The 72,089-nt window shown below is 39.3% G+C and overlaps 1 protein-coding gene across 5 annotated transcripts; it reads right to left on the bottom strand.

The window, feature by feature from the left end:
* Window positions 1-36,974: 36,974 nt before the first annotated feature.
* Window positions 36,975-47,394, bottom strand: LOC105035991 (kinesin-like protein KIN-14H). 5 transcript variants are annotated; one of them, XM_019847508.3, is made up of 17 exons: window positions 47,034-47,391; window positions 46,680-46,961; window positions 46,456-46,600; window positions 46,209-46,318; window positions 46,013-46,132; window positions 45,740-45,943; window positions 42,218-42,427; window positions 42,062-42,136; window positions 41,740-41,886; window positions 41,514-41,655; window positions 41,304-41,413; window positions 40,577-40,738; window positions 40,263-40,471; window positions 37,950-38,031; window positions 37,759-37,863; window positions 37,571-37,675; window positions 36,975-37,447 (listed from the first exon to the last, which is right to left on the bottom strand). In XM_019847508.3, exons 1-17 carry the CDS (start codon window positions 47,100-47,102, stop codon window positions 37,268-37,270), a joined length of 2,457 nt encoding a protein of 818 aa, XP_019703067.1. In that variant the 5' UTR covers window positions 47,103-47,391; the 3' UTR covers window positions 36,975-37,267. The 5 variants fall into 5 exon arrangements, 4 of the variants coding, with proteins under 4 accessions (XP_019703067.1, XP_073114100.1, XP_029117940.1 ...); XM_073257999.1 differs by having other exon boundaries at window positions 47,029-47,390; XM_029262107.2 differs by having other exon boundaries at window positions 46,680-46,952; window positions 47,029-47,390.
* Window positions 47,395-72,089: the final 24,695 nt, after the last annotated feature.

Below are 72,089 nucleotides of genomic sequence, written 5' to 3'. Positions count from 1 at the left end.
GCTTCTAGCCTAGCGATAGATTGTTGTTGGGTCATGATCAATTGTTGTAGTTGGTTTAATCTATCATCGGCTAGATTAGTCTATTGAGGAGGTGGGTATGGTGGCTGATTTTGATATGATGGCTGGATAGATTGACTGGGCTGACCTCTATTATAGACATAATTCTGGTATGAAGGCCTACTCTGAAAGTTTTGCAAAGGAAGAATTTAGATCTGAGCCTGAGTCTGTTGGGATCTCCAAAAAAAATTAGGATGGTTCTTCCAATCTTGGTTATATGTGTTTAAGAATGAATCATTAATAGGACTAGAGTAACCTTAAGTGGCTTGAACTTGTTCTTGAATGAAAAGTGAAAACTGTGCAGCCGTGAGACATTCGCTCACATGATGGACTGGGCTAGCACAGATAGAATAAATCTCCTGATAATTAGCTGGTGGTGTGTATTGTGCAAGAGATTGTTGACCTAATGCTAGGAACTGATCAAATTTCTAGGCAAGAAGGTCGACTTTATCTAATCTTTGGGCTATTAGGTTCAGATCGGCCTTAGGACTAGAGTCTATTTGTTTGATCTCAAAAATTTATGTTCGCTTTTGGTGAGGGATTGATCTTTCATAGGAGGATAATGAAGCATGATTGATTGAATTTTCACTCAAAGTTTCAAATAAAGTGTAGGCTTCACCTCACTTTTACTCATGAATGCACCCCCACAAGATGCATCTTCCATCTGTCTGTATTGGTCACCCAAACCCTTATAAAAAGCTTGAATAATTTGCCACTTAGATAGACCATGGTGTGGGCATTTTCTAAACTTAACTCCTAAACTAAAAACTCTCTCATGATTCATGAATTTATTCTCCTGGAAGCTGAACAAATCCAGTGATGGCTCACCTCATGGTGTTGGTTCGACCTATGGGATAGAATTTCTTAAGAAACTCGTGCTGCATTTCAACCCAAGTTTGGATTGGTCTCCCTATTGTGCCAAGTAAGTACTTGGCTTTGTCTTTAACTGAGAAGGGGAATAAAGTCAATCTAAGTGCATCATTAGAAAAATTTTGAATTTTTACTGTGGAACAAATTTTTAAGAACTCATCCAAATGCATGTAAGGATCTTCATTAGTATTCCCATAGAAAGATGGGAGCATCTAGATTGTGGTCGACTTGATCTCATAGTGGCTTACAGGGATATCAGGTAAGTGGATACAAGTCGATGGGTTATAGGTAGAAGAAATAAAATATTCTTTCATCTACCTAGGTGGTTCTCTAGGATCTCCAGCCATCTGATTTTCAGGTTTAATATGAATCAACCGTTCAATCTCAAGATTGGGTTCAACTAGGTCAGGATAAAGAGATCTTCTACCTTGCATATACCAGTGCAAACCCTAATGTATGATTCAAGTTTTGTTTTTTGTTTCATTTTTTTTTTAAGAGAAAAAGGAGAGAGAAGAAAGAAAAAGCCCTAGACCTAGATACGTAAGGTGGGAAGAATTAGTTGTGGTTTAGTGTTAATTACAAGCAAGTTAGCAAACAATTAAACCTAGACACCTATAGGTTTCTTAGATCTAATAGTTCGATGTAGAGTGGCTTAGCTTAAATGCAAATTGGGTTTGTTCTCACTTTCTTCAACTAGCCAGGTAAGAGGTGGGATCGTGGGGGTCCCCCCGTTGCTTGCCTTGGACACTAATTGAATTGGCTAGGTAAGCTAACGAAACCAATTAAATAACCACAAATCCACTTAGGCTGAGCCTTTATAACCTCTAGCCTTAGACACCAATTTTAGGAGTGAGTCCGGACTTACTTTGCATTTGACTTAACCACAATACTCAGAACTAAACTCGATTAATACTAGGGGCCAATGTCTACTTGATTTTAGTTAGGCTAGGGTTAATGTGGGATGCTGGTTGGTTGTTTTTGGACCAAGGGAGGGTGATGAAATTCTCACCTTATCTTGTTATGGGTGTTGTCCTTAAATTGATTTGAGATGAATATGCACAACCAATTTCAAACAAGGGGTTCTATGTAACTAAATTAGATGCATGAAACTAATAAAACTTGAAAGCTTACCTTGTCTCCAGTGATCACCAAAAATAAATCTACAATGATGAATGCTCCTAAAAATTAAGCTTCTACACTTGTCATGCAATTTTTATTAGATTTATGTGGATGAATTTTAGGTTAATTAAAAAAAATAGTAATTAATACTAAAAAAATAGTTAAGGCTAGGGTTAGGATTGATCTCACCAACTTGGAAGCTTTCTATCTTCTTTTTTTTTTGAATTTTTGAATTTTTTTCTACAAAAAGATAAAAAAAATTAGTAAGAAATAATCATAAAAAAATCAAAAAAATTAAATATTAAAATTGATGCCTTCTCCGGCAACGGCGCCAAAAATTTGATAGGGTCAAGATGCTGTCGTTAGGACACCATGATTATCAATCAAATTCTAACTTCAATAAAAATTAAAAATATATAGAAAGTAGTGAGTCGAATCAAATCTACAGAGAAGGTAGGATTTTGATTTAAAATCTTTAATTTTATAAAAAAAATATTTAGAGAAAGTAATTTAAGTTGGAAAATAAAAATTAAAAATATAAAAAATAAATTGGATACTAAGATCTACTAACTAGATCCTAGCATCTACTTATAATAAAAATAAATAATAAAAATTAAAAAATATAAAAATAAATTCGTACTAAGATCTACTAATTAGATCATAGCATCTACGTGCAAAAAATAAAAGACAAAAATTTAAAATATAGAAAAATAAATTTTACATTAATTGAAATTAAAATTTAAGTATAAAAAATTTAAAAGAAATAATAAAATAAAATAAAAATAAAACTATAACAAGGATCTGAAGTTGATCAGCCAAGCCTCATCGAAAAGATGGTTGATGACCTCTCCATCTTCCATCATACTACGTAGAGCGAACCGACTTCTCTCTTTCTTTTCTTTGGATCTCTAAAGCTATTTAAATTTTTTTTTATCTATACTTTCTACTCAATTTTTCTACTCCCAAAGCTTATTTCTGAATTCTCTATTTATAGATAAGTTTTTCATAATTTTTTGGTAGGAAAAGGAGTCCTAAAACTCTTAGAAATTGTATTAATCCCCTTAGGAATATTCCTAACCGTCGAATGGAGCTTGGACAGCTCAGATTTGATCAAAAATCAATCGTTTTAATCTTTATCAAAGTCAGATCGAACCACAACCATTCGATCATGTCTGGGATTGGTTTTGGGCCATCGGATCATGCAAAAGAGTCCTCTAATAAACCGACAATGAACAACAATCGTTGGATCTAAGTCGGATTGAATCTCAGTCGTTGGATCGCGCCCAGATCTTTCTCTCACTGTGAACCATACCTATGGACTATGCTCTGGCTCTGTAGACCATGCTCTAGCTCTGTGGATCGATCGATCGGTCCACTGTACATCGAAGGCTATTTTCTTTATTTTTTACGATATTTTAGCTCCATTTTTGCTCTGATTTTCATCTGAAAAATTAAAAAAAAATATACGCATTAAATTTTTTAAAATTTTTTTTATTTTAGTGCTTAAATTCTCAATTAAATTAATATCTATTTTTTTATAAATATATCTAATTTTATATTTTTTAAAAATTTATTTATTTATTAAGAAAATTCAATAAATTCATAAAATTAAGATTTTTAAGAAGATGTTAGCACCATAAATTACCAAAAATATCTTCAATAAATGTAAAAATATACCACTTATCAGATTCAAAGATAATTTTAAAGGCTCTATTTCAAATTTGGATAATACTAAGCAAGTTATCTTTTAAACTATCTACTAACAAAAAAATATTCTCAATGTAGGTAGAAGGAGTGATACAAGTATTATCAATTTCAATGATATGCCCTTTTCCATTATTGCCGAAGGTTACCACCCCTCCTTTCTTAGCTTTAAGAGACCTATCACCCATCATATGCCTTGGTATTATCTTCTTTTTCTTTCTTTGGCTACAAGATACACCTACAAGAGAAAACTAAGTTGTAATATTAGATATCCAAGCTTTTTTGTGTCCTTTAAAGTTAGTCACAATTATTTCTTTTGAAATCCAAATCTTTTTAACTATATTATGGTTTAAATTTTTGAAATCATAGGAGCATGCTTTATATCCAAGCTTATCACAATAGAAACATATAACATTTGAAGATACAATTGATGAATATTTAATGAAAAAAAATTTCAAAATTTTTTGTTTCTTGTGGGGGTTAAAATCAAATCCAACTTTGTCGAAAATAGCTCTTTGATTGCTTAAAATTATTTGATGTTTTCCAAAGCTACAAGTCAATTTGGGAACAATGGGTTTAATATTTTTCAACTTCTTTCGTTAAATCTTGATTTTATTTAAGTAAAGATTCTTTTTCTTCCAAAATTCTTCATTTTCTTTGATCCAAGATATGATTAGATCTTTTAAGTTCTTTATTTTTCAAACCCAAGCTTTTTTGATTTATCTAAGAGGTCATAGAATGCATCTTTCAATTTATCAAATATAAAATCAACCTTAGTTTCGGATATTACCTCCTCCTTTTGTGCCATGAGACATAGGTTTGCCACTTTTTATGCTTCCCCATCGAAGTTTGAGTCTTTACTATCACTCCAAATATCCATCATAGTCTTTTTCTTGATTTTCTTTGAAGATTTCTTAAAGAGAAAACAGTCAATTTTAAAGTGCTTAGACTTCTTGCAGTCATAGCATAAAGCTGCTCTTTTTCTTTTTCTTTCTTCTTGCTAGACTCACTCTTTGAAAAAGATTTTCTTCTGAAGTTTTATCTCTTTTTCCTCATAAATTTTTTGAATTTTTGGATAATGAGTGTCATATCCTCATCCTCATCTCCTTCTTCCGACTCCTCACTATCATCCTTATCTTTTGCTATAGATTTGAGGGCAATGGTCTTTTTTTTTTAGCTTTCTCTTCACTCTTTTACTTCATGATTAACTCACGAGTCATGAGAGAACCAAGAAGTTCTTCTTAAGATAGCATATTGAGGTCCTTAGCCTCTTAAATTACTATTACTTTGGCCTCCCAAGTTCTAGAAAGTGATTTGAGGATTTTTCGAATAAGCTCATTGTTAGTATAAGACTTTTCTAAGCTTTTAGCATCATTAATAATATTAGTGAATCTAATAAATATTCAATAATAGATTCATTTTGTTTGATCTTAAATAATTTATATTTATGAATAAGCATATTTATATTAGATTCTTTAACTTGATTGATATCCTCATGGATAACCTTTAATCTATCCCATATTTTTTTAGTACAAATACAAGTAAAAATCTTATTAAATTTATTTATATCAAAAAATAATAAAAAATATTCATGACTTTTGTATTGAGCTAATTCATTTTCTTATCTAAGTCATCCCAAACATTTTCGGATTTGGGGGTGATAATACCATCTATAATGATTGTATGTGTGGACTATTGATTACGACACTTCAATGATCATAATCAGATGCTTGAATAAAAATGCACATGTATGCTTTGCAATATATATAGTTTGTACCATTAAACAGAAGAGGTCTATTTATCAATTGTCCATCTACAAGTGATTCACCAATTTGGACTGTCATTTGATCTTTTACTCTTGATCATTAGATGAAAATGGGTTGAGTATCAAGCTCTGATACCACTTGTTATCTAGATAAACAATCAAAGATGGGGGATGAATTGAACTTTTCAAAATTTAAAATTTATCATGTATGGAAATTAAACTAAGTGAGGTAATGTGTAGTGAGAGCAATACAACAAAACGAAAGTATAAAGATGCAAACAACAAGCAATGAGAAAAAGAGTCTAGACAAAAGCAAACACAAAGATTTTATCATGGTTTGGTGTCGAACTCAATGCCTACGTCCAGTCCTCAAGCCATCCTTGAGAATTTTATTATAATCTTTCTCTAGATTATAATTAGATTATTTTTTCAGATTCACAATCAAAATTCAATTAATTTTCTCAATAAAAATCAATCAAAACCACACCTTCAAGCCAATCTTAGGTTTGCACAATAAGCACCCTCCAATTCAAGGCTTAGATGGGCCTATGCCTAAGTTCAATTCTGATTGAAACTTGTTTATAATAAAAAATTTGAGTACAATAAATAGTATAATAAAAAGCTCCTAAAAGAGCAAAAGAAAAGTTGATAAAGCTTTTAAAAATTGTATCGAGAAAGTTTGACAATTAATGCACTCTTTTTTCTCTAAAAATCACTTGAATGCTTCAAGAATTTGATCGTTGAAAAGTTATAACTCTTTCTTAAATGCTCACTTAATGCTCTTGGATTTTTTTCTTTGTTTTCCCTTTTTTTGGATCTTCTTTTTTTCTCGTAGGCTTTAAAACTTCTTAAAACATTCAACGAGCTGTTTCTAACCATTGGAGATCAAAAACTAGCTACTAGACCCATTCTGCATACTTTTGAAAGTTCTACAGAACTAGTCATTGGAACTATCAACCATAGTTGAGTCAACTCGAATCAAGTAGAAGTCGACTCGAGGTAACTATGAGTTAGCTCGGAGGAAGTAGGGGTTGACTTGATATCTAATCTAAGAAATATGCTTCTCTATCTATTCTAAGAAAGTCAACTCAATTACTAAGAGTCAGCTCGAAGCTATTCAAGAGTCAACTCTAGACCAAGTAAGGGTTGACTCGAGACCAAACTGAAAAATCTAACTCTCTATCTACCCAAGAGAGTCTGAGTGGTAAAGGTAGGAGTCAACTTGCAGACTATTTGCTTAAAATTTGTATACTAAAGTCAACTTTTTTGAAGCTTGGAGTCAGCTCTTAACTTCTTTCACTTAATTTTTCATAATGTAACTTTTTCAATCTGCTTTCTTTGGCTCATTAATTCTATATTCACAATAGATTGTCTAAAAGTGACTTTAGCTTCCTAAAATATTCTTAACATGAACTTCAACAACTCAGAATAAAAATATTTACTCAAATATTTTGTATTCATCAAATCAATCCTTGGGTCCACATCGAGGGAAAGAGGCCATGCTCGAACCTTCATGCCAACATTGGATTCGACTTGAAACTACATGAACGAAGAAGTCATCTTGCTAAAGAGTGTCCAACAAGGAACCTTCTGATGTCCAAGTCCAATAAACTCTCAGAGGATAATGGAGGTGTTGTAAGAGTAACAAAGTTGTGAGAGCTCGAGAGCATTTAGAAGACTTAGGAGTTAGAGCTTACAACTCAACTAGAGAGTCCCCTTAGTTTATGTAGGCAAGGGTTGGCACCTATCCCTAACTCTCAACTACACAAATCTCAAAGAAATAAAAAAATAAATATATATATAAAAATTTTAGAGCCAGCACATGCCCTGCACGTGCTAGGCTGTGGGTGGTGGGCGTGGAACTGGAAGAACTCATGAAGGAGTTCTTCTCCCAATCCAATCCAAATACTGGACAGAATATGAGTTGAACTTAAACCCTAAAACCTCCCAATTAGAAATCTATTTAAAGGATTCAACTTCTTAGTTTTTTTCCACAAAAATTGCTGTCAAGATCCCTTGATTTCTTTCTGTTCATGGGTGGTTCTTCCTTGCTTTGGCCATCGAAAATCAGATTAAAACCCATCAAAAGCTAGGTAAATCTCTTCAATCCTTCTCTTTCAATCTTTTAGAAGATTTTAAGCTTGAATTTGTGCCAATTTTTTTGTCAAAAATTTCTTGAAATTTTTTTTGTTTTTCCTGATTTTGTTCCACCATCGTTTTGCTGTGTTCTTCGACATCGTTTGCCACCGTCGATCACTAGAATTGGCTGGCAAGGGGTCATCGGGGACTGCCCCACTGGCCTGAGTGGTGGTCGGCTGGGGGGGTGGGTCTTGTTGTTGAAAACAAGGGGAAGCAAGAGCCTCTTATTTCGTTAAAGAAGAAGGGGAAGAGAAAGGATGCATGCGGTCCTCTGTTCTCTCATGAAAGAAAAAAAGGAAAAAGAAAAGAGAAAGAGAAAGAAAAAAAATGAGAGAGAGTTTCTCTCTCCCTTCAATCTGAATCTTTATTTTCTCTCTCTAAAATGTTGGACTTTCTCTCTCTACTTTCTTTTTCTAAAATTTTCTCTTTCTTGATAGATTTTTCTCTCTCAAAATTATCTTTCTAAGATTAGCATAGTGAAAGGCTTCTTTTTGATGATTTTGATCGAGCTTAGTAAAGGATCCAGTCTTAAGTAAAATATTGATTTAAAATTTATTTAGATCTAATTCTAAATTAGAATTAATGTAAGAATATAATTTTGAATAATAGGTTCTGAAGATTTTTCTAAAGATTAATCGATATGTTCGTTTAATGGTCCATGAAAGGTAAGTAATGAATCATCTTCTCAAAATATTTTATATTTATTTTAAAAATAAATAATTATTTTTTAAAATTATATATAATTTATAAAATTATATTTTGAATGAAAAATAATTCAAAAATACTATGATTTATTGATTATGTATATGTTCAGTAAAAATTATGATATATTATAATACAAAAGTATTTGATATAGATCGGATTTGTGCTCTCAGCCTAACTATATTTCAATGGGCCCCACCAATAGAGATTATATGTTGATACTCAGTGGATCCTGTCAGTGAGGGTTGTACGCTGGTATTTAATGGACCTTACCAGTAGGGGTTGTACGTTGGTATTCAGTGGACCCCGCCAATGAGGGATAAACATTGATCATAATCGAGGCTGTTAAGTTATGAGTATTTTGATTCAATTAAATTTATGATTATATTATATATGAATATTTAAAAAGATTGGATTTATATTGAATTAGTATGAAATATATTTTTATGTTTATTCACAGTATTGTTCTTAAAAATTATATAAATATCTAAAATATCTAGTTGAGATATTTATTACTTACTAGACTGTCTACCTCATTACCTCTCTTTTTTATTTTTTTAGATTCAGATAATTAATTACGAGTATGGATAATAATGTTCGAACAGAGCTTTTAGAGATGAGATTTAGTATTATCAACTTCATGAAACTTAAATCTATTATTTTATTTTTAATAAAATTTTATTGAATATAAGATATTTAATTTAGTTATTTAAATTAAAATTAAATAATAATTATTTAAATTTTATTTCACTGTGATGCATTGATATCGTGATGAGATGTCTTCATAAGTATGCAGTGGTTGCCATGACCCTCGATTCATGATCTCAGATCGGAGGTATGATAATTAATATGATATCAGAGTATAAGTGGATAAATTATGATACATAGAATTATTAAAAAATATAAATAATTTCATACATGTATTTCAAATTTTTTTTAAAATAAAATACAACAGAAGATAACTAGATTAATCATATTAATCTAACATGTATATGATCTAATCATCAAATCAATCTACTTTAGGATCTATGATATAATATATTGCATATAAAATCTAAAATAATCACATGATAAAATCTGCATGCATGGACGTAAGCAGTAGATCAAATCTATACCTATCTAAGATCAGAACTCGATACCTGAGCATGGGTCAAAAATCACTACTGCTGAGAGATATGGTAAAGATGATCCTTGTTGGTTGCTCACAGCTACACACACATCTGACCTCTATGAAAAATTTACTCAAAGCTCTAATCTAATCAATCTTCTCGGGAGTGCTAGCTCACGTGAAGACCATCTTCTTGGCTGATCTGGATCCTTTCTTCAAATCTCTGAAATCTTTTCAAACATTGAAGATGGACTTCTGGAGGAGATGAAGAGGTGAAAGAAAGATGGAGAAGAAAATAATTTTCTTCTTTTCTTTTTCTCTCTCCCAAACCTAAAGGAAGAAACCCTAGAAAACTAGGTTTGCACTCACCGAAAGAAAAAAGACTCTCCTCTTCTTTTTCTCCATGAACCCATGCCCTAAAACCTCCTCAACAAAGAGAACTCCTTCTCTTCTATCTTACATGTACAAAAGAAACAATAAAAGCTCTTTTTATTGGCATGTCATAAGGTTGGGATGAAGAGTCCTAAAGATCTTGGACTCTTCCAAGAGATGTCGCCTCCCTTCACTAATCCATGCCAAAATAAGCATGGGACGCCTCTTTTCATATTTTTTCATGGTAAAACCAAATCACATCTGATATCCCACCATGAGAAACCTCCATATTGTCACACAAAACAAAGGAATAAAAAGCAAGTGGCGGCAAGGTTGTAGATAATGTCAAACATTATCTATAAGGTACCCAATTTCAAATCACATTTGAACATACCAAATAAAACTAGATCTCATCCAATTTTAGATGTGAGAAAGAGAAGGGAAAGAGCTTTTGGCATGAAGAAATTTCACACAAAAACTTTCTTGGCGTGATGAAAAGTGGGTATTGAAAATTGGTGGCACAAGGGAGAAGAGTCTAATGCAACATGGACTCTTAATTTTCTTATTTGAATCCAAACCAAATCACATCTGATTTAGTCCAAATAAAATAGATGAAATCCAATCTAATTAGGTTTATAAATTTTTAATCAAATTTTAATCAAATTAAAAATTGATTGAACCAAAATCCTGATCAAATTAGGGATAATTCTTTCTTAGCAATTAGGTCATCTCATAACCTAATCTAGTCAAACCTAATTGAATCCAATTCAATTAGATTTTATTTAATCTTTTTTGCTCAATCAAATTGAGCTAATCAGTAATCTAATTGTTAATTAATCTTTTATTAATTCACTGATACTTGATGAATAAATTTATTGTAACTTTTGCATAAGGTTAACCATCAATCAAATTTATGATTAAGCCCTTGAATGATTCTCAATTGTTGATCAACCATATGATCAGTCAAAAAAAAATTTTGAGTGTGACCTCATAGGTTCAAAGCTAATTCGATAGCATAAAAATATATTTCTGAATCAATCGATATAACCATCTAGTAATGGTGACCCAATATCCGGATAGGTCGAATGATGGAAAGCAACATTCAAGAATCTACTGTCGTATGGTTACCGTATAATTCATCCCTTTGATCCTAATGCTCAAGGATGATCTAGTATTTAACTGTCAATCCTAGATAAGTCATCCATATTGTATTTCAATCTTTCAAATCCATCACATGGATTATCCGAGCTTAGATTTTGCTAAATTGAAATATATTGATACATTAACTCCTACTAATTTGGAGGGGTCAATCTCATCTTAACTAGCTCACCGACTTAACAAATACTTGACTGCACCCAGTAACCTTCCGTCACTGAAGTAGAAACTCAGATAGTCCAGCACTAAAGTATAGTGAGTTACTTGTAAGTCACCATGGTGATCTCAGATTGGAGAGACACTTATACCCATACCTTTCGTGAGCTATCCTTGACAACAGAGTGCTCCATAGTTAGTCACGTTCAGTGATGATATACTCCTACATCTCATCTGTATGCCATACCAATATCTTCACATCATTTGGTTACGAAGATAACCAATGTATATGACACACAACGACCAACACTTGATATCGCTATCATTCTAATAATAGCATATCGTTTGATCGCGAGCTAGTTTATAGACTACATGATAAAATCTCTTTTATCGATCAAAGTAGTCCTAAGGACTTTATCACAATATTAGAGTTTGTTAGAAGATGTAATCTTGTGATGAAAAAGATCAAATAATTTTTATTATTTATCAATTTATTTATATTTATAATTAGCACATTCATCAAATGATTGACTTTAGGACATATTTTCCAACAACTCCCACTTGGACTAAAGCCAATCAGTATAGTATTATATACCCATCTTCGAGTTATCCTCTCAGAACTCCTAGATACCAAGGCTTTAGTAAATAGATTGGTCAGATTTTTCTTTTCATTGATCTTCTAAAGATTGACATCGTCTTAACAGATTTTCTGAATGAGGTGGTAGCGATGCAAAATGCTTGGTAAGTTAAGGAGACTTCGGCTCCTTGTCATGAGCTATGGCTCTAGTGCTGTACAATACAGCATAACCATCATCAGAGGGTGCCACTCCTAGCTTACTAATGAACCTCCACAATCACATAGCTTCATTGCAAGCATCGGATGCTGCAATGCATTCTACCTCACAATTTGAATTTGACTATAATTTTTCTACTTGGAATTTTTTCAGTAGGTTGCTCCATTATTCAGGATAAAGATGTATTCCGACACGTTCTTGCTATTATTATATCCAACTAAAAACTAAAGTCATACTCTATAAGTTTTAAGTTAGATTCTTCATGACCAAGTCATCGGTCCTTAGTATTTCTCAAATACTTAAGGATGACCTTTCAATGATTCTCATCCAGATCTTGTAAGTATCCACTCACTATCCCTAGTGAGTATACCATATCCGATCTCATACATGATGTACATGACAGAATAAATTCTACTCATAAACACTCTATGTATGTTAGACTGGGATAACCCAAGCAGCCTCTTAGATCTATCTCTATAGATCTTTATTCCTAGGATGAGGGATGCTTTTTCCAAGTCCTTTGTGGAGAACCATGATAATAGCAAAATCTTTATTCCCTATAATATGAAAAATATCATTCCCGATTAAGAAAATTTTATTCATATACAAAACAAGAAATACACTCAGAAAACTATTAACCCATTTGTATTTGCAAAAATTTTTTTCATTCTCAATGAAGCCGTGCATTTTGATCACTTATCAAAATATATATTCCAACTCCAAAATATTTAACATTGTCATAGGAGAAAATATCTCATTATGGTCAATACCATAACATTGACAATATCCTTAGGCAATCAGATGGACTTTATAGGTCTCCACCTTCTTGTTTGCGCCACTCTGATCTTATTGAAGATCTACTTACACTCTATGGGCTTTATCCTTTCGAGTGGATCAATGAGTATCCATACACCATTGACCTTCATTGACTCAATTTCAGACTCTATGGCTCTAAGCCACTAATCGAAGTCGAACCTCTGCATAGCATCCATGTAGGCGATCAGATCCTTGTTGTTCTCATCGAGTTCAACAAGATCACATCTCAGAACTAGAAATTGAAGTATCTATCCAATGGACGTGGTACTCTATCGGATCTCTTTAATGGTGCTTCTACAACGGGTCCTAGATTTGATCTAATCAAATCTGATTCTATGGATTCACTAGATTATGTAGGTTCTTCTACTTGTCGAATTTCATAAGTTCTACATTAGAGGTATCAATTTCTTCATCAAGGTACTCTTTTTCTAAAAAGAATGCTGAACAACTTTTGTTCTTTAGTATGATAGAAGTTATATCTCTTAGATTCTTTGGGATTATCCTACAAAATAATACATATAGGACCGAGATCTAAGCTAATCGGTCTACAAATGCTTGATATAAAATAAATACTCTCAAATCCTAAGATAAAAAAGTTTCAGCTTATGCCTAGTCCATATCTCATATGGAGTCTTTGCGACTGATTAATTTAGAATCCAGTTTAGAACATAACAAGCAGTCTTAAGTGCATAACCCTAAAAGGAGATTGACAGACTTGGAAATTCTATCATGGATCGAACTATCTAACAAAGTCTATTTCAATAAGAGAGAATTCTATTCTCTTCTAGATATATCAAAAACTCTTCGAAAGGACATTCTCCTCTTTGGTCTGATCAAAAAATTTCAATGCTCTTTCTAATTTGTTTCACTACCTTATTAAAAAATTATTTGAATATTTCAAATAATCTATATTTATGACAAACATGTTCATAAATCTAATACATCAGCATGTATCAGACTCAAAATATCATTGGTTCATTCATCTTTTCCAACAAAAGGTGACTTGGTCATCTTACTAAGGAGATAGGATTAACAGGTTGACAATGATTCATAATCATTGACTTCATAAATTATCTCCTATTGATCCTATTCTTATTTATATGATCGAGCCTACAATGCCAAAGGTAGATATCCATGACATTATTTACTCTAAAGGGTTTGTTTGGTGTGTACAATACACTAACAGGCTATATAAAAGTCATTTCTCAGTTATCCATATGATTTTAACATCATTCATAATGATATCACAAAAATTATTAGATAATAGTAACAATCACTAAAATGATATTGTTAAAATTAAAAATAGGTTCAAGAATTCCTAAAGTCAAAACTGAAATATAACTTTCAACTCCAACATTTAGGAATCTTCTGGTGTTTTCAATCTTTTTACTAATCTGAAGTCATTGCAACAGTTTGCATAGACTTTCAATTTCCAATATCCAGGTAGTAGTGTCACAGATAGAGAAATCACAAGGTGTTATCATATAAGTACCTTGTTTAGCAATCCTTTGTTAATTTCTCTTCCTTAGCCTGTTCGGATCAAGAGACTCTGTCAAACTAGGTTAACCTTAGACTCTTTTGTTAGTTTGGGCTCTTCAGTCCAAGCATGACTTTTTTGCACCTTCTTTTTTTTTTCTCAAAGGATTGTTGTCCCACTGAAGACACATCTTCAAAGGTACAAAAGAACTCCTTCAACATTTGAAGGATTTCCTCCTACTGAGCATCATCAAATTTACAACTAAATTCGTTGTTCTTTGCTACTCTCAAAAATACCACATGGTGATATGATCATTTGGCCACTTCTGATAAGTGCCTTTAATCATATCATATGTGTTGGACATAGAAACTTCAGGTGCTGGATCCATAGTCATATTTAGGATCCATTCATGCTCTAGAACTATTTACAACTTTCGATACCATCTATTAAAATTACGTCCTATAAATAAATCACTATCAAATAGTGAACAGAGCAACAGACATTTGGCCATAACTGAAAGAAAAATACAAGACCTCTATGTTTATGAATTGATTGAGCCTAAAGACTTAGACTTTAGTCTAAAAGTTCTCTTATTATTTTAGTCGAATTGGTAGCTTCTACCTTCAATCCGAGGAATTACTCTAATTTCTTTGCGGGTACTAGAATTCACACAAACTGCACACGAGTCCGACTTTGGCCGGCTCACCTATGTACATCTATAGGTAGGTTCTTAATCAATTATTTTAATAAATAATTTTTAATAATTAATTTAGTCCCAAGTAACTTTTTAATTGACTTTAATCTTTTCTGCAAGCCCTGGTTAGGTCCAACCATTAACATGATCATACTTACAAATCAACTACCAAATAATTAGGCCCAACTTTGGCTGGCTAACCTGACCACTTGACAGAGAGACTCGACTAATCATCATATTATGAATGATAATTCCAACAGTAGATGAGCACCAGGCCTTTGAGCCTCCAATGATCATTATACCAATAGACCCATTATCACCTAACTTAATGGGAGGCTATGATTTAGTTATCACCATAACTATCTCATTTTAGGGACCTAATAGTTTAAAAAATTTAATTTATGAATTGAAAAAAGAGAAGAGATCAACCAGTAAACCACAATCCTCCTACTGACTTTACTAAGTCATTGAATTGGATTAGGATCATGCTAGTTGAAATGGCACCTAGATCAGTTACACTGATCAACCTTAATGGCATGGATTAGCTTGAATCACTTAGCGGTCTAATCAAGATATAATTCATCAAATTGGCCAGATAAGTGAGATCAATGGGAGGGTCTGCTAAACTTGCCTTAGATACCATCGAAATGATTAGGTAAGCTACTCCTAATTACAAACCATCGATCGAAATACCAAACTTATCTTAGACATCAATTGATTAATTAGTTTTGATTTGACAAGCTTAATGATTCAGATTCAACCACTGAGCTACAATTAAGGTCCATTTGGTCTAATCAAAGATATGGACTTGATCATTTACAACTATTGTATTGATTCTAGAGAAACTCTAATTTAATTTAATTTAATATTTGGTTAGATTTAATCAATTTCTCTACATGATCCATTAACTCTTTGATTCTAACCTTAGGTCTAACCCAATTAAGAGAATCTAATTTGAGCTAACCCATACCCCCATATTTTATGCAATGTCATTAGATCTTAAATCATAATTTTAGATCTAATCGATTCTACACTTAATTTTTAATAAAGTTTCAGCATCAACATAGATTTTGATTTAGGTTTGAAATAATTTTAATTTTTTATTTTATAAATAATTTATAATAAATTTTATATAAAAATTTTTGATTCTAAAATTAAGTTGGCTCAATCAACATCAAGCTAGCTACACAAAGAGACTGGGTCAACTTAGTTCAAAATTAGGTCAGCTCAGTAATTATGCGAGCATGATTTAAGGAGTTTCAGATATGAAAATCTTGCATAATTTTAAATTAAAATCAATCATAAACATCTTTTAGATCATATTTAAATTTTTTATAATTCAAAATTTTATTTTTTGATGATTAAAATAATTTTAATCATATAGATTAGATGTTTTGTTTTTCATACAACTTTATATCACATACAACAAACCTAGGGTTTCAAGATCTAAGATTTTACAGAAAAATAAGTTCTTCCTTTCATATTTTTCTTCATGAGATTTAATCACATGGCACCCCTACATGCCATAAGAGTACTCCATTGAATGGAAAGAGAAGGTCTTAAAATTCTTCTTGCTCCTATGACCGGACGGTCTGGTGATCAATCCAATCCAAGTACTTACTAATCGAATCATCTAATCTAATCATATATCATATGCTTGAATTTAGATCTAATTTAAATTACATCAGATCAGATCATAACTTTAGACACATTCAAATCAAATCATAAACATCATATGTAATACATGAAATTAAATTTTATAAAAGATCAGCACAAACTAGGATAATCTGTTTACTATAAGGGGTAAATCCTATAGTAGGACAACCTTATATTAGTCTGTGTGATCAACCATTAATCAAATTCAGATCTAAGATATCACATATCAAATCTAAATAAAATTAAAATTTAGATTTAATATGTACATATAGCATGTCATAATGAACCTAGTGCTCTTATACTACTGTTGGAAAACGTAAATGATTTCATGCATGTATTTCAAAACTTTTTTGAAATAAAATACAGTAGAAGATAATTAGATTAATCATATTAATCTAACATGTATATGATCAAATTATCAAATCAACCTACTCTAGGATCTATGATATGATATGTTGCATATAAAATCTAAAATAATCACATGATAAAATCTGCACGCATGGATGTAAGCAGTAGATCAAATTTACACCTATCTAAGTTTAAAACTTGATATCTGAGCATGGGTCGATGATCATCGCTGTTGAAAGATATGATGAAGATGATCCCTACTAGTTGCTCGCAGCCACACATGCATTCAATCTCTATAAAAAGTTCACTTGAAGCTCCGATCTAATCGATCTTCTCAGGAGTGCTAGCTCACGCGAAGACCATCTTTTTGGCTGATTCAGATCCTTTCTTCAAATCTCTAAAATTTTTTTAGAGATTGAATATAAACTTCTGGAGGAGATGAAGAGGTGAAAGAAAGATGGAAAAGAAAATAATTTTCTTCTTTTCTTTTTCTCTCTCCCAAACGAAAAGAAAGAAACCCTAGAAAACTAGGATTGCGCTCACCCAAAGAAGGACTCTACTCTTCTTTTTCTCCATGAACCCATGCCCCAAAACCTCCTCAACATAAAGAACTCCTTCTTTTCTATCTTACACACATGAAAGAAATAATAAGCCCCTTTTACTAGTGTGTAATAAGGTTGGGATGAAGAGTCCTAGAGATCTTGGACTCTTCCAAGAGATGTCGCCTCCCTTCACTAATCTATGCCAAAACAAGCATGGGATGCCTCTTTTCATATTTTTCATGGTAAAACCAAATCACATTTGATTTCTCACCATGAGAAATTCCCATGTTGTCACACAAAACAAAGGAATAAAAAGCAAGTGGCGGCAAAGTTGTAGATAATGTCAAACATTATCCATAAGGTATCCAATTTCAAATCACATTTGAACATACCAAATAAAACCAAATCTCATCTAATTTTGGATGTGAGAAAGAGAAGGGAAAGAGCTTTTGGCATGAAGAAATCACATGCAAAAACTTTCTTGGCGTGATGAAAAGTGGGCATTGAAAATTGGTGACGCAAGGGAGAAGATTCCAATGCAATATGGACTCTTAATTTCTTTATTTGAATTCAAACCAAATCAGTTTAGCCCAAATAAAATAAATAAAATCTAATCTAATTAGGTTCATAAATTTTTAATCAAATTAAAAATTAATTGAACTAAAATCCTGATCAAATCAAAGATAATTCTTCCTTAGCGATTAGGTCATCTTATAGCCTAATCGGATCAAACCTAATTGAATCTAATTCAATTAGATTTTATTTAATCCTCTTTGCTTAATCAAATTAAGCTAATCAATAATCTAATTGCTAATTAATCTTTTATTAATTTTTAACACTTAGTGAATAAATTTATTATAATTTTTGCATAAGATTAATCATTAATCAAATTGACGATTAAGCTCTTGAATGATTCTCAATCGTTGATCAACCATCTGATCAGTCAGAAATTTCTTTTGAGTGTGACCCTATAGGTTCAAACCTAAGTCGATAGCACAGAAATATATTTCTGAATCAATCGATGTAACCATCTAGCAATGGTGATCCGATGTTCGGATAGGTCAAATGATGGCGAAACAACATTCTAGAACCCACTGGCATATGGTTACCATATAATTTATTTCTTTAACCCTAATGCTTAAGGACAACCTAAGATTTAACTGTCAATCCGAGATAAGTCATTCATATTGTATTCCAATCTTTCAAATTCATCACATGGATTATCTGAGCTCAGATTTTGTTAAATTGAAATACATTGATACATTAACTCCTAATTCGGAGGGGTCAATCCCATCTTGACTCACGCACTGACTTGATAAGTACTTGACTGCATCTAGTAATCTTTCATCACTTAATTAGAAACTCAGATAGTCTGATACCAAAGTACAGTAAATTACTTGCAAGTCACCATGGTGATCTCAGGTTGGAGAGACACTTATACCCATACCCTTCGCAAGCTATCCTTGACAGCAGAGTGCTCCATAGTTGGTTACGTTCAATGAGGATATACTCCTAATCTTACCTGCATGCCATATCAGTGTCTCCACATCATTTGGTTATGAGGACAACCAATGCATATGGTACATAATGATCTACACTTGATATTGCTATCATCCTAATAATAGTGTACTATTTGATCGCAAACCAGTTTAAGGACTATGCGATAAAATCTCTTTTATCGATAAAGTAATCTTAAGAACTTCATCACAACATCAGAGTTCGTTAGAAGATGTAACCTTGTAATGAAAATAGCCAAATAATTTTTATTATTTATCAATTCATTTACATTTATAATTAGCGCAATCATCAAATGATTAGCTTTAGAACATATTTTTTAATAAGAATTAAACATAGTATGAGTGTGTAGATGGATAGACATCATGAATATTGGGATGTTAAAGTATGAGTATCATAACAAATCTATCATAACAAATAGATAAATGAATCTAATAAGGTTTTACTACTACATAGGTTATTATGCCTCCCCGTCGAATGACAAGAACTACTCAAGGAACTGTAAGAGAGACATCGCAGCCACAGGATGGTAGCACTCTCCATCTGATTAGTGGCACCCCTCAGGAGGAGGGAGTCGTAGATCCTATTGGGACTACTTTGAGAGTACGTCAGGAATCGAACATGGCTCAGTTAATGCAAACCCTAATTAGAATAGTGCAGATGCAACAATAAATATAGCAATAAATGCTTGAACAATAGCAAATACAATGAGATGCACAACAACATCAGCATCCACCACAATAACATGGAGAGCAGTCAGTGCAACAGAACAATATTTCAGAATTTAAAAAGCTAGCTCCTCTAGCCTTCAAGGAGACTACTGAACCTTTGGAGGCTGATAGCTGGATAATGGAGATGGAAAAAGCTTTCGCTGTCCAAGAGTGCCATGATGAAGAAAAGATTCGATATACAGCTTATTTACTATAAGGAGAAGCGTACAACTGGTGTCAGCGATTACAGCATAAGTATGAACAAGATGGTGAAATACTTATCTGGGAGAGATTTTGAATTGCATTCTACGATCAGTATTTTTCTCGAAGTATAAGGATCCAGAAAGAGCAAGAGTTTATTTATCTAAAATAAAGAGATATGAGTGTGATCGAATATGAAGCAAAATTTATAGAATTAGCAAAATTTGCTCTGAGATTAGCGGATGGTGAGCAAAAATGAGTTCATAAGTTTGAGATGGGGCTGAAAACAAAAATCCAAAAACAAATGGTTCCGTATGAATTGAATACTTATGCAGATGTGATAAACAAAGCACTGATAATTGAAAGAGAAGTCAATGAAGAATATGTGGAAAGAGAAAGGAAGCAAACAAAGAGAGCGAGATCAAATGATACACAAGGGTAGAATAGTAAAAATACCAAAAGTTTAGCTAAGAGAATAACAGATATTAAGACTCAATAGATTGATGGTGAGCGGTGCTCCAGATGTGGCAGAAATCATGCTAATAAGGATTGCCGTTGGAATACAGGTGCTTGTTTCAAATATGGTCAAATGGATCATAAAATTGCTAACTGCCTGCTAAGCATTGAAAATCAATTTGGCCAAAGAACTTATGATGGACAAAACAAGGGTGGTGGGCAGATTTTTAAAATCCAGAGAAGAGTTTATGCACTTACTCAACAGAATGCACAGGCTTCCAATATAGTGGTGATAGGTAAAAAAAAATTTGAAGATGAATTATTTTTTTAGGAGGAAAGAATTAATACCCCAACTCTCAATCACACAAATTTCAAAGCAATAAAATAAATAAATAAATAAAGAGAAATTTTGGAGCCAGCACGTGCCCTGCACGTGCTAGGCTATGGGTGGTGGGCGTGGAACCGAAAGAACTCATGAAGTTCTTCTCCCAATCCAATCCAAATACTGGATAGAATATAAGTTGAAATTAAACCCTAAAACCTCCCAGATAGAAATCTATTTAAAGGATTCAACTTTTTAGATTTTTTTCCACACAAATCGCCGTCAAGATCCCTTGATTTCTCCCTGTTCACTGGTGGTTCTTCCTTGCTTTGGCCATCGGAGATCATATTAAAACCCATCAAAAGCTAGGTAAATCTCTTCAATCCTTCTCTTTCAATCTTTTATAGGATTTTAAGCTTGAATTTATGCTGATTTTTTTATTGAAAAATTCTTGAAAAATTTTTTGGCTTTTTTGATTCTATTCCACTGTTGTTTCGCTATGTTCTTCGATGTCGTTTGCCACCGTCGATCACCAAAATTGGCTGGCAAGGGGTCATCGGGGACTGCCCCACTGGCATGAGTGGTGGTTGGCTAGGGGGTTGGGTCTTCTCATCGGGAACAAGGGGGAGCAAGAGCCCCCTGTTCCATGAAAGAAGAAGGGGAAGAGAGAGGATGCGTGTGGTCCTCTGTTCTCCCGTGAAGAAAAAAAAGAAAAAGAAAAGAAAAAAGGAAAGAAAAAAAAATGAGAGAGAGTTTCTCTCTCTTCTCTCTCTCCCTTCAGCCTAAACCCTTATTTTCTCTCTCTAGAATGTTGAATTTTCTCTTTCTACTTTTTCTCTCTAAAATTTTCTCTCTGTTGATAGATTTTTCTCTCTTAAAGTTATCTTTCTAAAATTAGCATAGTGAAAGGCTTTCTTTTGATGATTTTGATCGAGCTTAGTGAAAGATTTGATCTTAAATAAGATTTTAATTTGAAATTTATTGATGCAGAATTTCACCGATGCCGGAGAAGCTAGAGTTATTGAGGGGATCACATCCGCCGTCAGAACCTGCAAGAGAAGTCTAAACCAGAGTTGGGGGTGCTCCGACAAGATCCTCCGATGCTCAAGTCAGTACTCTGCCTCAACAGAAATGGAGCACTCAAATGAGATTTTAGCAGAGTTTCAAGATAGAGTTTAGAGCTTAGAGAAGAACATATCTGGAGGTCTCTTTTTATAGACGGAGAGCGTAACTGATTGACAGCGATGTCTGTAACCGCCTGGTAGTAGGCCGTTCAGGGCCACGCGGAGTTTGTTATGGAGAGTAGTGGCGTCAGGGGGCCGTTCAGGGTCACATGGAGTTTGTTATGGAGAGTGGAGTGGTATCCGTTGTCGCGACTTGCCAGAAAGTGGTGGAGCCACGTAGAATCCGTTACAGAGAGTGGAGTAGGATAGTGGCCATTATCGTGACTTGCCAGAGAGTTTGGGCCTGACGGCTGAAGCTTGAACGGGATGTCTGATAGAGCGGAATGGTTCTCTGTCTCAGTAATCCAGGAGAAGCTCAGATATTTTCGAGGTTGCTGACGAGTCCACTATTGTCGGGTGCCTTGGGTGCTGATGCTGCAGGCGAAAGTCATCTGCTGTAGAAGCTTGGATGGAGACTTTCTGTTGAAGAAGTCTGGTTTCATGAGGAATCCGACAGAGGGTCGACCGACAGTGGAGTTCGGATGGCATTGTGGAGGTTCGTCCGCTGGAGGAGTCTTAAGGACACCGTGGAAGGTCGAACGTTAGAGGAGTCCGGGATACGGTTCTGCTGTAGAAGTTCAGACAGAGTCTGACTCTCGTAAGAGTCTGGATGAAGTCTGTTTATTGTAGAAGCTCGACTGAAGATTAGTTGTCATGGAAGCTCGGATGGAGACTTCTTATTATAGAAGTCCCACTGCTGGAGAAGCTCAGTCATTGACGAGGTCCGAAAGAAGTTCGGAGTAGAGATCCGGTGGAGCCTATCTGTCGTAGAAGTTCGTCTGTGATTCATCCACTGTAGAAGTTTGGATGGAGTCCGATTCTTGTAGGAGCTCGGATGAATTTTGCTTGTGATAGAAGTCTAGAGTAGAGATTCGACCGGCGTAGCCCGTCCGTTGTAGAAATTCATCTGGAATCCATCCACTGTAGAAGTTCTGCTGGGATCCGGCTCTTGTAGGAGCTCGGGTGAAATTAGCTCGGATGAAATCCGGAAGGTGGTCGACCATCGTAGAAACTTGGATGGAGTCTGGTTACTGCAGAAGTCCTGCTATCGGAGAAGCTCGGAAAGCGTTTGGAGCAGCCCGGTAGATGAATGGAGGAGCTCATTATCGGAGAAGTCCGGATGGTATTATGGGAGCTCGGACGGTCGGAGGAGTTCAGAGAGAGACACAGCATAAGGTCGGAAGCCAGAAGAGCCCAGGGAGGGTCGGCCTTTTACAAACTTCGGCTGGGGGTATTTTATTCCCAACACCAATCCTCCTACTTTCGAGTTCGGATTTCAAATGAAGGAAGTACAGAAAAATTTTCACAGTCGAAGTTGCCTCCTTCGATTTTCGTACTCGATTGTTTCCAAATATTTTGGCATTTGGCGCGCTGGTGCTGGAGCCTTTTCGAATCGAGGCGATCTGAAAAGATTTTTTTGAGATTTTCGCTGGAGCGTTGCTCTAGGTACAGCACAATAATAGTTCTGTCAGCTGTCAGTCACTTTCAGCTGCCTACCATGGTGAGTGGGACACGTGGTGGTTGTAGATCGGCCAAAGGAGATCCGCAATCATTACTGCACTGGACCTCATCGCTTATTTAAACCCGCCTCCCTCCTTCAGGGGTCTCACTTTGCCTGAAAGTTTCTTCGATCCCTCCTTCTTCTTGAGAGTTCCATTCTTCCCCAGCATCCTTCTCGGTCTTAGGCGTTCTTCGAGTCGTCCCCATCTCTGCATCTCTGCATCCTTCAAACCAGCCTAGGTTAGTTCCAAAACTCTCCCCCTATATTTTTTTTTTTTCTTGCTGTTCTTCTTTCATATTTTCTCCTTTACATTTTGCTTGTTCAGTTTTCCACGAGCATCCCATTTCTTATTTTTTTCAAATTTTTTGAGATTTTTAGGGTTTTCACTTGATTCAAAATATCCTCCAACACTTCCTCCTCCAGCAGTTCAGGGAGTCCGTCCGTTCCAGCCCCCCAAAATCTCAGTTCTATAGATGAACCTCATTTGATCTTTGTACCAGACATCATCCTCAGTTCTCTGACTCTGGAGGAACTCTCTCTGATTAGGATTCAGTGCGGAGTTCCTCCGGAGTACGAGCTGGAGCTTCCCGGGCCGACTGGCTGGGCTAGCTCTCCTCCTCCCGACTGCTTCTGTTTATACCAAGAAACTTTCCGCACCGAGCTTCGACTTCTGCTTCCACCTTTTGTTATTGCTCTTTTTCACTTTTTAAATATTTCTTTAGTTTCTGTAGCGTCGAACTCCTTTAGATTTCTGATAGAATTTTTTTTCCTCTGTAGTTTAGCTGAAGTTCGGCCAACCCTTTCTTTGTTTAGGAATTTTTATACCTTCAAGTGTCATCCCTCAGCAAAGGACTGGTGGTACTTCTTCTCTCAGTTCGGTAGAAAGGGGTTGCTGAAAGGTACCCCCTCTTCTATCCACAACTAGAAGGAGAGGTACTTCTACATCCGATGCCCGACCTTGGAGTTGGGGTTGTCTCCCTGGGGCTCCCTAAGGGATTCCGTCCGTCGGGCTTCTAGCCTGGGACAAGATGACCTTGAAGCCTCTAATAAACTCGAGGCTTATCCAGCCCCTCTTCTCTCCAACCTCCTGAAGGAACAACTCTTGTTTAATATCGGCCTAAGCCCTCTCAACCCTGTCGGTATATATATATATATATTTTTTTATTTTATTTTTTTTTTGCTTCTCCTTTTTTCTTGCTCTTTTGTTAAGCTATGTCGATCCTCATTCGCTGCAGATATGGATGCTGACGCAGCTCAAATGCTAGCCCAGGGTCTCAAGACCCACAAAAGGAAAGGTGCAGCATCCTCGGGGGCGGCGAAGAGGGCAAGGGCGGAAGAGACCAGCCCGACCGTGCCTGCCCAAGCGGCCATTGCCGTCGACGCTTCCTCCGACGTCGAGCCCGCAGTCCCTCGGGCCTCTTCAAGGAGCCCCCCGGCCGAGGTTCCCGATCCAGAGGCCCAACCCGAGGAGGCACCAGGGCCCGAACGGAGAAGGAGAAAGAAGACATTGGCCCGCAAGAGCTGCAGCAGCAAGGCTGCCATCGAGGGGGCCGATGGCTCTGAAGAAGATTCGGGGGAGAATCCCTTCAACAATAGGGATCTAATAAAGAGATTGGTCAATGGGTGCATCCTGCCCGAGGTTGTCCACAGGATCGTTCACGCCAATCCTGAGCAGCGGGTCTGGGATCCTTTCTCGAGGTGGGTCAATTTACTCTTTCTTCTCGCCTCTTTACTTTGCTTATTCTTTGACTTTTATATTGACTCCCTGACCGCTCTTGCAGATTGGACACTAGCTCATCGCCAACATCGAGGCGATGAATGATGCTAGGAAGGAGGCCGCCCAGGTGGAGGAAGGTCGCCTGGCCGAGGTCGCCCACCTCAAGGAGAAGATTGCCGAAGTCGTGAGTCTCCAAGAGGCACTGCAGAAGGAGGGGCAGACCTTGGCAGACTTGAGAGCCACCTTGGAGGAGGAGAGAAAGAAAGCAGAGGCCGAGGTCTTCGAGTTGAAGGCATAGATCCCGACCCTGGTCTCGGAGGCAATGGTCCGGAAGTGGAGGAGTTCAAAACCTCCTCCGAGATGAGGGATCTGAAGGTCGAGTTCGGCTAGGCCGCCTTCATCAAGGGCTTTGAGCTCTGCCAAGAGAAGGTGGTCAGGAAGTTTTTCGAGCTGGACCTCGGCTTCCTGGATGAGGTGTCCGATGGCGAAGCCGGGCCTTTTGAAGCTGCTGTCGATCTTTCTCCAGCTGAGACTTCCTCGATTTCCGCGGCTGCCACGGCCGACCTTTCGGAGGTGCCGAGCTCCCCCACTTCTGCCCCAGAGGTCCGAAACCTCTAATTTTGTATTCTTTCTTTTTTTTTCTTTGTTGCAACATTTTCTCGTTCTCTTGTACTTAAGAACTATTTAATCAATGAATCGGATTTTTCTTTACAGAGGGCTCCTCTTTTTTACTCTGCATTCTTTTTCTTCTCTTTTATTTTCTGGCACTGATTTGTGTTGTGGCTCTCTTGTCTTCCAACAATAGTGCCCCGCTGAAGCTCTTCCCCTACCACAGGGGATTCCTCTGAAGTCGATGATCCGAGACCTCAGAAGAAAAGTTCGTCACTTGATAAAAAAATCAAAGAAGCTGGATGACGAACTTCACCGACTGAGAAAGAGCCATTCGAAAGTCACTGCGGAGGCTGCTCGCTTTTAGGACCTCCACAAAAAGGGCTTCATCACTCGGAGGAAGGCTGACTTCGTGAAGGAGCTTGAGAAACTTCGAAAACGTGCCAGCGATCGATTTTGGACTCAGGCTTCCAAGATCAGCTCCCTTGAGGTCGAGCTGGCGGCTGCACGGGAGAAGATCGGCCAGTTGGAAGGGAGCTCATCCTGGCTCACAACTCAGGCCGACCGCGATCGAGACTGGTCGAAGAAATTCTCTGACCTTCAGAAGCAGCTGCAGGATGCTAAGGTGAACTACAATGCCTACCGAGTCGGCTGGTGCGGGCAGGTAGACGACTACCGAAGGAAACTCAAGACAGCGACCGACGAGGTTGTCCGCCTTCAGAGGTAGTTGTCTGAGAGAGTCCAGGCCGTCTCTGCACAAGGCTCCGACGAGCTCCACTCCTTGAGGGAGACTATGGAAGAACTGTCCGTGGCCCTTGGACAGGAGAAGGCCAAACTGCAGCGGCTGAAGATTCAACTGGCCTACGAGCAGCAGGCAGTCAAGGATGCCAAGGTGGAGTCCAAAGTTCTGAGGAAGAGGCTTCGGAAGTCGGCGGGCGAGAGTTGGCGATTCTACCAAATGTATCGGGAGATGCTGTTAAGAAAGAAAGAACTGGAAGAAGAAGTCAAAAACTTAAAGCAATCTTCGATGATGGCTGGAACCGAGAGTTCGAAGTCTGAAGAAGCCGAGCTTCCTTAGAGCTTCTTTACCTTTTGTTCTATGTATTCTTTCCTTTTCTTGTCATTTTTCTTTATTGGCCTTCAAAGGCTTTGTAATGTACACTTCACTAATGAAATGAAAAGAAAATTTTTCATTACTTTGTCTATTCTTGCACTAAGTTGTTGTTTACCGAACTTCTTTTATCTTTTGTCTTGTTCGATGTCAACGTTGTTTGAAGGTTCCTGATCGTCGCCGTGTTAATTTGCCCCTTTTGTTCATGATCGAAGGTCTTTTCGAGGCCACTCGAGTTTGACGCTTCCTCCCGGTGCTCGAGCTTGGGGGCCTGAACTTCTCGTTACCTTGAGGAAGTCGATTTTCTCCTGCCAGCGTTGAGTTCCCTCTTAGAGACTGAGGGTTTTTGACAAGAGTCTCCTTTCTCATTGAGACGAGGTTCTTTGTGTCTTTGATGTAGTTTATTTTTTCCTTGTCACTGGCATGGCTCGTCGCTTTTCCTTTTTCTCTCTCCCTTTTTTTTTGTGTTCGAGTGAGGATTTTTTCTCTGCTCTTAACGGAGTTGTAGGGGTGTAGAGGAGCCATTGAGGAGGCTTTTCTCCTCATCTGATCTTGAACGATCGGGTCTTCATTTGTGTCAGAACGAGGTTCTCCTCCTATTTCTGACACAGTCAATTTCAGCTCATGTTAGGACGAGGTTCTCCTCCTGTTCCTAATAGGACTGTGGGGGCACGTAAGGGCCGTTGCAAGGGTCTCTCCCCCCATCCGGTCTCTAAATAACTGGACCTTCGATCTTGCTCATGTGAGGATGAGGTTCTCCTCCTATTCCTAACATGGCTGTGGGGGCGCATAAGGACCGTTGCAAGGGCCTCTCCCTCCATCCGATCTTTAAATAATTGAGCCTTCAACTTTGCTCATATTAGGATGAGGTTCTCCTCCTGTTCCTAACATGGCTGTGGGGGTGCATAAGGGCCGTTGCACAGGCCTCTCCCCCCATTCGATCTTTAAATAATCAGACCTTCAATTTTGCTCATATTAGGATGAGGTTCTCCTCCTGTTCCTAGCATGGCTGTGGGGGCGCATAAGGGCCGTTGCAAGGGCCTTTCCCCCCATCCGGTCTTTAAATAATCGGACCTTCGACTTTGCTCATGTTAAGACGAGATTCTCCTCCTATTCCTAACATAGCTGTGGGGGCGCATAAGGGCCGTTGCAAGGGCCTCTCCCCCCATCTGGTCTCTATATAATCGGACCTTCGTTCGTGTCAGGATGAAGTTTTCCTCTTGTTCCTGACATGCTTGATTTTGATTATCTGAAGGAGCTACTTCCTGTCGTTATAAGCTCATACCAAAAGAAAAGATATGCGAATATGAAAGAAACTTTTATTTAAGGCAAAGTTATTGGTAATACATTCGTAGATTTTTTGAATCCCATAGTCGCGGAAGGTCTGCTCCCCATCGGGGTCCTCCAGAGATGGAGTTGATGATCTCGATTGGAGGCCGATCTTCAGGCTGCTCCTCCCTCCTTGGTGGCTCCAGTTGTGACAGGGCCCTCGGCCGATCTTCCCTACCTTCAGACCGGCGTCGAATGAATCTGTCGAGCCGACCTCATCTGATGAGCTCCTCGATCTCATCTTGAAGCTGAATACACTCCTCTGTATCGTGGCCGTGGTCACGATGATAGAGGCAGAACTTGTTAGGATTGTGCTTCCCAAGGTGTGTGCGCATCCTTTTCGGCCTTGGCAGTTGCTCCCTGACCTCCATCAGCACTTGAGCTTTTGGAGCATTGAGGGGGACGTAGCTGTGGAATCTTCTTGGGGGAGAGCTCCGTCGAACCCTATGGTCCGAGCTCCTCTACCTACGAGCTCGAGGAGGAGTGTGGACACGCTTGTGTCCGGGGGGAGTTCGAGAACGTGGTCGAGCTTCACTCAGCCCTTTTTCAACTGCGAGCTTGCTGGAGTCACCCTCCTGCCACTCCTTCGCGGCCTCCTCATCCTTCAGCTTGAAGGCTTCCTCTGCTCAGGCATATCCTTCGGCCCGAGCTAGCAGATCAGCGAAGTCCCTGGGATACTTCTTTTTCAGGAAGAACAGAAGATCGTTCTTTTGAAGACCGCTCTTTAGGGTGGCCACTGCAACCGATTGGTCCAAGTTCTGGACCTCCAATGCGGCGGTGTTAAAACGGTTGACGTAAGTTTGGATGGATTCTTCCTCCTTTTGCTTGATGTTGATGAGGGACTCTGAACCTCTCTGGGGACGTCGGCTGCTGACGAAATAAGCAACGAACTGGTGGCTCATCTGATCAAAGGAGAAGATAGTACCCGACTTAAGTGCTGAGTACAAATTTTTTGCTGCTCCCTTCAAGGTGGATGGGAAAGCTCGACACAAGATGGCATCTGGCACGTCATGGAGCAGCATCATTGTTCGAAAGGCCTCCAGGTGGTCAACTGGATCCGAGATCCCGTCGTAGCTCTCGAATTGGGGGAGCTTGAAGTTTGGCGGGATTGGTTCCTGCATAATCATTTGAGAGAAAGGAGGGTCAGTGCAGATGTCCTCACCGTAAGCAGTGGGAGCATGGCGGATCTCTTCGATCCGCCGGTTCATCTCCTGGAATCTTTGATCCAGGAGGTCCTCTCGACTGCGAGTCTCGAGGGTCTTTTGGTGGAACGGAGGTAGGGACCCTTTGGGGGTGAAATCGTGATTGGACGGAGGGCTCTCCACCTTCTGCTTCCCCTTTTCGGGGAAGACAGGGCGACTGGCCCAAGTGGCCCGCCCGATCGCCAGATTTTGGAACTCCGACGATGTTCTTTCCAGCCGCACTGATGCCTGCGGCTGCTGCTGCATGGCCTGCACTACTTCGGTAAAGCCCCTGACCTGCTGTTTCAGCAAGTCGAACTGCTCCATGCCGACTATCGTTGCCGGAGGAGGAGCCTGAGAAACTAGAGATGAGGTTGAAGCTTGTGGGGCTCGCTGAGATCTGGCTGTGTAGGCCGTGGATCGCCTGGTGGATGCCTTTCGGGGAGGCATCAGGTGGAGATCTGGCAGGGGAAGAAGGAGAAAGTGTCGAAGAAGATGACCGAAGACAGTCTCGTTGAGTACTCCTTTAAGAACAAGGGTACTGCAAAGACACAGGCCCTTCTTCTAGTGCCAATTCTGTTGGTGCAAAATTTCACCGATGTCGGAGAAGCTGGAGTCGTTAAAGGGATCACGTCCACCGTCGGGACCTACAAAGAAAGTCTAAACCAGAGTTGGGGGTGCTCCGGTAAGACCCTCCGATGCTCAAGTCAGTACTCTGCCTCAACAGAAATGGAGCACTCAAATGGGATTTTAGCAGAGTTTCGAGATAGAGTTTAGAGCTTAGAGAAGAACGTATCTGGGGGTCCCTTTTTATAGACGGAGAGCGTAACTGATTGACAGCGACGTCTGTAACCGCCTGGTAGTGGGCCGTTCAGGGCCACATGGAGTTTGTTATGGAGAGTGGAGTGGTGTCCGTTGTCGCGACTTGTCAGAAAGTGATGGAGCCACGTGAAATTCGTTACAAAGAGTGGAGTAGGGTAGTGGCCATTGTCGTGACTTGCCAGAGAGTTCGAGCCTGACGACTGAAGCTCGGTCGGGACGTCTGATGGAGCAGAATGGTTCTCTGTCTCAGCAATCCAGGAGAAGCTCGGATGTTTTCGAGGTTGCTGACGAGTCCATTGTTGTCAGGTGCCTTGGGCGCTGATGCTGCAGGCGGAAGTCATCTAATGTAGAAGCTCGGACGGAGACTTTCTGTTGAAAAAGTCCGATTTCATGAGGAATCCGATAGAGGATCGACCGACAGTGGAGTTCGGATGGCGTTGTGGAGGTTCGTCCGCTGGAGGAGTCTTGAGGACACCGTGGAAGGTCGAACATTGGAGGAGTCCCGGATATGGTTCTGCTGTAGAAGTTCGGACGAAGTCCGACTCTCGTAGGAGTCTGGATGAAGTCTGCTTATTGTAGAAGCTCGGTCGAAGATCAGTTGTCGTGGAAGCTCGGATGGAGACTTCTTATTGTAGAAGTCCCACTGTTGGAGAAGCTCGATCATTGACGAGGTCCGAAAGAAATTCGGAGTAGAGATCTGGTGGAGCCTATCCATCGTAGAAGTTCGTCTGTGATCCATCCACTGTAGAAGTTCGGACGAAGTCTGGTTCTTGTAGGAGCTCGGATAAATTCTGCTTGCGATAGAAATCCGGAGTAGAGATCCGGCTGGTGTACCCCATCTGTTATAGAAATTCGTCTGGAATCCATCCACTGTAGAAGTTCGACTGGCATCCGGCTCTTGTAGGAGCTCGGGTGAAATTAGCTCAGATGAAATTCGAAAGGCGATCGATCGTCGTAAAAACTTAGATGGAGTTTGGTTACTGCAGAAGTCCTGCTTTCAGAGAAGCTCGGAAAGCATTTGGAGCAGCCCGGTAGATGAATGGAGGAGTTCATTATCGGAGAAGTCTGGATGGTATTATGGGAGCTCGGACGATCGGAGGAGTTCAGAGAGAGATACCGCATAAGGTCGAAAGCTAGAAGAGCCCAGGGAGGGTCGGTCTTTTACGAACTTCGGCTGGGGGTATTTTATACCCAACAAGATTTGTTTAGATTTAATTTTGAATTAGAATTAATACAAGAATATAATTTTGAATAATAGGTTTTGAAGATTTCTCTAAATTTAATCGATCTGTTCATTCATTGGTCTATGAAAGGTAAGTAATGAATCATCTTCTCGAGATATTTTATATTTATTCTAAAAATAAATAATTATTCTTTAAAATTATGCATGATTTATAAAATTATATTTTGAATGAAAAGTGATTCAGAAATACTATGATTTATTGATTATGCATGTTTAGTAAAAATTATGATATGTTATAATATAAAAGTATTTTGATACAGATCGAATTTATGCTCTCAACCTAACTATATTTCAGTGAGCCCCGTCAATGAAGATTATTCGTTGGTACTTAGTGGATCTGCTAGTGGGGGTTGTGCGCAAATATTTAGTAGATCCTGCTAGTGAGGGTTGTGCGTTAGTATTTAGTGGACTCTGCCAGTGGGGGTTGTGTGCTGGTCTTCAGTGAATCCCGTCAATAGGGGATAAATATTGATCATAATCAAGGCTGTTGAGTTATAAGTATTTTAATTTGAATCAAATTTATGATTATATTATATGTGAATATTTGAAAAGATTAGATTTGCATTGAATTAGCATGAAATATATTTTTATATTTATTCACAGTATTGTTCTTAAAAATTATATAAATATCTGAAATATCTAGTTGAGATATTTATTACTTACTGGACTGTCTAGCTCATTATCTCTTTTTTTTATTTTTTTAGATTTAAATAATTAATTACGAACGTGGGTAATAATGTTGGAACAGAGCTTTTAAAGACGAAATTTAGTATTGTCAACTTCATTGAACTTAGATCTATTATTTTATTTTTAGTAAAATTTTATTGGATGTAAGACATTTGATTTAGTTATTTGAATTAAAGTTGAATAATAATTATTTAAATTTTATTCTACAGTGATGCGTTGATATCGTGATGAAATGCCTTGCATGCTTATGGAGAGCGTTCTTGATAAATATGCGACGATTGCCATTACCCTCAGCTCATGATCTCGGATCGGGGATATGACAGCCGGTTAGCTATTTTGAATAATTGATCACACATCCTGAAGATATCGAGCGGGTGATTCTATTGTGCTATACTCCTGTGTATCTTGCCCCTATGTGGAAGCCATTTGCGATTGTGGTCAAGTATTGCCAAATGGGGGAGATCTAGGCATCTCTACATGCCTCTAGGTGGCCACATTATGGGCACTGATTTTATAGGATGGAGATTTTGTGGCAAGCTCTAATTAGTTAGTCTACCATGTCCGTTGTGGTTGGTTCCAAAGTATATCAATCTCTATTAAGAAAGGTAAAGAGTAAATGATACTAGGATTATTTGAAAGATGAATATAAAAGAAAGTCAGTTTAATTTTCGATAAAAGTCATAATTTTGGATTGAAGAAATAGGAATTGACAAAGGTGTTGTCATGATGTATGGTAGAATTAATGTAGTTGGAAAAAACAATTTGATATGTTAAATTAAACTTCTACTACCAAGGAGGCAATAGCATGTGCAAGGTGATTCTTGTGCTAGAACCATAAGCACGAACAAGCACAATATTTTATATGATCCTTGTGTTATAGCTATAGAAGGCAAGAAAATGTATATTATAGCTTATATCATATCTCCATTAGAAGGCTTTCTCACAAGCATGTGTTGTGGCAAAAACCATGTCTCAACAGAAAGGGTTTTTCATGAAGAAGATGAGTCCTATCATGCAAGTTTCCAAGTTGTCATTATTCCAGTTTTAGGACTAAGTAAACACTTGCAGCAACAAGCAAAGAAGAAAAGCCAGGAAGTTTTTTTTTATGTGGGAGAGATTTAGTTTTTTTTATTTTTTAGTCCGAAAGGATTATTAGACTCGATAAAGATCGCTAGCCATTATGGATAAGACTAGACAAGACCTAAGAGCAAGATCAACCACATCAAAAATCAAATCATAGGCTAAACTTTCAGATGCTATAACTTGACTATAAGATAGCCGATTGAGAAAATTTTTCACTTTCCAAATTAGGTAACTTTTCGAGCGTTTCAATATAGTACTACCCTTTAAAGGATGAGTACTAAATGATCAAGCCTAGATTCCTTCATTTGGTCTCTGGCAGGTTAATTATCCCAAATATTTTCTTTTCGATAAGATATTTGTTTGGGTGTATCTTCCGATCCCAAAATAATTAGGCAAAATGATTGAAGACTAAATCAATATAGGAATCAAGATCTATCTTCACAGGATTTTAATTTTTTAATATTTATTTTTCACTAATCATGTATTTATTGAAAAACTGAGTCTTGTTAACATTAGGAGAAGAATGAGACCCAAATTGTGTAAAGGCATATTTCACTATTATAAACAAAGACTATATATATTTGTTTATGGTTATCAATTAAAGAAAAGAGATACTAGATCTTATTTTCACCAATTGTTTTATGCTTCTTAAATCTTTTAAGAGATTCAAGTTAAGTAGGTTGAGGGTATTCTTTTTCCTTCATATTTTTTTTTTGATTATTAGAAAAATACAAACACATACAAACACACACACACACACACACACATATATATATATATATATATGATTGAGCAACAAATCTCATAAGATTTTAGATCCAACGATCCAAATAGGCCCTAAAATATTTTTAATCTCCAAAATGTCTTAACACATCATACATGATAAGAGTTTCCATGCCAAATGTACTGTTGATTCCACAAAACCCACATCTGTCTTAGGATTATCATTTTAGCATCAGATGATCTTTTGCTATCAACGTCTCAAAAACCAAATTTATCAATGTTAGAGTAAATCGATCGATCTCCATAGACCGATCGATCTTCAGCATACACAGACCGACATCCGACTCTGACCTACCAAACAGACAGACAATCCTAGAAGCGATTACCGACTATATGTCAGCTGAGCAAGCCGACGCTACTCTCGACCGACCAACCGAACACCCCTCACTGAATCAAAATCGGTAGACGACCAATGTTCGGACTCTACAAACAATAAATTACTTCAACCGTCGGTATTTTAGAGTTACTAACCGACAACTGACTCCCGATGCACAGTCGGCCGACTCATTCAAATATATTATAACCATCACGGACGATTATTCCACTGATACTGCTGCATAATCCATGGAGATTAATAACCCACTATGAGATTACCGCTCTATGATTCTACACCACTAAATGCAAGATCATATTCGACAATTACGATGATCTACTCTATAAAAAAAAAATAAGGCAACAAAATTCAATAAACTAATTTTAATATACTGAGCTCTGTCTCCATTCTCATACTACTATTATCCAATCCCCTTTTGATTTAAACATCAGAAAGTCTCCACCAGAGATAATTTTGGTCAATGCAAACTTCATTTTGCAGATGCTCATTCCCGACGAACAGGCGATGAAAAGATTGGCAACAACAATGTTATAGCCCAAACCAAGCCCAACCTCAGCCCACCAAAGCCCAAAATAAAAAAAATAAAAAAAAAAGGAAAAATCGGGAAGAAGACTCCCGATAGGAGTCTTCTTCTCCGACGAGACCCAGGCGAGATCGGAATCCTAGGACCCCTCGGAGTCCTAGGGTCCTCTATAAAAAGCCTCCCCATTTTCTTGAGACTGAACATCGGCCTCCTCCCTCTCTCTTTCTCTCCGTCTTTCTCGATTGAAGCCGCGGACACCGTTCGATTTCTCGCCGTGATTGCTCGCCGATGAGGTCACCGAAGGCCGGGGTGAGTCTTCCTTTCCTTCCTCTCTTCCTTCCCTTTCTTCCCGTACCTTTGCTTGAGACTGCCGGCGACGGATGTCGCCGATTTTCGGTCAGAAAAGAGACCCCTGTTTCGGTCTCTTTTCTCTTGGATTTTTCCGACGCCGGCGATCGAAATCGATCGCCAGCCATGCTCCTCCGTGACCGGGGGAGTGGCCCCCCTCTGCCGTCGGCATCCGCCGCGGCGGCCGTGGCCGGAGCGGCCCGACACAAGGAGGGGACTGCCGTCCCCTGTTCGGCCTGGAAGAAGCCCAAGAAAAAAAAAAAAGAAATAAAAGAAAAGAAAAGAGAAAGAAGAAGAAAAAGAGAAAAAGAAAAAGAAAAGAAAAGAAAAAGAAGAAAAAGAGAAAAAGAAAAGAAAAGAAAAGAAAAGAAAAAAAAATAAAAATAAAAATAAATATATATATATATATATGAATAAATAAATAAATAAATAAATAATAAAAAAAATGATGAGAGAGAGTTTCTCTCTCTTCTTTCAGTCTAAACCCTGACTTTCTCTCTCTGGAATTGGACTTTCTCTCTCCACTTTCTCTCTCTAGATTGTTTCTCTCTCATGATGGATTTCTCTCTCTCTAAAGTTATTCCTCTAGAATTAGCGTAGAGGAAGGCTTCATCTGATGATTTTGATCGAGTTTAGGGAAGAGTCTGATTTTAAGTGAGGTTTTGATTTGGGATTTGTTTAGATTGAATTTTGAATTAAAATTAATGTAAAAATATAATTTTGGATAATAGGCACGGAAGAATCTCCTAGAAGTTAGTCGATCTATTCATTCAGTGCTCCGTGAAAGGTAAGTAATGAACCATCTTCTCGAGATATTCCATATTTATTCTGAAAATAAATAATTATTCTCTAAAAATTATGCATGATTTATGAAATTATGTTTTGAAAGAAAAGTGCTTTTGAAATATTATGGTACATCGATTTATGCACATGTTCAGTGAAAAATTATAATATATTATGATACAAAGTATTTTGATACAGATCGGATTTATGCTCTCAGCCTAACTATGTTTCAGTGGGCCCCACCAATGGAGATTATACGTTGGTACTCAGTGGACCCTGCCAGTGGGGGTTGTGCGCAGGTGTTTGTGGATCCTGCCAGTGGGGGTTGTGCGCTGGTATTTATGGACTCTGCCGTGGGGGTTGTGCGCTGGTATTCTGTGGACCCCGCCAATGGAGGTTAAACGTTGGTCATAGTCAAGGCTGTTGAGTTACGAGTATTTTGAATCGAATCGGATTTATAATTATATTATATGTGAATATTTAAAAATATTAGATCTGTATTAAATCAGCATGAAATATATTTTTATGTTTATTTGCAGTATTGTTCTTAAAAATTATAAAATATCTAGTTGAGATATTTGTTACTTACTAGACTGTCTAGCTCATTACCTTTCTTTCTATTTTTCAGATTCAGATAATTAATTTCGAGCGTGGGAAGAAATTTTAGAACAAAGCTTTTAGAGGCGAGATTTAGCATTGTCAACTTCATTGAACTTAGATCTATTGTTTTAGTAAAATTTTATTGGATGTAAGACATTTAATTTAATTACTTGAATTAAAATTAAATAATAATTATTTGAATTTATTCCGCTGTGATGCATTGATATCGTGATGAGATGCCTTGCATGCTTATGGAGAGAGTTCTTCATAAATATGCGGTGGTTGCCATAATCTTCAATTCACAATCTCGAATCGGGGGCGTGACAAACAATCAGTTTAAATGTTCCCCAATCCTCGTTTAGCATTATAGAACATCAGACTGAAATGTCTAAAGAGCAAACCCAAAGAATTGAGAGAGAGAGAGAAGCAGTTCATACTCAACTGGTATTCCAGATAAACAGATTGTGTAACGTGTTCACGTAGACAATTGATTCTATTATAACAGACCATGAGTGAAGGAATTGCCGATACAAATATTGCCACAATCAACATATTGGCTTATACAAATTCAATTCACAACGCAACATTGATTTCATTTCCTTTGTGCTGGTTACAGAAGACAATGTTAGAAGCCTAATAGTCATTAAATATGCCACGACAGCGGCAGTGACAAGCATATGGTGCTGGAGGATGCAAGTATGTGCCATGCAACTCAACCATAGCTTAAGCGTGAGTCTGATGAACGCATTTGGGTCTGGCGACGGGGAATCCCAATCTCGCAAGAATTAACCCTTGCAGCAAAACGAAGGGAACAGATTGACTCCCCAACGGATGACGTCTCCGGGGAGATGTTAACAAACATTAACGTTTTAGAGTCTCCACCAAGGCAAGGCTGACACAAAATTATAAATTAGATTAGCTGCAGTTGAAGTCATCGTACAATTAACTCAACTTAGTTAAAGATCTAATCATCCCAAAGCAAAATTATATATTACCAGGGGAGATGATATTTTACCTGCAGAAGATATGTCAGTTTGGAGTTCCTGAAAGGCACATGATCCTCTTTCTTTGCAATAGAAAATATTACATCACTCAAGGCTGATAAACTTTTATTAATTGCCTGCAGTAACACAGTAAGAAATAACATATTAAACATAAACTGGGAAACAACTTAGGCATGGTTAAGGGCCCAAGAGTGTCGACCTGTGTTTCTTTGAGGCGGTCTCCAGTGGAACCACTTTTAGCAAGACGCTCACTTCCTGCCAGATCAATTAAATTCAACACTCCTTGAACCTGTTGTTCTGTGCTCTGGAAATATGTAACCATGAATCAGAAGCAGCACCTAAAGACAGGTATGGCTGACTAAATCAGTCAAATTAGCAACACTAGCACACCTCATTAACTCCAGATATCCGTAATGTGAACACAAAATGACTTCTTGAGGATTGTTCATTCATTTGTGTCCTACCCACAGACCTAGCACACAAATTCAACACAATCATCCAGGATTCAGCTCATATTCACTTCACAAACAGGAGATGGAAGTAGGAATCATCAAATATTCGGCTGAGAGAAAGCAGCTGGATGTATAATGCATGCAGGTAATAGATATGCATAAACTATCCTGTTGTCATTTCAAAATATTATCAAATTCAGCAAAACGGTGAATTCACTTGGCTGGGCAAGTTGAAGTTTTCTTGTAGTAGTTTGTTAACTTGTACAAACATATCCATTGAATTCATAAATTCACTAACAAGTACATCAATACTTGCTTGTAGCTCCATGGAGGAGACTGCATGAAACTGGCTTGTCTAGAACAGAAGACGGAATATATAAGCATTCAAAATATTGATGGATTAGTATGTGAGATATATTTCAGCTTATAAAGAAATTGTAACCTTCATTTGGTCAACTCCTGTACCAGTGCCATCCTTATAATATTTGTTGACGATCTCTTTTCCACAATTTTCTGACAACTATATGTGAATTGAATGGCAAGTAGAATGGATGGGTCTCAAGGCTGTCTAAAAATAGGTGCAGAAATGAAAACTGAGAGATGATTTCGTGTCTAGTGTAAGAACAAATACAGTACGCATGACACGTTGATAGCTGGGCTTGATAACAACTCCCCAATGACCTTTTCTTAACAAAATTTATAGTTTTATACACATAAGCATAAGATGTATATGGTTTTCAATGAGATACTCATTTATAAGAAAGTAGTAGGTACACTTGTTTTATGTGTTAACAATGCCCATGTTTGAAACGTTTAGTAATATAATTAGCCCAAGAGAACTTTACTGACAGTCGAAGCACAACAAATTATTCCACAACTTCACAACTGAAATTCAATAATGATCTAAAACGTGATTGTACAAGCAATATTGAGGATCCAGGACAAAAATGCCATCTAAAAATAAACTAGAACTTTTAACACCACTAGTCCAAAAGCACTTGTGCAGATATTTTCTTAAGAATATAAGTTTCATTTACAATAACTTTGGCATGGTCTCTGAGAACCCAAAGATTTGATCCAATAGTTTTGGGTCGAGGACGATATTTCCTACCTCTGAGCTACCAAGTAATGCCTTGTTGTGATGTGGGTGCAATATGTCATTCACAATTTTGGCTTGACAGTCTATAAATATCCAAACTTGGGCGGTCAGATATTTGTGAGCTCTTCATAGGATCATGATTCAACACATAGATTTCTTCTACCGGGAAATCTAGTCACAGATATGTAAAGAACAAGACTAAACATTGAAAGCACAATATCCAGTTGAAGCCATGCATACCCTACAATAGAAACAAAAGTCAACAGTACAAGATGAGGCACAATGGTTGACACATTGGACCTCACAAGCTTGAGGCTTTCAACAGTCACCTTTATTCAACCTGTGTCAAATCATGCAAAAAAAATAAATATATATACATATATAACTTTCATTACAGCTGCCACTAGATTCTACCATGAATATATCAGAATTTTTTTAACATGCCTGAGTAGAATAATGTGATAAAAACCACATTAGCTAACAGAAAGCAGGTTTGTATCTAAAGATACTGACAATGTGAAATCATGGCCTCAAATTGGCCATAAAATGATCCAGACCAAATACAACCTGAATTTTGCATAACAGGCATGTTGACAATGCTATTTGATAATGCCAAATGTGACAAGGCTTGAAAGTCGCCTCCACAGATTGGCATAGACATATGGAAAAAAAGAAATGTGATTTAAAGTGCTCCACGTTATTTTTTTATTGCTTAATTTTGCCTTTAGTATTATAGATGGATTCCAGCCATCCTGAAAGTATATTTCATTCTGGCATTACTCACATAATGGCCTTTTATTTTATTCTACTTAAACAGAGAACAGGCATAGAAGAAATAATTTACCTACAGAACAACTTCTACAATATCATAAGTCTTCTTGTTATTGATGTCAACACAGAGCTTGTCCTCTCCGAGTAAGCAAATTATAGCACATTGAGTTAGTTTACACTTTAAGGCACAACATTGATTACAAGAGAAGAAGAATGTCACCCATACATAGAAAAAAAATGGTTAGAAGTGAAGTTTTAAAACAATATAATGAATCAGTTCAAAAAAAATAATGTTACAGCTAATGATGCATTGATATCTCAAAAAAAAAAAAAAAACAACAACCCTTAGAAAGGATCAGATCCATGTTCAAAAAGATTTACCTACTCTGTGCAGCTTGCTGTAGAAGAAAGGAGACCTCCTTAATACTGCAAACATCTACAATAGTAAGGTCAGAAACATGCGTGTTGCCATTTGAATCATGTTTGATTGCATATTGTTTGCTAAGAGCAGTATTTGCATCCAAGCTGCCAGGGCGACTTGGTGATAACAAATCACGAATAGTTTCATTATAAATTTCTAGCATTGAAGCCTGTAAATCATGGGGAGAAAAACATTGTAATCAAAACAAACCAAGCAAATATTTTTGCAAGCATAAAACAATTAAAATAGCAAGAGCAATCACACAAAATTTAACCTGCATTTTGTATTTCCATCCCTGACATTGTAGAGATTGACTGGTCTGGAATATTTGCTCTAGAGATCGGGGTATAAGCCCTTTCTGCTCAGAAGGTTCTGGCTTGCCCATCATGGTAAAAGTTTTACCAGAACCTGTTTGCCCATAAGCAAATATGCATACCTGCGACAGCAGACAGTTGATTTACTTAAATTAACATGCCATCATCAGAAAGAATCACATCAGAAGGTCTAATATGCACACTTTCCAAGAATATAATAAAATGACTTGTATGGACATTGCATATTAGATATATAATACAAGAATGGCACTAAAACCATCATTATACAATCAAGGTATAAGAGAATTAGTAGAGCTAGTCAGACAACAGTAGGATCCAACTGAAACCTAGATTAGTCCACAGCAGGAATATTAGGGAAAAAAACGAAAGGTGGAATTGTTTATACAATTCTTAGTGCTCTGAAATAACCATTAACAGTGATTCCAGGACATGTAATATATCTGAGTTGCAAATATTTTAAAACTAGCAACCAGCTGCCAATTCAACCAGATCATACTTTCACTTTCCAACAATTCCACCTGTTAACAAATGGTTGCTTTATACATCAATTGATACAATGTAATTCAATAAAACAGAAAAACACAATACAAGTGATATATAAATTACAAATAAGAGCAAGTATGATTATATAACAAACAATTTAAATCGCATTACGAAAAAATGCACCTTATAGCCATCAAGTGCACTCTGTACCAGCTGCGATATTTCTACGAATACATCTTCCTGTGAAGCTTCATGATTGAATACCTTATCAAAAGTAAAGGAATACTTTTGAGCTGTTGAAAATGGAATTATATGATGTAATTAGTACCTTTTCTCCACAATAGGCAGGAACAGGAACAATGGTTCAAGAGAAGCAATGGAAAGCCTTCCTACCATGATGCATCAAGTCAATGCCCCGCCCAAGAGATTCAACGGATGCTGGATAAGAAACAACTGGCCCCTCTGTGCCACTACAATCACTATCAGGTAGAATAGGGCGTACTCTACAAAACACTCGGATATTTCCTTTCAGCTCCTAGGAAGTAACAGAACGTTGAAGATTTAGCGCCAAAATCTTTGACACAAATTGTGAGACACTGTAAAAATAAAAAAAGAGTACCAGTATGGTGTTATGCAGCTTTTTACGCAATTTCTCAGATTCCAATATTTGAAACTCTGCATCTGCAAGGTGTTCTTGCAAATCTTTTACAGTTTTCTTTTGCTCTTCATATTCCGTCATTGTCTCAATGGCTGTTAAATCAGCCCTCTACAAAAATAAACAAACATGTTAAAAAACTGACTACAACAGCTAAATAATATTTAAAATATCTTTGATTTCTAACTGCCAAGAACAATTAAGTTTCCCTGAGGTGTGCAGCAAAAATATCAAATTTTGCTATTAAGTCAGATATTACCATTTTTAAAACTCAGCTATTACTGACCTTCAACTTTTCATTTGCTGCAGCAAGCTGATGTTGCAACATGTATATCTGCTCCCTTTGTGAAGAGCATGTGTCCTGCATATATAATTTAGAAAATAAATAGCTATACAAGCAATTACATAATTTAAAAAATAAATAAGAAAATATGAAACAAACCTCAAGGGCAGAATATTTTATCCTTATGCTATCCAAATCCTTTGAGGATTTCCCAGTTATTTCTTTATAGTTTGCAAGTTCAACACTTAAACTCTGAACTTGCACTGATGTATGATCACGTTCATCTCTTACTTGCTGCAATTCAGTTCTAAGGCAACCTACTTCCTTCTTTAACTCTTCTTTCTGTTTAATAGATTCTTGCTGAGATGACTGGAAGAACAACCAACATTTAAACAAAATACAGGATTTGAGTTACATGACTATAAATATAAAGGTAATGACAACATTGACAATTATGCAATAAAAAGAGTTGCAGGAAAGAACTCATGTGAAATCAAAATGAACAGCATTTTATCATTACCTAAATTTCAAACACAGCTGAAGGTTTATACCCTCCAAGAAATTTTGGTGGAATGTGAATTAAACTATGTATTTTGAAAAAAATGCACTATTCAGTTAATATGAGGAGCAAGGTATGACCACTATAATAAAAATGAAAAAGAGTTTTATTCTAACCAATATAAACTAGAGAAAAACCTATCAAAGTCCTGTCATTTGTACCAAATGATTGCAACAATAAGAGAATACATTTATATTTAAAACAATCAAGCAGATAATTCATGCCATCCATCCCCATACCAAAGATATTATACTTCCTTTCCCTCATTAACAATTAGTAGCTTTAAGAAAAGGTTACCAGTAAATTCCAAAATGATAAACTTGGTAAAAGATATAAGCAGTGAAACACAAGGGCTTCATCAGTCAAGCACGCTAGAAGCACTTCTTAAATGCTAGATATTTCTCTCTGGTATTATAAAAAGTATCTATAAATTTCCTAGACAATCATATTGCTTCATGAACTTTTAGATATTGGCACTTCAGCAAACTTCATTCATCATTATTAACAGCACAAACTCAATATAAAGTCAGCAGTTAAAGACCACACTGAATAAACCGTGAATTTCCACTATAATAACAAGGTTAGCCTATATAGGAATTCCTTCATAAAGCTGACTCCAAATACTTGGGACAAGGCTTCATGGTGAATACAAGAAATATTTTGATAAGTTATTGCTTGACATCAACTACTTCTCAATGAGATCGTTGATGTCTAAACCAAGAAATGAAACAGACTCTACCAAGGCTTGTATGTTAGGTTCTATCTATAGTGCTTCACCATTTATTTCCATTTTAAGGCATATGCTGCCCAAAAAATGACTTTTTAGGAGCAAGAATGTCTTGTTAGCCACAGAAGGCTTCCAGTTGTATGACCATATTGCATAGCTTCATTCCTATATGAGTCAAATTTATCCCTTGATAATGCTAAGGTCGCAAGTGGGTTACACTGGGTCCGAAGACAGCTTTATCAGAAACAAACCATATCCAGCTTCAAGTCCGACAGTTAGACCTACATCAAATCTGTTTACTTGGATAGGTATCAGGTAATCAAATTTAGATTTAAATTTTGGATTAGAATGGAGAATGATCCATGTCTAAGAGAGTTGGACTTGCCCATTTGAATAAAATTATAAAACTCTTCAAGATTAACCAGATCAGGGACAATTCTGATATATCCACAACCAAACCATTTTAAAGTAGTGATCTTGATCAACACATGTTGCCAACCATGGCTAAATCGGAACAAGTCAGGACTAGTTCATGTTGAGTGTGAATTGGAGCCAAGTCAGGGTGACCCACCTGCAACCCTGACATATTCTCCCATTTGACCTTGTCCATCAAAGTTTACCACATATTTATCTAAATCATCAACATTACTTCCTTCTTAGGCTCAATCTCCAACTTGCTACAAACAAAGTTTGGCCTATGCAGGTGTTCACAGTATCTCCTAAATTTTCATTAGCATGTGCTAAGCACATTTATCTAAATTCATGAGATATGGCATAGAAGATTGATTAGGATTGCAACGATCAAGCAGCAGAAATCCTTGATGATCAAGCAATACACAGGCAGTGTAGGTAGCCACCTACCACTCAAGCATTTTTCACAAAAGCACCATATGAATAGAACCATCAAGCCTATTGCAGCAATTTGGGAGCACCTTTTGCCTTCTTTCCTCAATTCACTTATATTTTGATCACCACCACTTTTAGTATAAAGCTTTTTGAAATATTTCTCAAAAGTTCTATTTAAAATATCTGAGAAAATTTCATCTGCTCCCATAATTTGGCAAAAATCTTATTCCCTCTACTCACAAGGCTCAGAATAACCTTATTGCATCCATTTCTAGCATTATCCCTTTGGTTTGCAAAACCCCAATTTAGCATCAGTCTCAGTGATGATAATATTGTAACCCTAAGTCCTCTTCCTTCATATAGGCCTTATTCTTGCTTTTTGATATATCTTCACTAGTATCAAACATGCAGCAACCAAATGAGAGCTCAGAGGCACTATATTTTTTTTGACTTGCCTTGGTTCTAAGAGATATTTTTCTTCCATCACTTCAGTGTTCTTTACAGTAAATTCAGGACACGGAAAGTGATCATGTCATAGCATATGTTCGTCATCATTCTTACTAAGGCCTTATTTTCATTCCTACAACCATCAGAATTGGACATTTGTGTTTTATTTAGAATGAATTTTAGACCCAAACTTAAAATACATTTAATTTTTTTATAAAATCTCATATAACATAATTTCTAATATCAGTGAAACTTAGATAGGGGACATAGGGTGTCAAGTGTTCAAAAAACCCTTTAGAAACTCCAACTAATAGCAAAACAGCAAAAATAGAAAAGTTGATTGATGTTGGTCTTTATAAATTTAATGATGAGCCAACTAGATGTGAGAGATTATTGCATGGAGAGTTTTAGCTCGAAGTTTCAGGAATTAAACTAGCACAAATGTGATATTTAAATACCACATAAGGCATGATATTTGTAAGTACAAGATGAACCAGTCCCGCTGTGAACCTCCACTTGACAGCATAATAACCAAAGAAGACTTCAAGTGAGAGTGACATCTAAAGATTGACCATTAGCAGAGAACTTTAGGTTTGTTTCCAAATTAAAGGAGCTCTGTTCAAATGAACTGCTATATGCCAAAACAATTCTCAAAATAGAATCCCCACCGACTGTTATACAGTTATAATAAGAGGAAGCAAAGGCATATAGCTACTGCACAACATGGACAGAATTCAGTTAAAAAGATAATCTAATGTTATACTGCATGAAGTACAAAAATAAACAGTAAACTCAATTAATAAATAATATTTTCATGGAAAAACAAGTTATCTTCTAGCTACATCAGATTAAAAATGTCTATCCTATTCAAAAACAGAACCAGTGAAAGATTCTTTCATTCAATATCATCAGATGGTGTGTTAATATATTTATCCTTTTGTTCTGCTCAGCAACAATTAAGCACTACATAGAACTGATTTGCAATAGCAGTTATAAAATCAAGGAAAGCCAAATGTTTGCAAGTACCACCCAAGATAACGTTGCTTGCTCATGTGAGCATTAATTCATAATTAAAAGCCAAAACAAATTGGGGATAGCTCACCCTAGAAGAATCCAATTGAATCTTAAGAGAGTTGACGTGATCCCTTAAACCAGTCAAGGTTTCCATCATCGCATTCTTCTCCTTCTGCAACTTTGAGATAGTCTCACCATCCTTTGCAGCTTCAGCCCGAAGACTGCTACTGTACTGCTGCAAGCTAATATTGTACTCCTGCAATCTCTTGCTGGTTTCTTGGATCATTTTCAGCTGAAATAATATAAGAAAGCAAGGTAATAGGGGTCCTCAAAATCTCCATCTACAAGCAAACACCCTTACCTGATCACTGAGACATCTTGCCTCTTGATTGACCTTTTCAAGCTCTTCAGACAATGTTGCCCGCAAATTTTCAGCTGCAATCCTTGCCTCTCTTTCTTCCTCATAAGATTTAATGGAAGCCTGTCATATTTCAAATTTGCCATCAGAAACATGCCAAACAATTAACAGAAGAACTGGAAATTTTCGAAAGAACTACCAATTTGTCAGCTTCCTCCTTTCTGAAGGTTTCCTGCAGAGATGCATGCTGCCTTTGAAGTTCCTGGATGATTGTATTCAATTCTTCAAACTTGGCCCTCATCTGGACCTCTACAGAAGATAAAAACTGACCAAATAAATACAACAAACACCTAGTTCTTCAAACTTCCAAACAAAAAAGATTTCTTCTAACCGCCAATCAATGAACAATTAGCTGTCCCAATTAAAAAGGCAAAAGTGACAATTACCAATCTCCACGTGCCTTCTCTCTTCAGAATCCAACATACTTCTGAGCTTCTCCTGCTCGGCCAAATACCCGTCTTCAAGCTCCATGAACCATCTGATACAAGTCCTGAGTTTCTTTATGTACTCTATCATCTGCTCGCTCTTTCCCTAATATATAAATAAAATTCTCACAAAGTAGTTAAAATGGGCAAAAATTCAACAAAATGGGAAATTTCAGACCGATTACCTTGTAATCATTCTTGTTCTTCCCCTTCATCTTCTCACCCAAAACCCTCTCCACATCCTCTCTTGATGCGAACTCGACCCCACCACCACTGCTCCCACCATCAGAGGTCGGAGCGGCGCCGGTCCCATGATCGCCATGCCCACCAGGATTCGGACCAGCATTGACAGTCGACAGCATCTGCCGCGCACGGGGATTGGTCGCCGGGCACACCATCTTCCCTATTCCTATCTTCCTTCGCTTGTCCACAGGCGCCTCATCTAAATTCTCCTTCTTCTGCAAGAACTGAACCAGGTATCAAACCCAAGACGCCAAAACCCTACCCCTAGGAGGATGTAAATAGAGGGCAAACCTTACATTTGAGGGGCTTCGAATGGGGTTGAGGACCGGGGTGGGAGGGGGCCGGTTCTGGTTCCGGAAGGACATGGATTCAAGAGGAGATTGGGGAGATGTGGTTAGGGTTTTGAGTGGGAGGTGGAGCCTTCTATTTGGGTGAGGGGTGGGCCCGTGGAGTGAAGCTGAAGGCAAGCTGGGGGAGACTTAGCCGTCACTTTGACGGCCAGGTAGATGAGGAAGGCGAAAGAGGAGGAGCAGAAGGATAAATTTGACGTAAAAGATCACCTTATTTTTCCTTCGATCTATCTTCCTCTCTCGTGGGATTGGAATTAGGGCGAGGGTTTTCGGAGGGACGACTCTTTTTGTTTATCTTTCGATCTCGATTTCGATTTCGATTTCGAATGGGAGGGAAGCGGCGGTTTGAAAGCTTTTGAATTTGGGAACGGGGAAGGGGGGTTTGGGTTGTATGACGAAAATACCCCAAGGTTTGAAATCTAGTTACTAAGAAGGATCCTTACAACCGTACGGATTTTTAAAGCCCGATGCTACGTATCGATGGAGAAGTCGCACTTTACACCGACGGTTTAGTGCTTTTCCAAAATAATATAAAAATAAATTTATTTATATAAATAATATAAATTTAAATTTATTTATCGATTTGACGTAAAAATTTGAAAATATCATTTTGAATGACGTTTTATTGTGCATGTCACCCACCCCCAATTTTCACGTAGACTACGCAAAAAAAAAAATTAAAAAATACTATTTGATATGGCATTTTTAAAAACGCCATTCCAAATGACGTTTTTAAAAATACCATATTATTTGGTACTTTTAATTTTTTTTTAAAAAAAATAAAAAAATGATCAAAAAATAAAAATTTAAATTTAAATTTTTTTAAAAATTAAAATTATGATTTGGATAAAAATAAAAATTAATTTTTTATTTCAATTTATCTTTTCAAATTATCTATTTAAAAAATATATAAAAAAATTATTATAAAAAAAATAAAAAATATAATAAAAAAATTAAAAAAATTAAAAATTATAATTCAAAATATTAAGAAAATAAAATTTTAATTTTAATTCAAATAAAAATCATCATTTCAAATTACAATTTCCTTTTCAAATTAATTTTTTTAAAAATATCATAAAAAAGAAAAAAAATAAAAAAAAATAAAAATATCAATTTTGAATATATTTTAAAAAATAAAATTTCAAATTTTAATTAAAATAAAAAAATAATTTTAAATTATTTTCTTCATTCAAAATTAATTTTTTTTAAAAAATATCTAAAAAATCTTAAAAATTTAAAAAATAAAGAAAACCATAAAAAATAAAAAAAAGAGAAAAAAATAAAAATTATAATTTTGAATATAAATAAATAAAAATTTTAATTTTAATTCAAATAAAAACCATCATTTCAAATTACTTTCTCCATTTCAAATTAATTTTTTTAAAAAAATATGTAAAAAAATTAAAAATTAAAAAAAAATATCATAAAAAAATATTTTAAAAAATAAAAAAAATAAAAATTATAATTTTTAATTTAAAAAAAAATAAAATTTTTAATTTTATTTGAAATAAAAAATATCATTTTAAATTACTTTCTCCATTTCAAATTATTTTTTTTAAAAAATATTTCAAATAAAGAAGTAAAAAATGAGAAAAAAAAGAGAAAATATCCCTTACTTGAAATAACTTTAGCATAACTTTACATTATAATTTTTATAGCCCTTTTAGCATAACTTTTTTCCTCCTAATATTCTGAGACACATTCGAGTATGTGTATCCATATCCACAAAGCATAATATCCGATCACTTAAAATTAAATAATATAAAATAAAATTAATATTTAATAATATTAAATAGAATAAAAATGTCAAGCATACAAAAAATAGTATGATAAATGTTACAAAAATACTAAGTACAAATCTAAAAAAGACTAAATCCCACAAGGACGTCGTGGTGCCCGTGGTCGCTTGGACCTTCTCAGGAAGGACCTCGCTGGCTGCTCCTGCCCCTACTGTGACGGCTCCTCCCTTATATCAGTGGAGGAGGTCTGCTAGTCATGCTGCTCAGGAATAACTGATGCTGTCGGATCATCTACGGACTAAATGACCCGCTCAACCCTCTCATCTGGATATACGGATGGGCCTGAAAAGAAAGTATCATACTCATGTGGCCAACTGGTATCCGGTGATATCATCTGAGGGATGTAGGAAGAAGAAGGTGCTGCCATCTGTGGATCAAAAGGCGGTGGCATCTGTGCAGCATTTAATGATAACATCTACGGAATATGCGGTGATGGCATATGTGGAACATATGGTGACGGCGTATATCTCATATCTGGCGCATCGACTGCTCCATACCAAGGCACACAGCTATATAGATCAACATCAATCACCACCAATGTTCCAAAACTTGTTCTCTCTATCTCATGCAGTATCCGAATCCGTTCGTCCTCATCAGTCGTAGATAAAGCACGACGAGCATCCAACACAAGACCCGACATAAAATTAATCTACAAAATAAAAATAAAACAATCAATATACTGTAAAATATAAAACAAAAATATAACACAAACAACATAAACTAATTTTTGTAGTCTTACCAAAAGATGCACAGCAGAACTCTCGCCCTCGTATCCGAGAACTGCATATCGAGACTGTCCATGACTCGAACTGTAATACTAAAAAACCAAGCCATGTAGTCATCGGTATATGAACGGCCTCTCAAAATGGGATCACCATGAACAATGTGATCTCGACGTGCATCCCAAATATCGATATACACTGCATGTCTGATACGCCAGTCAATACGAGCTTTACCTCATCGATCAATACGATGAAGTCCCTGGCTAGTATCAAACTGCTCTGGGATGCCCAGTATCTGACCAAACTGCCGCAAGACACAATCGGAAAGATGCCACTCTACCACATCAAAACAAATAAGTGGCACCCTAGCAGTCCATATGTCATGTCCAACTGTACACATCTGCGGTAATATAGCCAATATCTCATCTGTATATGGCTCCCACAAAAACTGATAGAGTTAAAATAAAAAAAAATTAGTAAGCTAAAATTTTAATAGATTATGACAACTGTAAAATGATATTTGTAAAAAATTTGAAATTTATTCGTCTATATGTATCAACTAATGTATCCAACTGACACCTATAAACCCGTGCCACTCTCATCGATACGTGATGAATGTTGAATGCAACATTCCATCTGTTTCACAATCTACTCATATTAAATAAATTTTATCAAATTTAAAATAGTATGTTTCAAATAATAAAAATAATATTTTTATATCTATATCCCAATGATCCGTCTAGTCTGAATGGAACATCAGGATCATGCTGCTTTGATGGCATCTCAAGCAACTAACGTCGTAATGGACTGATAGTCGGCATACGCTCCTGTTGGTGCAAAAATCCGCTTGCACCGGAGAAGCTGGAGTCGAGGAAGTCGCGGTCGCCGCCGGGACCTGCAAAGGAAGTCTAAATCGGAGGTGGGGTTGCTCCGGCAAGACCCTCCGATGCTCAAGTCAGTTCTCTACCTCAACAAGAATGGAGTGCTCGAACGGAGAATTTAGCAGAGTTTTTAGATGAAAGATGAGAGCTTATAGAATAACGTATCTGGGGTCCCCCTTTTATAGACAGAGGAGGCAACAAATTGATAGTGACGCCCGTAACCGTCTGGTCGTGGGCTGCCCAGAGCCAGGAGGAATTTATTGCGGAGGGTAATGGAGTGGGATCGTGGCTATCGCCGTGGCTCGCCACGTGGAATCAGTTATGGAGAGTGGAGCGGCGTCCGCTGTCGTGACTCGTCATGGAGTGGTGGAATCGCACAGGATCCGCCGCAAGGAGTGGGGCAGAATCGTGGCCGTTAATACGGCCTGTCAGGGAGTAATGGAGCTGCGTAGGGCCCGCCGCAGGGAGTGGACCAGTGTTGTCTGTTACTGTGGCCTGTCAGGGGGTCCAGACTTGTCGGCCGAAGTTCGGTTGGAGTCGGTAGTGAGGTCTGGTATCCGTAGGAGTTTGGGCGAGGTCTTTCCGCAGTCGGAATAGAAGATGGAGTTTGGCTTCCGTAGGAGTCCGGACGAAGTCTACCTGTAGTTGAAGTCGTGGGCGGAGTCTGGCTCCCGTAGGAGTCTGGACGAAGTCTGTCTGCAGCCGTTGGAGTCGAGGACGAAGCCCGGCTCCTGTAGGAGTCCGGGTGGAGTCTTCCTGCAATTAAAGTTAAAGGCGAAGTTCGGCTCCCGTAGGAGTCCGGACAAGGCTTACCAGCAGTTGATGTTGAGGATGAAGCCCGGCTCCCGTAGGAGTTTGGGCGGAGTCTACTTGCAGTTGAAGTTGTCAGCGGAGTCCGACTCCTGTAGGAGTCCGGACGAAGTCTGTCTGCAGCCGTTGGAATCGAGGATGAAGCCCGGCTCCCGTAGGAGTCCGGGCGGAGTCTTTCTGCAATCAAAGTTAAAGGCGAAGTTCGGCTCCCGTAGGAGTCCGGACAAGGCTTACCGGCAGTTGATGTTGAGGACGGAGCCCGGCTCCCGTAGGAGTTCGGGCGGAGTCTACTTGCAGTTGAAGTTGTCGGCGGAGTCCGGCTCCCATAGGAGTCCGGACGAAGTCTGTCTGCAGCCGTTGGAGTCGAGGATGAAGCCCGGCTCCCGTAGGAGCCCGGGTGGAGTCTTTCTGCAATCAAAGTTAAAGGCGAAGTCCGGCTCCCGTAGGAGTCCGGACAAGGCTTACCGGCAGTTGATGTTGAGGACGGAGCCCGGCTCCCGTAGGAGTTCGGGCGGAGTCTACTTGCGGTTGAAGTTGTCGGCGGAGTCCGGCTCCCGTAGGAGTCCGGACGAAGTCTGTCTGCAGTCGTTGGAGTCGAGGATGAAGCCCGGCTCCCGTAGGAGTCCGGGCGGAGTCTTTCTGCAATCAAAGTTAAAGGCAAAGTCCGGCTCCCGTAGGAGTCCGGACAAGGCTTACCGGCAGTTGATGTTGAGGACGGAGCCCGACTCCCGTAGGAGTTCGGGCGGAGTCTACTTGCGGTTGAAGTTGTCGGCGGAGTCTGGCTCCCGTAAGAGTCCGGACGAAGTCTGTCTGCAGCCGTTGGAGTCAAGGATGAAGCCCGGCTCCCGTAGGAGTCCGGGCGGAGTCCTCCTGCAATTAAAGTTAAAGGCGAAGTCCGACTCCCGTAGGAGTCCGGACGAATCTTACCGGCGGTTGACGTTGGCGACGAAGCCCGGCTCCCGTAGGAGTCCGGGCGAAGTCCCCCTTGGGGTCGGAGTCGTAGGCGGAGCCCGGTTCCTGTAGGAGTCCGGGCGGAGTCTTCCTGGAGTTGATTCTGCTGAGGACTTCGGCTGTGGGTATTTTATACCCAACACCAGTCCTCCTACTTTCGAGTTTGAATTTCGAACGAAGGAAGTACAGAGAGATGGGCACAGTCGAAATCGTCCCCTCGAATCCTGCACACTGCCGCCCCCAGATATTTTGGCATTAAATATGCGCGTGCTGGAGTCTTTTCGGATCGGGGTGACCTGAAGAGTCTTTTCGAAACTCCCGCCGAAATGTGATCCCAAGCATCGCGCTACAGAAATTTGCGAACAGTCAATCCTCGATAGCGGCGAGTGGGACACGTGGGACACATGGCATGCACCAGTTGGCCTAGGGACACCCGCTGCCATAACTGTGCTAAGATCCGTTGGCTATTTAAACCTCCTACTCTTCCTTCGGGGCTTCATCCTACCGAAAGGACGGCACCTTTTTTTCGTCTGAGAGCCTAACTACTCAGCCACTTCCTCCGCACCAGCCCTTGCCGTCTTCAGCCCCTCGATTCTTCTCTAAGGGGTTCCCACGTCATGCCCTCCACTCCGGAGGCCATCCTCGAAGGGATGTATAGGGCTTGGAGGAAGGCGAGGAGGAGAACAGCGGCCGGTGTGTTCGCCGGTCATCAAGTGGCCGCTGAGGATCCCCGTCGTTTCAAAGGGGGCTCAAAGAAGAATTCCTTCAACAACAGGGGTTTAATAACGAGGGCCATCGGTAAAGGTATTCTGCCCGAGAATTTCGGAGTAGCAAGGTGGGGTGATACCGGTCAAGAGGGCAGAGCTGTCATCACAAGCTGTGGCGGGATCCTTGATGCCGTCGGGGCCGAGGGACCAGAAGCGGTCGACGTCGACGGTGGGACAGTAAAACTTGTTGCGGGGACGGTGAAAGTAGCGCATGCCGACCTTGCCAGAGCATTTTAAATGGTGGCTACCACGGAGTATTCGGTAATGACGCATATCTCCAGCACCACCATTGCCCCCAGGGTAACTCCGATTCTTCTTGAAACAGGTCTTCGTCGCCACTACCGTTGCCCTTACCGCCCCCGGGAATCTATCCCATCCTTTTCCCCCTGAGGTTGGGACTTCGGAGGTGGAGCGAAACAAGGCGGGGCGAAAGCCGATGAGCCCGTCACACATACTGGACGACGCGGCTGGGAAGGACAGAAATGGGAAGAGAAGTTTGCAGCTTGAAGCGGCCTCCGGTGCATCCTTTCCAAACCGTGTTCGCGAGACTTGCAATGATGTATACATTTTTTTTCTGGCCCACCAGGTCTTGTAACGTACATCCTGTCAGTTGAAAAATGAAAAGGAGATTTTGTTACCTCGTCTGCATCTTGTATCGAGTAGTCGTTTGTCGAACTTCTTTATTCTTCTTTCTTCTCTCTTCCTTCTTTTCTTCTTTTCTTTTTCACGTCATCCCAAGGTCGTCGACGATCTCTTTTATTCGTGTTGGATCGTTATTTGCCGAGCTCCTTTTTGACTTTTACGCCGTTCGAAGATACCTGATTGTCATTTTCCCGTCAATGGCTGCAGGCTCGCTTGGGGCCATTTGGGCCTGGGGTCCCTCCTAGGGCTTGAGTTCGGGGATCCGAGCTTCTGTCACCCTAAGTAAGTTGTCCTGTTTTATGTCGAAAACTTCCTCAAAAGCTGGAACTCCCGATGGGAGCCCCAGTCCTTGCGGTGACAGAGTTTTCTGTACCTCGATCGCTGTCCATTTTCCAATCGTAGCTGTCATAGTCCGTTGCCTTCCTTTTTTCTTTTCGCTCGGAGTTTTTCTCCGCTGAAGTCAAGGCGAAGTTCGGCTCCCGTGGGAGTCCGGACGGAGCCCTCTTGTGATTGGAGTCACGGGCGGAGCCCGGCTCCCGTAGGAGTCCGGGCGGAGTTCCTTGCAATCAAAATCAGGTGCAAAGTCCGGCTCCCATAAGAGTCCGGGCGGAGTCTATTTGCAGTTGAAGTTGTCGGCGGAGTCCGGCTCCCGTAGGAGTCTGGACGAAGTCTGTCTGCAGCCGTTGGAGTCGAGGATGAAGCCCGGCTCCCGTAGGAGTCCGGGCAGAGTCTTTCTGCAATCAAAGTTAAAAGCGAAGTCCGGCTCCCGTAGGAGTCCGGACAAGGCTTACCGGCAGTTGATGTTGAGGATGGAGCCCGGCTCCCGTAGGAGTTCGGGCGGAGTCTACTTGCGGTTTGTTGCCCAGCTATGCAACCCAAGAGGGGGGGGGTGAATTGGGTTTCTAAAAATTTTGAACTTAACTAATGACTTATGAAAAATATTTGTCAATAGCTAAATGAATGAGGAGAATAACTTTAATTCAAGATTAATTGCCAAAAGCAAGAATGCAAGGAAATAATGAAGAGTTAAAGAGAAGCAATTATGCACACAACAAACAAAAAGATTTATAGTGGTTCGGTGCCAACCTTGCACCTACATCCACTCCCTAAGCTCCTACTTGGGAATTCCAATCCACTAAACTTGTATTCAACCCGAATACAAACGTCGAAAACTTTGACACTAGCTATCTCAAGCTAGTCCACTTATTTCTCGGATACAAGCCAACCCAATACACTCCGATTCTAGGTTCGGATCAACCTTCCCTTGTTTTGGAACCCCTCCAAAACAAAAACAATCACTCAAACTGAGTAAAATAATTTATAGCACAAATAAGTACAAGAAAAGCTCCTTTAATGAGTGAATATAATTTTAAATATATTTTACTCAAGAGAAGAAGCCCCTTTTTAAATTTCCTCAAGGTGGATGGAGAATTGATTGAGCGCTTGAGGAGTTGGTAAGCTTGGATTGATGGCTTCTTGAAAGCTTTAAATGAGCTCTTGATTAGGACTGAAAAGTTGGCTTGAGAAATCCTTTTTCAAATTCTCTCTTTTGAATGCTCTTGAATGCTCTCTTGAATGCTCTTCTTTTTCTCTTTCAATCTCTTGCTTGTTTTCCACCTTTTGAATCCTTTTATAGCTTTAAGAAATAGAGAAAAATATTCTAGGCTAAAAAAGAGCCGTTAGACCACATTAAATGAGTATTAAAAGTACTTAAAACGGGTTAAAAACTAGTCATTGTGGAGAAATCCCGTCACAGGGGTCGACTCATGAGTCGACTCATGCCTCAGGGGTCGACTCATGAGTCGACCTCTGTTGAAGAAACCAGAAAACAGGATTCTGTAATTTTTGGCCTAAAACTGCAGGGGTCGACTCATGAGTCGACTCATGCCTTGAGAGTCGACTCATGGGTCGACTCACAGGTTGTGCCAAGCTAAAAAATCTGCGTGCCAAACAGCTCATTGTGCCATGAGCTGACTCATGGGTCGATTCATGGATTTCAAACATGCATAACTTTCAAAATACAAGTCCAAAAATAATGAAATTTTCACCAATAGATCACAAATCTTTTGTACTACCAATTGATACTATTAAATCAGGGTTTTGGTAAAATTATGATTTTGCCCCTGAAGAGCAAAAAGACTTTTTCAAATAAAAATATTGGTACCCCTTCAACTGCTTTGTAATCATCAAAATCAATCTAGGGAGCAACAATCTCCTCCTTTTTGATGATGACAAAACACTTGAACAAAAGTATTTATGTGAATCATGAATTTCAAAAGGATGCATTATAAGTGCATTTGCTTGAAAAGAAGATTGATTCTTTTGGCATGTGATACAAATGGTCATATGCATAAATAGTTTGCCCATTTGCTTAAAGATTTGAAAATTTGCTCATTGGATTATGTGATTTTGGTGTTAGAGTAAAAAATTTGTTTTTGTTATCAGAGCAAGTTGTATCTTGAAAATTTGCTCATTCTCATTTGATTATTTAGTTTTAGTATCAGAGCAAAAATAATTAAGTGTACCAATGCATGTCTAAGAATTAATTGTAAAGTATATCAGAGCATGTCAAATTTAAGATGTATCAGAGCAAGTTAAATTTTAAAGCATATCAGAGCATGTTTAAGGAGTAATTTTAAAGGTTGCTCATTTGCATTGTACTTAGCAATTTACTCATTGTATGTTTAAGTCATTTAATAATTTTGCTTTTGATATTGTTCTCCCCAATTCATTTTATTTTCAAGTCTTTTAATAATTTATAATTTTGCTTTTGATATGTTTCTTTTTCTTTAATTTCTCTTTTTGCTTTTGATATGTTTCTTTTTCTTTAATTTCTCCCCCTTTTTGACATCATCAAACATTGTTAACTCCCCCTCTTTTTCTGAATACGTTTTCTCTTTAGTGTTTCTTTAAACTTCTAGTGCTAATCATTAATGTTTGCTCCCCCTGAATACAGCAATCATTAACCAAAATATGCCATAGATTACCATAGATATGAATCATCAACAAAGAGAAGTTGTTTCAACAAAGAGAAGATATATAACCAAAAGATGATTGACATCATTACAAAGAGTAGATATATAAATAAAAGATGATTAAAAACATAGTTGTTTCAATACATATTTCATATCATGAAAGTCAGCTAGCTAATGTCATTACATGGCCCAAAATACAAATCCTAGAAAGAACAAGAGACTAACACCTAGGATCTAGTAAAGCTCATGACTAGATGGATCGGAGTCATCAGAGATAGGGTGAGGAGATGATGGATCTCGACCAAGAGCACGTCCTCTACCCCGTCTGCCTCTGCCACGAGTGGAGGTGCTGGCACGAGCAGGTGAGCGAGATGAACTAGGAGGCTGAGAACGTTGAGAGGCCAAGGACTGGACTGAAAGAGTGAGTCTAATGGAATCAAGAACGTTCAGTGCTCTCGAAACAGACTGAAGCAGAGCAGTGAACTGAGTAGATGCATGCTCACTCGAGCCTCTGATCTCTCTCCTCAATAACTCATAACCACCCTCCAATGCACCTCTGAGCCTGCCAGCCTCTGCAGTAAGGTCTGTGACCTCAATAGAGCTCTCTTGTGGCTGAGGATGGGCCAAAGCTAAGACTTGCCCCTGCAAGTCAAGAACTCTCCCAGTCAGTCTCAAAATACAATCCTCGAGCTGCTGAATCTGAATAGACTGATCTGTGATCAACTGAAATACAGTGGAGATATGGGGAATCAAGGTCAGATCAGATGAAGTGGATCCTGGTGTAAATGTAGTAGTGCTCCACTGTCGAGAAAGCAAGGAAGCCACATGCTGAGATATCTGCTCGATCTGATCATCAGCCAATCTGAACTCTGAAGGAGGTGCTCTGCTCTCTGGCTGATGTACTGGTGTGTGCCTCCTGGTGAACTCTGAAGGGCCAGCCTCTGGGTCTGGAACAAACTGGATATCTGGAGATGCTGCCCTGAAGTCATGGAGAGGAGATGAGGGACCTTCTTCTTCAGCTCTGTCTTCTACTCTGTCCTCAGCTCTCTTCTCAGAACTCTTGATCCAACCACCATCAGTTTTAGTAAATCCCATGCGGTGCAGAGTGTGTTGGTTGATGGTGTCTACGTGAGAAAGCTTAGCAGATGCCTCCCCCTCAAAACTGACTCCAAACCTCCTGAAAACTAGTGTGAGAGCCATACCAAAAGGCAGATGTGCCTTGGATCTGTTCAGTGTCTCTCTCATGGCCTCAATCATTAAAGCAGAGAGGTTTAATGGGGTTTGAGTGATCACATGAAACATTATACAAATATCTTTGCCAGAAAGGAGGTCATGCCTACCACTCCTAGGGAAGAAGAGCTTTGTCACTAATTGATGTAAGATCTTCATTTCAATTGACAAAATTTTGGCTTCCAATTTATTCAAACTTCCCGAGTAGGTTCCTCCTAGAATTACACTGATCCCCTCTTCCTTCACTGGGAGTTCCATGTAAGAATATCCCTCATAGGGCAAGTGAAGTATCTCTCCCAAAATAATAGGATCCAGACAGATATCAACTTCCTTAACTGTAGAAGTCACTGTTCCATTGCCATAATGCAGATTTTGATAAAATTCTCTAACCAGGTCTACAAAAGTAACTTCCTTGAGAGAGCAGTAAAAACCCCAATCCTGATTTTTTATTTTTGTTCCAAAAGTGAAACCTTCTTTTTCAAAGAATCTAAAATCCACATTCTTTTCGGTTTCAACCTTCCTATCAGATAAAGAGATTTTGCTAGGGCTAAGGGGAGACTGAGAGGGACCTTGAGCTGACACAGAAGCCGGAATGGGAGCAGTGGAGGATTGAGCAGCTTGCCTTTTCCTGCGGACGTTTTCTTTCAGCTCACGGACCGATTTTCTTCTTTAAGGGAGCTTCATCTTTGGAGCCATTCTCACCACAACAGCAGGCAGGGAGACTCGGAGGATCAAGTGGATGAGTAGAAGAAGGGTTACAAAAGGATGGAGAGGGATTTTGGCGGAGAGAAGAGGCAATTTTGAGAAGAACGGTGGAGGCTAGGGCACGATCCAACCGCTTCAATCAAAGGAGAAAGATGCAAAAATCTCCTTTCCCAAGCGGTGATTTGTGGTGGAGAGGAGAAGGGAGAATATTCTTGAGCTAAATCCTTGGTTTTGGAGAGAATGAGGATGAGGATGACGGGTCTTGGAGGGAGGAAGACGAAGAGAATGAGTCAGCTCATGAACAGGCTTCAAGTTAAAAGGAAAGAGCCCATGGAAAGTTGGCAATAATTTCAAGTATGCCATAGGGTCGACCCTAGGGGGTTGACTCATGAATCACAAAAATTCAGAAAAAAATATGAATAAATTCTGAAAAAATTTAAAATTTTGGAAGAAGATATTTTGCTCAATGACAAATTGTGAGAATGATAATCTTGAGCATTTAGGTCCAAGAGAGATGATGGAAATTGATCTCAAGTCAATTTCTTGGAAATGGAGAAACACTTAGGCATAAGGATCAAGAATTCCTAGATTTCTCCTAATTTCACAGAATCTATCCTCGCTAAGGGCCTTTGTAAAGATATCAGCTAATTGATTTTCAGTGCAAACATATTCAAGAATTATATTTTTGTTTTGAACATGTTCTCTTATAAAATGATGTCTTATTTCAATATGTTTGGACCTTGAGTGTTGAATTGGATTTTTAGATAGATTTATGGCACTTGTGTTGTCACATCTTATTGGTGTTTCATTAAGTTTGATTTCAAAGTCTTCAAGTTGTTGCTTAATCCACAAGATTTGAGCACAACAACTTCCGGCTGCAATGTATTCGGCCTCAGCCGTAGACAGTGCTACCGAATTTTATTTCTTGCTAAACCAGGAGATTAGGTTAACTCCAAGAAATTGGCAAGTTCCACTTGTGCTTTTTCTATCTAATCTACATCCAGCAAAATCAGCATCTGAATATCCTAATAAATCAATTAGTGAGTCCTTAGAGTACCATAACCCTAGAGTTTGAGTACCATTCAAGTATCTAAGGATTCTTTTAACAGCATTCAAATGAGATTCTTTAGGATTAGATTGATATCTAGCACACAAACAAACACTAAACATGATATCAGGCCTACTTACAGTTAAATATAATAGAGAGCCAATCATACCTCTATAGTATTTTAAGTCTACACATTTACCTTCATCATCCTTGTCAAGCTTACATGAGGGGCTCATGGGTGTGCCAATTGGTTTGGAGTTCTCCATTCCAAATCTTTTGAGTAGTTCCTTGGTGTACTTGCTTTGGGTGATGGAGATTCCCTCTTTTGTTTGTTTGATTTGGAGTCCGAGGAAGAAGGTAAGTTCTCCCATCATGCTCATCTCGAACTCCCCCTGCATGAGCTTAGCAAAGTCTTGACAGAGAGATTCATTAGTAGACCCAAAAATTATGTCATCAACATAAATTTGTATTACTAACATATCATTTTGATTTCTTTTAATAAAGAGGGTTGTATCTACATTACCTCTTGAAAAATCATTATTTAGTAAAAATTTGCTTAGCCTATCATACCAAGCTCTAGGTGCTTGTTTTAATCCATATAAAGCTTTATTTAATTTAAAAACATGATTAGGAAAAGCATGATTTTCAAATCCCGGGGGTTGTTCTACATAGACTTCTTCAGCAATATATCCATTTAAAAAAGCACTTTTGACGTCCATTTGAAATAATTTGAATTTCATAAAGCAAGCATATGCAAGTAGAAGTCTAATGGCTTCTAATCTAGCAACAGGTGCAAAGGCCTCATCAAAATCAATTTCTTCTTCTTGATTATATCCTTTAGCAATCAATCTTGCTTTATTTCTAATTACATTACCATGTTCATCTAATTTGTTCCTAAAGACCCATTTTGTGTCAATTATTGAATAATTTTTAGGTCTTGATACTAAAGTCCAAACATTATTTCTTTCAAATTGATTAAGTTCCTCTTGCATTGCATTAATCCAATTATGATCATTTTCAGCTTCTTCAATAGTTTTTGGTTCAAGATGAGATACAAAAGCACAATGATTAAATACATCTCTAAGTGAAGAACGAGTTTTTATCCCATGCATAGGATCACCAATAATCAACTCCTTAGGGTGATTGTGAACATACCTCCATTCTTTGAGTAGGTCATTTGTACCTTGAGGTTGTTCTTGAATTTCTTCACCTCTCTCATCTTGTTTGTCTTCTTGTTCCTCGTCCTCTTGAGTTGTTGAATCTTTCAGAGTGATCTCCTTCATTCCTTCTATTAGAGGATCTGCATCATCAACACCCTCATTCTTTCTTGAAGGAAGATCGTTAGATTCATCAAAAACAACATGAATGGACTCCTCTACTACTAAAGTTCTTTTGTTAAAAACTCTAAAAGCTTTACTAGTGGAGGAGTAACCAAGAAAGATTGCTTCATCTGATTTTGCATCAAATTTATCAAGTCTTTCTTTGCCATTATTTAGTACAAAACATCGGCAACCAAAAATATGAAAATATGTAATATTCGATTTTCTTTCTTTCCAAAGTTCATAGGGGGTTTTCTTTAAAATTTGTCTAATCAAAGCACAATTTAAAATGTAACATGCTGTGTTAATCGCTTCCGCCTAAAAATATCTTGGAAGGTTACTTTCACAAAGCATGGTACAGGCCATTTCTTCTAAGGTTCTGTTTTTCCTTTCAACTATCCCATTTTGTTGGGGTGTCCTAGGAGCAGAGAAGTTATGACCAATTCTATTTTTATCACAAAAGTTTTCAAAGTCTTGATTTTCAAATTCAGTTCCATGATCGCTTTGAATATTTTGAATTAAAAATTCTTTTTCATTAGTGACTTTTCGATAAAATTTAGTGAAAATATGAAAAGTTTCATCTTTGTGTACTAAAAAGAAAACCCAAGTAAAACGAGAGTAATCATCTATAATTACAAAACCATATCGTTTTCCTCCTAGACTAGTGGTTCTAGTTGGTCCAAATAAGTCCATATGCAAAAGCTCTAAAGGTCTAGAAGTTGAAACAATATTTTTGGATTTAAATGAAACTCGTGTTTGTTTACCTAGTTGGCATGCATCACAAATTCTATCTTTTTCAAAATTTAGTTTAGGCAAGCCAAGAACTAATTTTTTCTTAATTAATTTTGAAAGAGAATGCATGCTAATGTGTGCAAGTCTACGATGCCAAAGCCAACTAGTCTCATTAACTTTAGCATTCAAGGATACTAGGCATTGCATGTTTATTTTGGCTAAATCATTTAAATCTACCATATAAACATTGCCATGTCTATGTCCAATAAATTTAATGCCATCGTTAATAGGACTAGTTACAATGCAAACAGATGATTCAAAAATAACTTTATACCCTTTATCACAAAATTGACTAATGCTTAGTAAATTATGCTTTAAACCATTAACTAGCAAAATATTTTCAATATATTTGGAGGGAGTGATACCAATGTTACCTATACCGATGATCTTTCCTTTGTCATTATCTCCAAAGGTGACCATCCCTCCATCCTTAGCATCAAGCGTGATGAATTGTGATTCATCACCAGTCATGTGTCTCGAGCATCCACTGTCAAGATACCATTTCCTGTTTCCTCCTTGGGATGCTAGACACACCTGCAAGCAAAAGTCAAAATTTTGTTTTAGGTACCCAAGCTTTCTTGGATCCTTTTTGGTTAGTCATAATGGTTCCTTTTGGAATCCATATTTTCTTTATAGTTGAGTTTGCAGATTTGTTAAAGAGGCAAGTGTATGACTTATGTCCTACTCTACCACATTTGAAACAAGTAATATTGGTAGACTTATTACTTAAAGAGTTTACATAAATATTTTTCAGATATTTTTATTTCTTCAAGGGGTTATAGCCAAGTCCAGCCTTATCATATACGGCTTTTTGATTATCAAGAATCATATTGAGTTTGTTTGAACTTAAGGTGAACTTTTCTACTATTGGTTTCAGCTTGGCAATTTTATTCTTTAAGCTTTGATTTTCTTGAAGCAAGGTGGATTTTTCAATTGAAAAGTTTTCAGCTTGTTTCAATAAGGATTGATTTTTTAATTTTAGCTCTTTGTTCTTCATCCCTAGTTTCTTTAATTCATCCACTAAATATAGAATGCTTCATGCAATTCTTCAAATGTAAAGTCACTAGGAGTTTCGAAAATTATCTCATTTTCGTGTGCCATAAGGCACAGGTTGGCTTGTTCGGTTGAGGTTTCCTCATCAGCACTTGAGTCATCACTCGCACTCCATGTGGCCATCATGGCCTTCTTCTTGAACTTCTTGGGACCTTTCTTCAGTTGTGGACATTCGGATTTGAAGTGTCCCGACTTCTTGCACTCGTAGCAGATAAGGGGTTGGTCTTTCTCTTTTTCTTTGCTTTGTTCCCCTTTTGTGAATGGCCTCTTCCTCATCCCCTGTTTCTTTTTTCTCAAAAATTTCTTGAATCTTCGGGTGATGAGAGCCATCTCTTCATCTTGTTCTTCATCTTCAGTGTCATCAGTTTCTTCATCAGGAGGAGCTGTGGATTTGAGGGCAATGGTTCTTTTCTTTTTGACTTCTTCCTCTTGGTGTTGCTTCATGCTTAGCTCATGAGTCATCAAAGATCCAAGAAGCTCTTCTAGAGGTAGAGTGTTCAAGTCCTTGACTTCTTGGATGGCAGTCACTTTGGCTTCCCAAGTTCTTGGCAAGGACCTGAGAATCTTTCTTACAAGCTCACTGTTAGTATAGGACTTACCAAGACTCTTTAAACCATTAATGATATCAGTAAAACAAGTAAACATTACAGTTATGGACTCATCATGCTCCATTTTAAATAATTCATATTTATGCACAAGCATGTTTATTTTAGACTCTTTTACTTGATTGGTTCCCTCATGGGTTACTTCTAACCTATCCCATATTTCTTTAGCAGATGAACAAGTAGAAATGCGATTAAATTCGTTTGCATCAAGAGCACAATAAAGTACATTCATTGCTTTAGCATTTAATTGGGCCATCTTCTTATCAACCTCATCCCATTCTTTCTCGGGTTTGGTTGATTCCTCACCATCTATAATTTTAGTGGGTGTATGAGGATCGTTCACTATGATACTCCACATATCATAGTCAAGTGCTTGAATGAATATTTTCATCCGAGCTTTCCAATAGGTGTAATTAGACCCATTGAAAAGTGGAGATCGGTTGGTGGATTGCCCCTCGGCAAGAGAAGTACCGACGTGGGTTGCCATAGATCTTTGGCTCTTTGATTGTTTAGATCAAAGATGGGCTAGAGCACCGGGCTCTGATACCACTTGTTGCCTAGCTATGCAACCCAAGAGGGGGGGGGGTGAATTGGGTTTCTAAAAATTTTGAACTTAACTAATGACTTATGAAAAATGTTTGTCAATAGTTAAATGAATGAGGAGAATAACCTTAATTCAAGATTAATTGCCAAAAGCAAGAATGCAAAGAAATAATAAAGAGTTAAAGAGAAGCAATTATGCACACAACAAACAAAAGGATTTATAGTGGTTCGGTGCCAACCTTGCACCTACATCCACTCCCCAAGCTCCTACTTGGGAATTCCAATCTACTAAACTTGTATTCAACCCGAATACAAACGTTGAAAACTCTAACACTAGCTATCCCAAGCTAGTCCACTTATTTTTCGGGTACAAGCCAACCCAATACACTCCAATTCTAGGTTCGGATCAACCTTTCCTTATTTTGGAACCCCTCCAAAACAAAAACAATCACTCAAACTGAGTAAAACAATTTATAGCACAAATAAGTACAAGAAAAGCTCCTTTAATGAGCGAATATAACTTTAAATACACTTTACTCAAGAGAAGAAGCCCCTTTTTGGATTTCCTCAAGGTGGATGGAGAATTGATTGAGCGCTTGAGGAGTTGGTAAGCTTGGATTGATGGCTTCTTGAAAGCTTTAAATGAGCTCTTGATTAGGGCTGAAAAGTTGGCTTGAGAAACCCTTTTTCAAATTTTCTCTTTTGAATGCTCTTGAATGCTCTCTTGAATGCTCTTCTTTTTCTCTTTCAATCTCTTGCTTGTTTCCCACCTTTTGAATCTTTTTATAGCTTTAAGAAATAGAGAAAAATATTCTAGGCTAAAAAAGAGCCGTTAGACCACATTAAATGAGCATTAAAAGTACTTAAAACGGGTTAAAAACTAGCCGTTGCGGAGAAATCTCGTCACAGGGGTCAACTCATGAGTCGACTCATGCCTCAGGGGTCGACTCATGAGTCGACCTCTGTTGAAGAAACCAAAAAATAGAGTTCTGTAATTTTTGGCCTAAAACTGCAAGGGTCGACTCATGAGTCGACTCATGCCTTGAGGGTCGACTCATGGGTCGACTCACAGGTTGTGCCAAGCCAAAAAATCTATGCCAAACAGCTCATTGTGCCATGAGCTGACTCATGGATCGACTCATGGATTTCAAACATGCATAACTTCCAAAATACAAGTCCAAAAATAATAAAATTTTCGCCAATAGATCACAAATCTTTTGTTCTACCAATTGATACTATTAAATCAGGGTTTTGGTAAAATTATGATTTTGCCCCTGAAGAGCAAAAAGACTTTTTCAAATAAAAATATTGGTACCCCTTCAACTGCTTTGTAATCATCAAAATCAATCTAGGGAGCAACACGGTTGAAGTTGTCGGTGGAGTCCGGCTCCCGTAGGAGTCCGGACGAATCTTACCGGTGGTTGACGTTGGCGACGAAGCCCGGCTCTCGTAGGAGTCCGAGCGAAGTCCCCCTTGGGGTCGGAGTCGTAGGCGGAGCCCATCTCCCGTGGGAGTTCGGGCGGAGTCCTTCTTCAGTTGAAGTTGGCGACGTAGCCTGACTCCTGCAGGGGTCCGGGCTGAGTCCTCCTACAATTGAAGTTAGGTGCGAAGTCCGACTCCCGTGGGAGTTAGGGCAGATCTTACCGGCAGTTGAAGTTGGTGACGGTGCTCGTCTCCTGTGAGAGTCCGGGCAGAGTCCGTAAGGGCTAATCCTGTTGAGAACTTCGACCGTGGGTATTTTGTACCCAACACTCTCCCCATCCGATCTAAATGGAACCGGGCCTTCGACTTTGCTCAAGTTAGGGCGAGGTTCTCCTCCTGTCCCTAACAGGGCTGTGGGGGCTCATATGGGCGTTGTAAGGCCTCTCCCCCATCTGATTTAAATGGAACCGGGCCTTCGACTTTGCTCAAGTTAGGGTGAGGTTCTCCTCCTGTCCCTAATAGGGCTGTGGGGGCTCATATGGGCGTTGTAAGACCTCTCCCCCCATCCGATCTAAATGAAACCGGGCCTTCGACTTTGCTCAAGTTAGGGCGAGGTTCTCCTCCTGTCCCTAACAGGGCTGTGGGGGCACATATGGGCGTTGTAGGGCCTCTCCCCCCATCCGATCTAAATGGAACCGGGCCTTCGACTTTGCTCAAGTTAGGGCGAGGTTCTCCTCCTGTCCCTAACAGGGCTGTGGGGGCTCATATGGGCGTTGTAGGGCCTCTCCCTCCATCCGGTCTAAATGGAATCGGGCCTTCAACTTTGCTCATGTCAGGATGAGGTTCTCCTCCTGTTCCTGACATGGCTGTGGGGGCACATTAGGGCATTGTAAGGCCTTTCCCCCCATCCGATCTAAAAGAACCGGGCCTTTGACTTTGCTCATGTCAGGACGAGGTTCTCCTCCTGTTCCTGACATGGCTGTAGGGGCACATTAGGGCGCTGTAAGGCCTCTCCCCCCATCCGGTCTAAAAGAATCGGGCCTTTGACTTTGCTCATGTCAGGACGAGGTTCTCCTCCTGTTCCTGACATGGTTGTGGGGGCACATTAGGGCGTTGTAAGGCCTCTCCCCCAATCCGATTTCGAGATAGTCGGACTTTCATTTTAGGTATGTTAGGATGGGGTTCTCTCTCGTTCCTAACATAACTTTGTTTCAAGTGTTTGGAGGGGTCATATCCAGTCATAATAAATCCACGTCAGATGGGAAGAGTACGTCAAGTAGAAAGAAATTTAGATTCAAGGTGAAATCGTAAGTGATACATTTACAGATTTTTCAAGTTCCACGGTCGCGGGTGGTCCGCCCCTCCTTGAGGCCCTCCGGTGATGGAGTCGATGGTCCCGATGGGAGGCCGGTCCCTGGGTTGCTCCTCCCTTCTTGGTGGTTCAGGCTGCAGAAGGGCCCTTGGCCGATCTCCTCTACCCTCAGGCCTGCGTCGGATGAACCTGTCGAGTCGACCTCGCTGAATGAGCTCCTCGATCTCGTTCCGGAGCTGGATGCATTCCTCTGTGTCGTGGCCGTGGTCGCAGTGGTAGAGGCAGAACTTGTTGGGGTTGCGCTTCCCGGGGTGTGTGCGCATCCTCTCCGGCCTAGGGAGCTGCTCCCTGACCTCCATCAATACCTGGGCCTTCGAGGCGTTGAGGGGGGCGTAGTTGCGGAATCTCCCTGGTGGGGAACCCCGCCGAACCCCGTGATCCGGGCTTCTCTCCCTGCGCGCCCGGGGTGGAGTATGGGCGCGCTTATGCCCAGGAGGGGATCGAGAATGCAGCCAGGCTTCCTTTGGCCTTTTTTCAATTGCGGGCTTACTCGAGTCTCCTGCCTGCCGTTCCCTCACTGTCTCTTCATCCTTCATTTTGAAGGCTTCTTCCGCTCGGGCGTATCCTTTGGCTCGGGCCAGCAAATCAGTAAAATCCCTGGGATACTTCTTCTCCAGGGAGAACAAAAGATCATTCTTCTGAAGGCCACCCTTCAGGGCGGCCATTGCGACTGATTGGTCCAAGTTCCGGACCTCCAGCACCGTGATGTTGAAGCGGTTGATGTAGGCCCGAATGGACTCCCCTTCCCTCTGCTTGATGTTGATGAGGGACTCCGAACCCTTCCGGGGGCGCCGACTGCTGACAAAATGGGCCACAAATTGGTGGCTCATTTGATCGAAAGAAAAGATGGTACCCAGTTTCAAAGCCGAGTACCAGTTCCTTGTCGCTCCCTTCAAGGTGGACGGGAAGGCCCGACATAGAATGGCATCAGAAGCACCGTGAAGCAGCATCATCGTCCGGAAGGCCTCTAGATGATCAACCGGGTCTGAAGTCCCGTCGTAGCTTTCGAACTGGGGAAGCTTGAAGTTTGGTGGGATCGGTTCCTGCATGATCATTTGGGAGAAGGGAGGGTCAATACAAATATCCTCATCATAAGCGGGAGGTGCATGGTGGAGTTCTTCGATCCGCCGGTTCATCTTCTAGAGCCTCCGATCCAGGAAATCCTCTCGACTTTGAGTCTCGAGGGTCCTCTGGCAGAATGGGGGCAGGGATCTTCCAGGGGTGGAGTCGTGGTCTGATTGAGGGCTCTCTACCCTCGGGTTCGTTTTCCCAAGAAGGACAGGGCGGCTGGCCCAGGTGGCCCGCCCCGCTGTCGGATTCTGGTGTTCCGGGGATGCCCTTTTCGGGCGTACCGATGCCTGCGGCTGCTGCTGCTGCATAGCTTGCACAGCTTCGGTGAGGCCTCTGACCTGCTGCGCCAGCAGGTCAAACTGCTCCGCGCCGACCGCCGCCGCCGGAGGAGGAGGAGGAGGTTGAGAAACAGGAGGGGAGGCCGGAGCCTGAGATCTGGCCGTGGAGGCTGTGGATGCCTTGCGAGGAGGCATCAAGTATGGATCCCATGGGGGAACAAGGAGTGGGTGTCGGAGGAGACGATCGGGGGCAGCTCCGTTGAATGCTCCTTCAAGAACAAAGGTACTGCGAAGACACAGGCCCCTTCCTCTAGCGCCAATCATGTTGGTGCAAAAATCCACTTGCGCCGGAGAAGCTGGAGTCGAGGAAGTCGCGGTCGCCATCGGGACCTGCAAAGGAAGTCTAAACCGGAGGTGGGGTTGCTCCGGCAAGACCCTCCGACGCTCAAGTCAGTTCTCTGCCTCAACAAGAATGGAGTGCTCGAATGGAGAATTTAGTAGAGTTTTTAGATGAAAGATGAGAGCTTATAGAATAACGTATCTGGGGTCTCCCTTTTATAGACAGAGGGGGCAACAAATTGATAGCGACGCCCGTAACCGTCTGGTCGTGGGCTGCCCAGAGCCAAGAGGAATTTATTGCGGAGGGTAATGGAGTGGGATCGTGGCTATCACCGTGGCTCGCCACGTGGAATCAGTTACGGGGAGTGGAGCGGCGTCCGCTGTCGTGACTCGTCATGGAGTGGTGGAATCGCACAGGATCCGCCGCAGGGAGTGGGGCAGAATCATGGCCGTTAATACGGCCTGTCAGGGAGTAATGGAGCTGCGTAGGGCCCACCGCAGGGAGTGGAGCAGTGTTGTCTGTTTCTGTGGCCTGCCAGGGGGTCCAGACTTGTCGGTCGAAGTTTGGTTGGAGTCGGTAGTGAGGTCCAGTATCCGTAGGAGTTTGGGCAAGGTCTTTCCGCAGTCGGAATAGAAGATGGAGTTTGGCTTCCGTAGGAGTCCGGATGAAGTCGACCTGCAGTTGAAGTCGTGGGCGGAGTCCGGCTCCCGTAGGAGTCTGGACGAAGTCTGTCTGCAGCCGTTGGAGTCGAGGATGAAGCCCGGCTCCCGTAGGAGTCCGGGTGGAGTCTTCCTGCAATTAAAGTTAAAGGCGAAGTTCGGCTCCCGTAGGAGTCCGGACAAGGCTTACCAGCAGTTGATGTTGAGGACGGAGCCCGACTCCCGTAGGAGTTCGGGCGGAGTCTACTTGCAGTTGAAGTTGTCGACGGAGTCCGGCTCCCGTAGGAGTCCGGACGAAGTCTGTCTGTAGCCGTTGGAATCGAGGATGAAGCCTGGCTCCCATAGGAGTCCGGGCGGAGTCTTTCTGCAATCAAAGTTAAAGGCGAAGTTCGGCTCCCGTAGGAGTCCGGACAAGGCTTACCGGCAGTTGATGTTGAGGACGGAGCCCGGCTCCCGTAGGAGTTCGGGCGGAGTCTACTTGCGGTTGAAGTTGTCGGCGGAGTCCGGCTCCTGTAGGAGTCCGGACGAAGTCTGTCTGTAGCCGTTGGAGTCGAGGATGAAGCTCGGCTCCCGTAGGAGTCCGGGCAGAGTCCTCCTGCAATTAAAGTTAAAGGCGAAGTCTGGCTCCCGTAGGAGTCCGGACGAATCTTACCGGTGGTTGACGTTGGTGACGAAGCCCGGCTCCCGTAGGAGTCCGGGCGAAGTCCCCCTAGGGGTCGGAGTCGTAGGCGGAGCCCGATTCCTGTAGGAGTCCGGGCGGAGTCTTCCTGGAGTTGATTCTGCTGAGGACTTCGGCTGTGGGTATTTTATACCCAACAGCTCCCATACTCAAATTTGTAAATTTCAAAAAAATCATACACGACATATCTAATGTGAAATATGAATATTAAAAATAAAAATTTATAATTCAAATACCTGTAATAATACAAGATAACCACCAATCTCGCTCTGATCAGTATAAGAACCCCGACACATAGCTCTGTATAGGCAGGCTAGTACTGCACTACCCCAACTGAGTCTACGAGCAAAGTCTAAATCCTCTAATAATGGCAAAAACATCAACTTCATCTTTTTCGATGAAGTATCGGGTAACAGAACACCACCTAACAACCGTAGTACCTGACCCCTAACATACTGCTGCACCATCTCCTCTAGTGCATCATCCGCAATATGAAAATATCGATAACGATCATCCAAACACTTAATCCTGAGTCGTGAATGATCGAAAAAATATGCATCAAGCTCAAACCCTAGCAATTGCAAGCACAAAGCCTGCCACTCTGTAATGGTAAGCATGGGATCAACTCCGGTAACTGGATCGCCATCAACTGGTAGTCTAGTAAGGATGCTGACATCCTGTAAAGTGATGGTCGCCTCACCAAATGGAAGATGAAATGTGTGTGTCTCTGGATACCATCTCTCAAGCAAAGCAGTAATAAGATCAATGTCCATCTGTATACGACCAATCCGATATACTCCATAGAATCCAAGATACCGTAAATAATCCAGCACTCTATGTGGGGATGTCCTCTGTCCTCCAGAAGTCAGCATCGGATCATCGTAGATGAAGGTGTCTGGGCTCCTGTAATAAAATATAATAATTAGATAATGTATATGACTTTTAAAAAAAAAATTTAAATAGTAAATAGAATTTGAATGCTTATGCCGCCATCTAAAATAGTCTGTAATCGATGGTGCTCCTGCAATGTAAGAATACTGCTGTCTCGAGGATTGGGATACTGCAGATCGTAAGCCATAATATGCTAATGAATCTAAAATAATGATATTATTGTTGGAAATATGTCCCAAAGCCAATCGTCAGCCTGTTGATGGTTGTGCTCATTTTTGTATTTGTACATGAATTGTGAATTAATAAAAATTATTTTAACATTATTCATGACAAAATATTTCATCTTCTAATGAACTCCTATGTTGTGGTGAAGTCCTTAGGACTATTTAGACTCAACAAAGGAGGATTTGTCGTTTAGTCCTTAAATCTGTTCGCGACCAAATGATACGTTGTTATCAAGGACGACAACGTTTATCAAGCATAGGTTGTTGTGTGCCATATAGGTTGGTTGTCCTCTTAACCAATGAGTGTGGAGACACTGGTATGGCATACAGGTGAGATGTAAGGGTACATCTACACTGAACGTGACCGACTCCAGAGCTATTTCTGCTGTCAAGATTTGCTCTGATAAAATATGGGTATAAATATCCCTCCGACCTGAGACCATCACAGTGACTTGCAAGCAACTCACTACACTTAGGCATTGGACTACCTAAATTTTTAATTCAGTGACGGAAGGCTACTGGGTGTAGTCAAGTACTTGACTTGTCGAAGCGTGTGTCAAGATGGGATTGACCACTCCAGTTTAGGAGCTGTGTACAGTCGTATTTCAATTTAGCAAAATCTTGACCAGGGTAGTCCTTGTGAGGAGTCACAGGACTGTTTGAGTTGAGTACGATTCGGATGGTCTGATCAGGGTTGATAGTTTAACCCTGAGTCATCCTAAACACAGGGGTCAAAAGGATGAATTATACAGTAACCATATTCATGTAGGTTCTGAGTGTTGCGATTGCAACTCTTCGACCTATCTGAACGTCGGGTACCATTGCTAGATGGTCACTTCGATTAGTATAGGAATTGGTTCCTGTGCTACCGGCTTAGGTTCGAACCTGCGGGGTCACACACATTAGAGGTTCCTATCTGATCTGATAGCTGATGTAGAATCCTATATGTTTGGAACTTAATGATCGAGAATCAGGATTCTCTAATCATGAGTTCCACATATTATAGGTATCGGGATCAAGAGTCCCACTGGTTGGGACTTTTCGATCAGGGTTACATATCGATGAATTCTGATGCCCGATTGCCCATCAGATTTGGACTCAGTATTTATGAGAGATTTAATTAGTAATTTGATTGCTAATTAACTCAATTTGATGGAGTAATTATTTTTGGATCAAGTCTAATTGAATTGGATTCAGTTGGGTTTGACCCGATTAGGTTAAGAG

Source organism: Elaeis guineensis, chromosome 5, assembly GCF_000442705.2.
Source record: "Elaeis guineensis isolate ETL-2024a chromosome 5, EG11, whole genome shotgun sequence".
In the NCBI taxonomy this organism is placed as follows: Eukaryota; Viridiplantae; Streptophyta; class Magnoliopsida; order Arecales; family Arecaceae; genus Elaeis; species Elaeis guineensis.
This window is presented reverse-complemented; position numbering and strand designations above follow the sequence as displayed.

Bases quoted from the DNA above. Each gene is read 5' to 3' on its own strand.
- LOC105035991 (XM_019847508.3), bottom strand. From the start codon at position 47,102: ATGTCCTTCCGGAACCAGAACCGGCCCCCTCCCACCCCGGTCCTCAAC. The intron at 40,472-40,576 runs GTTAAATTTTGT...CATGATTTACAG, and splicing joins GATGGAAATACAAAATGCAG to GCTTCAATGCTAGAAATTTA. The intron at 37,448-37,570 runs GTAAAATATCAT...ATTTTGTGTCAG, and splicing joins AACTGACATATCTTCTGCAG to CCTTGCCTTGGTGGAGACTC.